Source organism: Polypterus senegalus, chromosome 5, assembly GCF_016835505.1.
Source record: "Polypterus senegalus isolate Bchr_013 chromosome 5, ASM1683550v1, whole genome shotgun sequence".
In the NCBI taxonomy this organism is placed as follows: Eukaryota; Metazoa; Chordata; class Cladistia; order Polypteriformes; family Polypteridae; genus Polypterus; species Polypterus senegalus.
Window position 1 is genome coordinate 89,142,460 of NC_053158.1, and position 72,089 is coordinate 89,214,548.

The window sequence follows — 72,089 nt, forward strand, 5'->3', positions numbered from 1 at the left end:
CTTTAGAATTACTGGAATATACACTTACTGTATATGCCAGGATATATTGGGTTTTTTGCATGTAAAAAGAATGCTGCAGCTTCTTCCACTGATGTGAATTACCTTCTCCACCAACCCTGTACCCTTGCCTTACATATTTTCAAACCTGGCTCATTATGAGAAGTTTTCCCTGAATCATAATGAATGATGGTTCAGTACAGATTGAAATACAGATCAATTTAATTAAGAAAGAACTTACCTGTACTTTGATTATGCAATGCTTTGCAAGTTACAAAGTCAGATTAATCATCTAGTCTTACTTACTTAGACTTAGTTCCTCCTACACTAGAAGGTGCATTGGGTGGCAAGCAATCACCATTGAGCTTGGTAAACAGCCTCAGTTTAATCTCATGCCAAGTTGACTGCAAGTGGCAGTTTGACAATATATTTCTTTATTTCTGACATGGTCATAGTATGAGATACAAAGGATCCATCAAAGGCACCATTGCTGCAACATGTTTAGACATTCTTTGATGACTACAGTTGCCTTCTATGTTTCACTGCCATAGACAGTGGTAGGAATTACAATTTAATTTAGAAGGCGTTTAGTTGCCAGGACAATGCTGCTGGATTTCTACATAGGCCCCAAGCGTCACATAAGAGCCATTTCCTTCCCAATCCAACATAGGGTGTCTTGGTGAGACCCATCATTTGTCACCACAATACTTCCGAGGTACGTGAAGTGGTGCACCTCCTCGAGGCACTGTTGAACAATGTAGAGAGGGGTTCCAATATCGGAATACCTTACATGTAGAATCTTGCTTTTCAACACACTGATTCGCAACCCAACTTTTGCCACATTATGCTCCAACATCACTGTGTTTCCACTGAGCGCTTCCTGAGCGGGTCCGAGCAAGGTAATATCAGGCCAATCTCGTCATTGTCAAAGCAGACCAGAGTCGCCACAAGCAAGACAGCATCAGACAGTGAAGTCCATGGCAAGGAGGAAGAGTAATGGCAATAATGCCTACCCAATCTGGAAGAAACTGAAGATACTCTAGATACCTTGGTTGGTGTGAGCACAGCAGCTTGACTGATGGTAGATATTTTAGAAGATGTCGACACATCTTTGAGGTATACTGTATGAACGTGCAATCTTCTATAGTATTCCTAGATGGATACTATTAAAAGCCTCAGTAAATGATGAAATTGATCAACAGTTTTTGCTGCAATACGATACTCTGTTTGATCATTTTCTGCAGAACAATAATCTGTTCCACACAGGATCGTCTACTGTGGAATCCTGCTTGATCTTCACGGAGCAGACCAAATCAGTGAATAGTTCAAGGCAGTTCCAGATCTCCAGCTGAAATTGGTGAGCAATGGATGTGTCCTTGAGCTTGATGATATTGAAAGGATGTGGGCATTGTTGGTTTTCAGGAAGCCACTTGAGTCAAAGATTACAGTTAGCAAGCTGCAGGTAGTCGAATCCAATATCAGTTATTCGTTATCTAGTATGACCAATAAAACTTTGGTTAAGGGGAGAATACATTTAATATAGTTTAACATGGCAGAAACTTCAGAAAATACCTACTTAATTGTATGAATATCATGATGGACAGAAGACATTGCAAAAAATGCTCCAGAAGCAAAGAAGTGCAGTGTGATGCAAATTGTGTAAGTTAACATGGCATTGTGAAGTATGCCATTAACTAATAGCAGGTAATGTTGGTTTTTGCAGACCTAAAACTCTCATAGAGGAAGCTGCCTGGAAATGCCTAGGGATCTGTCCTGTCTTTTAGTGGTCTTGGTACTGAAAGTGTAAAAGTCCAAAAGCATCCTTAAGGAATGGGCATGACATGAATGATCATACATTGTTGTTGAGAACATTCTAACATTTTATGTATTGAATCTAACCACAAACATTTGTATGTAATTCATCAGCACAACAAATTGATCATAACTGACAATTATTATAATGAGTGTTTCTATTTTACTGGTAGATACTCAATTACCAAACCTACTGCCTTTTTAATATGTCACTAGTGAAAATAGTACAGTATGAATTACAGTATTTTCAGAATAATGGAGAGGTGGTATACATTTAAATATTGGGGTGTACAATGGGCTGCATTTAATGTACATATGAATAGGTTAAAAATATGTTACTCTTATAGTTAGACAATATACTTACAAATATTGCAACAACATATATGGTATATGAAAAGTGATATGGGGCTGCTGGTCTAAAAGCCAGTGAAGTGAGCTCCTTCTTTTCAGAAAAAGCGTCTCACTATGATTAATCCTAAAATGCCTTGAAATATGTTTTTTCTAGTACAATAAACTACTATGAACTGTTTATTGTTAGTTTATAAATTAGTACTTTCTATAATTAATGATTTTAGCTTCACGTAACACTTTTATATACTGTGTTCTCTTACTATATAGTGTTTCCCTTTGCTTGTGATTGACAAATAACAGTAGTACTGAACAACATAATTTAAATGAATTCCTTTTAATTTCAATGGACAGGATAACTTTTAATGTTTGACTTTTTTGTAATTTACTTCTTCTTTGTCCTCTTCTTCTCTCTCCACTTCTATATGGGTCTGATGTGCCTGACCAACCTTCTCTATACAGTTTGGTCCGCACCTCCTTCCTAGTCAGACTCTTTTCCTTCAAATCTGCTTTTAATTTATCCATCCATCTTTATGTTGGCCTCCCCTCTATTTCAATCACATTTTTGCCCACATATTCATTATCTCACCTTACCACTTCAAACTATCTTCCTTTACTTTCTTAGATATTTGTCCTACATTTCTTGTACCTCTGATTGTTTCATTTCTTATTATGTCTTTCATTGTAACATTACACACTCATCTCAACTTTCTTATTTCTGCCATATGTAACTTCTTCTGCTGTAGTCACTTTCCTGCCCATGTCTCAGCTCCAAACATCATAGCTGGTTTTACCAGTGTCTTAAAAACCTTACCTTTAACCTTTGCCATAACGTTTCGATCACACAATACACCTGATACTTTTTTCCAGTTGTTCAAAACACACGCCACTTTGGGGGTTATCTCTACATCTAGTTCTCCACCTTGGGCTTTCACTAACCGTGGGTCTTTAAACGTAACCATTCTTTTCAAAAGCTATCACATCAGGATAAATTTTGATTCCTGAGCATAATTAAACCACCAATATTTTGCCTGTTTTCTTATTTAAGTTCAATCATTTATCTTCCAACTTCCTCTACAACTCCCTCCGTTCTGGTGCTACACAATACAATGTCATCAGCAAACAGCATCCACGAAGGGGATGGCTATTTTATCCCACAAGTCAACATATCCATAACCAGATGAAAGAGGCAAGGGCTTAAAGAAGATCATTGTATGCCTAAAACTGCCTTCCATTTATGTTAAGATATCATAACTTCATCTGTACCAGGAAATTTTATATTAGGAAATGAGATCATACATACAATATAACATTTAACTTTGTGCTTTGTTCTGTGATAACAAATGTTTAGACATGACTTTTAATGATTAAATATTTTGGGACCTTTGGATATTATTTATTGGCCAAGGGATATTGCTAGAATGTACCATTTAAAACTGCATCACTTGTTTCTTTGCCTGACAGAAAACCCTTTTCCAGACTTTCATTGTGTGTGACATCAACTTTATTCTTCTATGTTTTCTATAATCCTGAATATCTTTTGTAATGAACATATGAAATTATTTTAAACAATTGTGTTACTAAGAATGCAATATAAGGTCTGCAAAAAAAAGGTCCAAACCATTCTCTGGGGTTTTCTTTCCCTTCAAATGGGAGTTTGATAAATTTTTTAAGCCATGACAGCAATTTGTCCTAATCCTCTCTGATGGGATAAAAATAGGAACAATAAGTTCAGCTTTCTTAGCTTGCTATGTGGAATAACACACCAGTCAGACAGATCTAACTCTAAATAGAACAAACACTAGGTGGGGTGTGATGCCATTTAAGATCTTAAAGTTTTTATGTTTCAGTCTGGAAAAGCAGACAGAATTCATGGTGGGCCTCACTTAATGCCCAGTCCTATTTCATTTTGTTTGCTGACATCGTGAAAGGAGAGTGTCCTTGTAGCAGTTGTAAACACCCAGTAAAATAGCAAGATGGATTTAGAGCAAAAGTACACTCAAACACTAAGCTATAAATAATATTATCTTTTAACATGATGTTCTTAATGTTGATCAATGTTGTGCACCCAACTTTATTTTTATAGTACTTTTTTCACACTAGTTCCCTTGCATTTCTTCAGTTGTTTCACTTTCACATGCCTCTGCCGTTATTTCTCCGTTATATGGCTCTTTCCACAGTCAAATAGCATGGAAATTTCTTACTAGCCACCTTACATTTTCTTCTTTAAGTTTGCTACTCCTTGATCGGTAAATGGATTGAGTATAGTGTGTGCAAGCATTCCTCACTTTTATACTGCTTTGATAGCCATCTCAGCACCCAGTCCATTGTCCTAATTACCACCTTTCCCTAATTGTGAGCACACACAGACATACACGCAGATAGTTGTTTTATATACATTTTAAAAATAAGCACAAGGTGTAGCTTGTAGATTAAAACCAGAAATATAAGCCTATTGAATTACCAGTTATCTGGTGGGGCAGCTTGCTCACTAATCACCAAATGACCATACTAAACTACTTGTCTTCTCGTATTCTTGGCCTCACTCTTTCTGCCCATAACTTACGCTTCTCTTCTTTCCATCAGGTGAACATTCACCTTTTTCTCTCCTCAACTTTACTATAAGTTAGCCTCAGCTGGTGCTAAGAATAGCAATGGCTGTTGTGTTTTCAAATTTTGACTTATTAAATCATTGGATATGTCATGCTCTTGTCCCCACTTCACTTTTCCTAAACAGGTGCACTGAAAATGCCAAATTGATAAAACTCTGAACTTTTATTTAGAAACCGAGATGGCTGATTTTTACATTTTTTTTATTACACATACGACAGTTATTACTGACACTTGCAAATTACAATTGTTTACGTACATATACAGTAAAATATGTATGACTCCAATTTTTAAACAGCTTATATAAAAAAATATTAGTTTGTACTTGATTTGTTATTTTATGTGCCCAGAATACTGAATGTGCTGGTTTGCTTTTCAGTAGTAAATACTGAATTCTGTTATCACAAACAGCAGGAGGATTCTGGAAACTTTGTTTGAAATTGAAAATGTATGCTAACATCTTACTATGTCTCAACCAGGATTTGTTCCCTGGCTAATGATGATTTTTCTTTTTGTTCCTGTCATTTTTGAAATTCAATTATTTTTTGTATGTTTATCTAATTGTTGTCAATATTGCTTTAATTAAATATTATTTAGTAGTTATGGATTGTGTATTGATGCATGTGAGCTACTTTCCTTTTGTTTTGTGCATGGTACGCCCATGAGGCAGGTTCATCCTATTGTCAGTGCTGATTAATCGCCCTCTACCTTTATAGCTGTTCCAGTAGTGCGTCACTGAGAGATGTTGGAGTGTCAGTCTTAAGAGTATTGTTTTCTTTGGATTTTTTTTGTTTTTTACATTTTTTTCTTCTTTCCGAATTGTTTCTTGGGTTAACGATTTTTATTTCTTAGCATTGGGATTTTTTTTAGGTACACAAATTTTTCTTTTTTGGTTTTTCTTCCTTGTCCTTGACTTTAATTTTTCATTTATTTAATACATTATTTAATTTAAATAACATGTATTGTCCTTTAACCCAAAAGGTTTATGGTAATCCTTTCCTTCAAAGGACATTTTACGTATTCCTAGGCAGACAAGTGAACTACTGGTCAGCTTTTCATATATTTTTGATACTTTTTCACCATCTTGTGCCACTTTGCTAAAAACATATATTTTGAAAACACATACAAGCAAGAAGCTATTTGCCAAAAATGTATTCATTTTCACATGCACTCAAGCTGTTTATCTCTAGTATTAGCAATTTATCAGGGTTTCAGTAGTGATGCATTTTAAGGATGCTTTATATGGGTTGAGAGCATATATACACCATTTATGAAGCGCTAATGGTTATAGATCTACCGTTAAACCCTACTCTGTGGATACTTTCAGCCTCACAACACTCAGTTTTCAGATCAGGACTAGCATTCCATTTGCTCAAGGGGCACAAAACCTAGTGACCATGAATCTACAGTTACCTTTAAAGAGAGAGGTCTCAATGACAGCTCCATAGCTGCGTTCTGTTTCACTTCTTGATTTTTCTCCCTGGCATCATTTAATTTTCAAGTAAAGGTCAAATGCCCTTGCTGACATCTGAATCACCTGCTTCCCCACCATTCTGAATGAATTCCGCATGCCTCCACAAAGGCCACTTTAATCTGTGTTATTCTTGGCACCTGCCTTTAAAGGACAAACTTCATTCATATTTGGTGTAATGTCTCCTAGTGGCCGTTTGCTCATGCTCTGTTTTGCACTGGATCTTTCTTAATACCAATTTGGTGTTCTCTCTCTCTCTCCCTTTTTTTCTCCAAGAGGCCTCACTCCTGGTCTATACAATTCTAGTGGTTCCCTTGACAAGCTCTTGGCAGTTGAGCACAACCTATTTGTTAGGTTGCAATGCTTGACCAGTCTGGCTTTCTCACTTCTGTGTACAGATTGATCTGAATATGAAAATGGTGTCATCAGCAAAGCTGACAATTCTTTTTGAACTGATGTGTGAAATGTAATTGTTTATGTACAACAGATACAAAAATGCTGATAAAACTCAAATATTTGGATGCTACTACTTATTGTGAGAGGCTCAGAGATGGTGTCCTTGAGCTTTACCACCTGCTTCTTGTAATAATGGAAATGCAACAACCAAAAACAGAAGGACTCATTGACACCCATGACTATCAGAGTATCAAAAAGCTTGAGGGGCATAAAATTATACTTGTATTCAAAGAAGAGATTCCAGACCTACAACATATGTTAGATGATTTGTCCATTTATGTATTTGCCCTGTAGCCAGTCTGGTATAGTCCTGGTCAGACTAGATGCATTCTATGGCTTTGTCAAATGTGGGTGCAGAAAATGTTGGGATGACTCTATAAAAATCAGTTTATACCACTTCATTAAAAACATATCAGACTGAAAAAATCTCTTGCTGTTTTTCTATCTGGGAAATAAGGTATTCTTTCATATAATTTATGAAAAATTAGCATTTCTTTGCATAAGCCACTATTAATGCAAACATAAAATTCAACTGTTGTTTATTATATTTAAAATCACTTGCTAAATGCAATCAGTATATTACACTGCAGTCAATGAATAGAAACAATTGAATTTTAATTTTGAATGCTTTTATGCTCTACGAAAGCTAGCCAATTTTTACACAGCCTTTGGCAAATACCATTTAAAATTCTAATTAGTGCTGAGCTAGTGAACCTTGTTTCCATTCATCTTAAAAACACAATCACAAGAATTGTAATGCTTAAGTAACAGGATATTTTTCAAAAATATCACAGTTTTAAATTGTTAATACATGTAAAGAAAAACATTGTTTCATCTTTGTTATTCTTTTAAGCTGTTTTAGTTTACATGCACTATACTTCTATCCATTGCTCTTTCTGAGTGCAAATTTTTTTTTTTTTAAAAGAGGATAATAGTAGACGTGGCCTTCACATCTCCAAATATTCTTTCAAGTGAACCATGCTTGCATAAAGATTTAAAAAACGTACATGTGGGGATTGGAAACAGTCTTTTATCAGAAAGCATTCCTGCTATAAAACAATCCCCTCCCAATACATCCCAGCCACACTACAAAAATTAAAATAAGCAGCTATCTAACAAAATTATTACATGTAGATCAAACAGTTATCTGAAAATAAAGAGACTTGCCACTTTGGTAAACAAGCAGATTGTCTTTCAAGGATACATTTTGTCTATAAGCACAAATGCAATTAAATACGCATAGGAGCTGCACATCAAGGCAAGCAACCTGACTTAAGAATCACATTTTCTTCAACATGTGTGCAAAATCCATTACTCTTCTTCTAAGAGATAGGAATTGGTTTTCTGGGTATCAAGGGAAAGTGGTATAATCTCTGAACTGATTAAAATAACTTTATCATGTGTCACAGTTAACTCCACCTTCCTGAAGGACTGAGGTGGAAGCACTTGAAAATTGAAGGGTTAAGAGTGTTGGGACAGCAGATGCCTGCATGTATGGTCTTCGGTGTTTTTAGGAAGGGACCAACATTGTCTTCAGGTGGACATGCCCCAGGGGAACCAAAAAAACAGTAGATAACAACCTTTACCAATAGGTTTGTATCTATTGGATGGAACATCACTTCTGGTTATGTCAACCTGGACTGACGAGCAGGGTAGTTTGGTTCAGTTTTGGAGCTTGTAAAGGAAGGAATTAGACCAGCTTACATCATGTTTTACTGTAAACAAAGGAGACCCTACTCTGCTAACTAAGGACGGCCTAATCTTCTTGGAGACCTGCCAGATCTAATTTGTGGTGACGTATTAATCTTTAAAGTACTATTCCACCCAAAAATGGTCATTTTTTGCGTATGTTACATGCCCCCTAATGTTTGTAATGATGGACAAGGAAACTCTTAATCTCATGTTCTCATGAAGAACAGAGATCACAAAATTCTTAATACATACGAGTAATCCAAATGACAGGTATCCAGCTGCATGTTCAAAATGTCCTATCACATGCATTTTGTCTAAAATATTGTTAAATAATACTTCTAGAAAATGTGGTGGAGTACAAGAGAGAAGCAAGTTCAAATAGGATCAAGCTTTCAAAATAAAGACCCACTTATCCCATTGATTGTTGCTTACTAAACCGCAACTGTAGTGACCCAGGTTTTCCATCAGTGGCGCTTGTTGAAGCACTTTGGATATGCACATACTGTATATGAGGTGTTCTTTCCACCACTGTCAAGGATCACTTTTCTTTTAGTTTTAATCTCTAATTGTATGCCTCTCTTAGACCACACTAGAAATGTTGATATCACATATAGCAGCATGGTACCCAATGAATTAGCTGTTACTGGACAAGAATTCTGACTGTGGTTTATTTAACAATATTTTAGCCAAAATACATGTGGTTTGGATGCTGACAGCATACAGCTAAATACCCGATACTTGAATTATGCTACACAAGTAATATGAGATTTTTTTAATGGAAAGTTTGATATTGTTTGCTGTCATTGAAGCTGGGTCTCCATTAAAGCCTATTGTGTCACAAATTTTGTTACTTCTATTCTCTATGAAAACATGAGCTTAAAGGCTTTCCTTGGCCATCACTGACAGCAATGTGGAGTAAGTGCCAAATGAAAAAATATTATTTTTGAATTTAATATTCCTTTAACCTCCTTTGCGTTAACTCTGAGCGTGACTCAGAATTCTATGTTATTATGGTTAAGCTGAAGTCAAACTCAGGGTGATGTTTAATCATCCACTTTGCAGTATAAAGCCTGAATATAGTGGCGTACAAAAGTACTTAATCCCCCTGAAAGTCATCATAATTTTCTGCATACAAGATTTGTGCACATATTTATCCATTTATCCAATGTTTATGCAAACACTAACTTTTAAGTTTTTCTTCTTCAGTTAAATATCCACAAAAAATAGTTTATTTTGACTTTGGAAAATTATTCTTACAGCATAAGAGCTCACATTAAAAATACTGAAAGAATCAACATGCATAAAAATCTTTTGTCATGAAGAAAATTGTGATGATTTTCAAGGGGATTGAAAACATCTGTGCACCACTGCAACTCTTGGGACAGCATTCTGCTGCTATCTGGTGGATAAAATAATATGGTGCAAAAAGTAATGAATATTTCTAAGGTAACTCATAAATATTCACAAAATGGGAAGAACCATCAACGAAAACACAATGGCATGTAAATGAGAAGTTGTAAAGCCAGATTTAGAATAACCTAAAGCTGAATCGTTAATTGAGTCAAGTGATAGCAATGACAATGTGAATTGGTCTTTCAACATTGACATAGATAATGAAACTGATGCATACAGCATTGCAAGACTGAATTGCTGTGATATGCTTTGTGAATTTGGTTGTGTGAAGGTTGACCATGGTGCAAATAGGTTTGTGACAAAAAGACAAAAATGATTGCAATCAAGTAGACAAACAAGACGTTAGCCGCCTAAGCACAGTTCACAATGCAGCAACTGCCATTCGTGTCAGGGAAATGTGGAAGTCAGTAAGCCTTGCACTGTGCTAGCCTACAACAACACAAGGTGCACATCGATCATTTGGATAAGGCAGTATCATTCTATCCAATTAGTGTGCAAGCAACAGAAAAAATATTACAAGAAAAGTATGAAAAGAATAATGCTTTAACTGTCCTGATTTCAATGTTGGGCTGAGTCTTGGTGACTGTTTCAAAACACATCACACAAGGGACATACACATCACACAAAGGATGTATGCTAAATCTGCACCACTACAGAAGCAGACACTAGACATACATTTCATACCATAATTATGTTGGCATTTTGATACGTTTATGTTACATGTAACAACATTTATTCCTGTTGAAAACTCTGGTAACTGGAAAAAGTCTAAGACTGTGCTTTATTTATTTATTTATTGCTTTAAAAAAATAAAATCCCAATAACTAGAATAAAAAACTTGCTGAGGTCAGATGTGGTTCTGATGTGGTTCCTTCTGAAAATATGATTAACTTTTCTAGTAGTAATTAGTATTGCCACACATGCAGAGTACAGTGAAATTCTTACTTGTATGTCTAACCAACAAGCAACATGTTGCAACTCTTAGGCACCACTGAGTTTTAATATGATCTTCACCAGTCATTAGTATTTTATGCCATGCTAACACTATAATGTGTTTTTTTTGCATAATATACTTAAAATGAATGAAAAACACAGGACATAGATTTCTAATAGACTTTATTTTTCAGGAGACATAAAAGTGTCATGATGAAACAGATCCTGCCCCATTAGTGTTTTGTGTAGAGTAGGAAACTCTTGTTATGATACTGTTTCATTGCATGGGGATTTTAGCGTTTTTTTTAAATAGTTTTAGCACTTACCTTGCACATTAACAGGGCCAGGACATTTATGGCTTTGCACATTAGAATGCACATGCTGTCCCAATTGCAGAGTTGAAGCCCAATATTTGATGAGCTTCAGCTACGGTTGTGGACAGCCTTTAATATTGTGTATATAAAGAGTGAGGGGTAAGTGAAAGGACAGGAAATGAAAATAAAGGTAAAAAGACATGGACTGGAAACAGGATCAGCAGTAGATGGAAAATAGAGATAGATGTACAGAGAGAAAGAATGAGCCAAATGAGTCAAATCTCCTTAAGACTGGTGTGCCTTTCAAGAGAGTGGGGTCAAACATACTTCGATGCAACAGGGAAGAGGGGGAGACAGCTGTCTACTGTCTGGAGGTTGTGGAGAGAAACAGAAAGTCCAGGAGTTGCAGTTTGGTTGGCAAAGTCAAGTCTGCTGATGGAGAGCAGAGAAGACACGATGTTGTTAGATTGGAACTGAGAGCTCAAAAATCTGCAAGTAATACAATGTGAGGTTGGATTGAATGGAGCAAATATAGATTCACTGGCATGATCGTCTAGCAAGTGGCAATGGAGGCAACGGGACTCCGTTCATGGACTAATGAATGGCCTGGGCCCTTGCCTAGACGGAAGCCTCTTCCTTGGAATGACCAGGGGAACAAGTGTGGACAGAGCATTACCTCCCCTAGAACACTAGATGGCAGCCCCCCTGGGTGGCAGAGGTGCCTCAGAGTCCCTCAGCGCTTCATGGGAGAAGGAGTTGGATACAGCCCTGTTGGTTTCTGGGGGTGCTGCAGCTATTCCTGAGTTCATGTGGGCAGTTATTCCACCACACCCAGAAGTGCTGCTGGCAGTGGGTCAACAAGCACCTGAAGCACTTCCGGCTGCCTTATATAAGGGTCAGCAGACATTACTCGGTGAGCCAGAGTCGGGAGGAGAGAGATGAAGCTTGCTGAGGAGTGAAGGAGAATAAGAAAGAAAAAAAAAGGATTGAGAATTGACTATTGTGTGTTCTGCTTCAGACTGTGTTGTGCCTGAGGTTGTATGTATGCCTCCTGAGTCTATCTGTGTCAGGTTGTGTGGCTGCTACGCCCGTTAGAGTTGTCACACAAGGTGTGTTGCTTTGAAGATTGCTGCTCTGGGAAAAGGACTGTTTAGTAACTGTTTTTCTGATTGCTTTTAACTTCACTTTATTTATTGATTGATTTATTGCACTCCTGGTAATTAATTTATCATTTGCCTAATTTTACACATTAACGCTTGCCTTTAAAAATGAAATAATGAAACTTTTGGCAGCCTTAAATTCACCTGCTTCTCACTTGTCCTAGTTCATCCTCAGTTCCACACTATTAGATGTCCCTGTGGTATAGCGTGTCCGTGGCTCAGAAAAAAGGTGGCCATTTTAAATAAATAAATAATTGAATGCACACGCTGTGGGAGCTGGGACTTGGGAGCTGAAGTAATCAGGTCATACAAGAGGCTCACCGCAAAAGTCTGTGAAGGCAGCGGGATTCAGGAAGATGGGGAGCCCCATTGTGAGCACCATGGCCTTTGGGGACCCAAGTCCTGGGTCTGGAGTGGCCGCCAAGTTATAGTCATGCAGTAGCATTGACCCGGACCTGTAGGAGAACGGTAGGCGCCTGTCGTATAGATGTCTCCTTCGGGGTAGGATAAGACTCACGTTTTTAAAGAGTTTCCTGGCATGTTTTAACTTTGTTCTAACAGATTATTTATGGAACTGTTTGTTTTAATGGATTATTTATATTTTTAATGAAGATTTTTGAACACTACATTCTTGAACACTTTTTGGCTTTATTTGGCTTTAATAAAAGCACTAGATCACTTTTTTTTTTACCAGCCCCTTGCTTTTGAATGCAACAGAGAACATGGAGCCGACTCACACCGTCACAGTCGCAGCTAAAGTGGTACTCATGGCTGTGAGTGTTGGGCCAGTTTACAGTCTCCAATCTACTTTATCTGCATGTCTTCACAATATGGGAGTACCCAGGGAACACCTGTGCAGATATGGGAAATGCTGTACTCATCTAGTGTTTGGGTCTGAGCACCTGGAGCTTTAATGAAGTATCATTAGACACTGTGGTACTTTGCCACTCTATCTTAATTTTAATCAAATGATATCATTTAAGAAAAAAAATAATGCTGACACGCAAAAGCAGAAGCAGATTTTGTTTATAAAATATTTAACATGGACTTTGATGTTAAATGGATCTCTGTGGAAAGCGATGGAGTGGCTAGTTTTAGCTTATTAAAATATAGCAAGCAACAGATATTAAACCTTTCGGGGTATCAAAACTGGCTCTGGTTAGTGTTGTAATGAGCCAGCATGTCAAAATGATGAATTGCCTATAACTTAATGTTAGAAAACTACTGTGTCACATATGTGATTTTGATTTACCATCAAAATAATTTAGTACAAGTTGGATCCTCAGTCCTACTGGGATAGACTCAACTTTCCCACCAATCTGTGACAGGAAAGGCTTGCTTGAAAATCAATGGATAAATTAAATGGCTGAAAAAATGGGCTAAATGTTCTCTTCATGCACAAATGCAGGTGTAGAAACAGTACGACTATGTAGAAGAGAATCATTTTGACACTGTTTTTGTTTTTCTTGGCTTTAGTAGAAATATGTCATATGAGATCCCCATGGGTTATAGGCAGTCTATAGAGTTTAATTTCAGTGCAGTTACTCAACCTTTAGAATTGCTATGCAAGACGGAAAAATTATGAGGCTTACATTGATAATTTCTCATTTACAAAGTTTAATTTAAAAGCTTTTCTTGCAATTCAATTGCTTATACCCTTACACTTTCTAGACATACCAAATTCACCTTCATAGTAAAAGTTTGAAACATTTATAGAGGTTGTCAATTTAAGTCTTCCCCAAACTCAGAAGTAATACTGTCTGGTCAACTGAACCCATTTTGGAGTTTTAATTGGGCTTCAGATATTCAGAGTCTGTTTGTGCATCAGCTGAGGCAGAACCTTTTAATGAGGAAATTTTACAATTTTTAATGAGGTATGGAAAGTTATGTTCACTTTTTTCTTTACAAATCAACTGTAGAAAGGGTTCCACTGTAGTTTAAATGTTGGCTTTAGGAGTTTTGGTACTTTTGGACACTGGCTTTAAGAGTTATGAACGCAAAATTAGGGTATTCATTTATTTATTAAATTTTTCATTGGCTCATACAGGTGATTAGGTGGCCCAAGTATATCCCAACAGCATTAGGCGAACTTAAAGAGCAACCAATACATAGAATGCAAAGAATATTCAATTATACACCTACTCCTACCTGTCTCCAGAAAAGTTTTAGTTGCTAATCAGCCTGTCTTTAGGACAAACTCCATGCAATGACTGTGGAGTTAATTAAATAATGTGTACATAATTATATACGTTACTTTAACACTGGCAGTTTTCCTGTGTATGGCAAAAAATCCCCAGTTAATGCAGAAAAACAGACATCTATTAGTTTTAAATTCTTAAACCTTATGGTCCTGTAGCTTGAATATTTAGTTAAATAATAATAATAATAAAATGGAGTAAGCCTTCTTTTGAGTCTTTCTTTAAAAAGGATCAATTTCCAGTGTTTTGCTTTAGTTTATCAATACTCATGCTCCCAACAAAGTTTATTCACATTTGAAATACACATCTCTGAATCACTGAAGAGAATTCATTTCCTGATGCGCTTGTTAAGATTATACTCTCTTATTTAATGATACATAAAATGTTTTTTGCTAATTAAGCATTTGCTTGAGAATGAGCACACAGATGGAAATGACACTAAGGTACAGTAACTGCTCCACTTAAGCATTAACTCTCATTTACACCTGTGTCTTGTGTTTCTTAATTATCACTATCTAGATTCAATTAAGGAAGCAATCTCTTAAAAAAATTGTGAGATAAATAAGGGAAAAGAATAAAGAACATATACACCATCTTGTCCTACAGGCAATGGAAAAATTAGAAAAGCCCTTCTTATAAAACTAAATCCCATATTGCAGGGTAGCTCTGATTATAGAATGACAGCAGTGGAAGAGTGTAAACTAAACAAAGGAAATAGCCTTCATGAAATATTTTTGAAACAAACAGTTACAACCACAGGGGGGTCCGGGAGGCTCTGCTTTGAATAAATGTTGCAAAGTTGCCAAAACTGGTGTGACATCCATGCTTTTACAGATTTTCAGATACATCATATGGCTTATGGTATTATTTTAGTTGAGTGGTCAGCATCTTTTGAATATCAGCATATTCACAATCATTTATCTGGTTTGCTATTTGTGGCAGTGTAGATGGACATGGAGGAGTCAGGACAAGTAGAGGCTTTTCTGTTGAGACATTCAGCTGACAAAAGTCTGGTTTAGGATACATAACTTTTCATATGTTTCTCATTATGTGTGACAAGGGTTTCCAACCTGGAGTGCGAGACGTCATTTCAGGGAGTGTGACAAAGAGGAAGGCTGTATCGCATTTCACCAAAACTGAGTGAGGTGCGACGTCTGACTTTATCGTGGTGCCTTGCAGTGTGCTGTAATTAGTAGGTCATTTATTAGTTAGTGCTCTTGCTCAATAATATGAAAAGAATCAAGCATTGCGCACGCAATTGTCACCTGTGAATGACCCACAGAAATGCATGTTCTCTCTGGTTCCTTGCTGCGGGTGAAGCATTTTTAAAGTTAATTAACTTCTTTTAAGAAAGTTGAATTTGGACCTTGAAATGAGCCCTAGAGAAGGGTGAGGCCTAGTATTGACTTCTGTGCAAGCCAATATCGTGAAACTTCTCTGAATTTAAGGTTTGATTGACATTTTTGCCAGGGAGGGACATTACTTTTGTAGGGAGTATGAATATAAATCAAACACAGTAGGAACCACTGTTCTATCTCCAAGGAAATTTGTCACAATTTCAAAAACTGACTGCCAACTCATTCAAGATTAGTTAATGCCTTACACACAAAGCTGGCTACCAGGATTACAAACTGGATAAGATGTATTAAAAATGGATCGATGATTACTTCAATGGTTTCCTTTGTAGCAAAATATAAAAAATAGCGAATAAGGGAATGCAGACAGTAGAAATGCTGGTTACAAGGCTTATCGAGGGGAAGAGAGAAGAAGAGTCAGAAGATGAGAATGTATTTTAGAATGGAGAACGTTTGTTGGGAATCAAAGTTTAAAGTTAAAACATCTGCCCCCCTTGCCTGTCTGAGGAATCCACTTCTGCCTCTTCTTCTCTTTCTCTTCCCTTTTTTTACTGCTGAAGCGACACCAGTGCTCACAGCCACAGCGTCAGACATCGATACTCAATTATTAAATAACTTGCTAACCATTAAGCTTCCCGTCTTTCTTGGGCTTCATGGGAATTTCTGTTTTCCATTTCACACGTCACTGCAATTGTGATTATGCCAGGGTCTAGAAAACTGCCTCTTCTTCATTAGTCTGTCAACCCTATTGGGTAATGCTGCTGTCAATCATTTCTGCTGCCTCTTTTATTTACATACAGTCCCCTGTCAGCGCCAAGTTAACATAATAATAAATATCACTGCAGGTAGGGTTGACTGGTTGGAGAAGAGTGGCAGGAGTGATTTGTGATAGAAGAGTACCTGTAAGAGTGAAAGGGATGGATTATAAAATGGCAGGGAGACCTGTTATGTTATATGGCTTTCATACGGTGGTACTAACAAAAAGACAGAGCTGGAAGTGATGGAATTGAAGATGCTATGATTTTTGCACAGAGTAAAAAGGGTAAACAGGATTAGGAATATTTTAGAGGGACAACACAGGTAACAATAGTTTGATGATAAAGTGAGACAGGTTAGATTGAGATGGTTTGGGCATGTGCAGAGGAGAGATGAATGCTGGGTTTGGAACCGTCTGGTAAGAGGAAAAGAGGAAGGTCAAAGAGAAAGTTTATGGATGTTGTGAGGGAGGACACGAAGGCAATTGGTGTGGCAAGGATGGATTTAAATGGATGATCTGCTGTAGCGACCCCTAAATGGAAGCAGCCAAAAGAAGAAGAAATATCAAAAATATATGAAGAAATTGGCTATTTTTTCTTTTTTTCTATAACGTCACCAAATTTTAAGCAAATCTGTCAAGGCATTTTTGAGATTTTGGGGTATTTAGTTTTACTCATGTCAAGTGGGGGTTAGCCGTAAATATTGATATATTGAAAGGTCCTTTCTTAGTGGATACCCACTAACTTAGATGTACTGTTCTGCCTAATTTTATCTTTTTAACTAAATGGGAAATAGTGTTTTTGTTGATGAGTGAGTGAATGAATCAGTCAGCTTTACATATATATATATATAAAAGTTGGGACAGGGGCCATGTTTACCACTGTGTAGCCCAATCTTCATTTTACAACAATCCGTAAATGTTTGGGAACTAAGGAGACCAATTGCTGTACTTTTGGGAGAGGAATGTTGTCCTGTTCTTGTCTGATATAGGATTCTAGCTGCTAAACAGTCCTGGGTCTTCTTTGTCGCATTTTTCGTTGCATGATATGCCAAATATTTAAAACTGATGAAAGGTCTGCACTGCAGGCAGCCAAGTTCAACACCCGGACTCGTCTACTATGAAGTCATGCTGTTGTAATAGATGCAGAATACAGTTTAGCATTGTCTTGCTGAAATATGCAAAGCTTCCCCTGAAAAAGGCATCATCTGGATGGAAGCATATGTTACTCTAAAACCTGTATATACCTTTCAGAATTGATGGTGCCTTTCCAGATGTGCAAGCTGCCAATTCCTTAGGCACTGATGCACCCCCATACCATGAAAGATGCAGGCATTCACAGGTTGTGGCGTCTATGTTTTCCAAAAAGAATTTCAAATTTCAATTCATCTGATAACGGAACCGTTTTCCACTTTGCCTTAGTCCATTTTAAACGTGCTTTTGCCCAGAGATGATGGTGCCATTTCTGCATCATGTTCATATATGGTTTCTTCTTTGAATGACAGTGCACTGAATTTGTGGATGGCTCAGCAAACTGTGTTCACAGACAATGATTTCTGGAAGCGTACCTGAGCCGATGTAGTGATTTCCATGACAGAATCTGGACCTATTTTTATTAATGCTGTGCCGCCTCAGGGCCCTGAAGATCACAGACATCCAATACTGATTTTTGGCCTTGTCCCTTGCATACAGAGATTTCTCCAGGTTCTATGAATCTTTTGATGATATTATGTACTGCAGATGATAAGATTTTCAAAGTCTTTGCAATTTTATGTTGAGGAACATTATTATGAAATTGTTCCACAATTTGTAGATGCAATTTTTTGCGGAATGGTGAACCTCTGTCCATCTTTACTTCTGTGAGTTTTTGCCTCTCTAAGATGCTCTTTTTATATCCAATCATGTTACTTACCTGTTGCCAATTAACCAAATTAATTAACCAAATTAATTGCAAAATGTGGCCCCACAAGAAGAAATCGCACGGAGCAAGCATGAAGGCCACCTGACATCGCCATGCAGGGAGATCAGCTTCCCTGGAAAAATCACCCGCAAAACTTGCATGGAACTGTTGCTCCATCCTGTTGAAACCAGGTATCCACCACATCCATTTCTTCCAGCTGGGGCTGCAAAAAGTTCTCTAGCATTTCAAAGCATTGTTCTGAAGTGATGGTGACCATTGCTCCCCCCTCTTCAAAAAAGTAAGGGCTTACAATGCAAAATTCTGTAGCGGCGCACCAAACTGTAACAAACTCACTGGGCAGGGGTCTCTGATGAAGTTCACGAGGGTTGGTTTCAGCCCAATTGTGAAAGTTTTGCTTATTTCCACAACCATTCAAATGTGCCTCATCGCTGCACATGATTATGGCATCTTGATGAATGGTTTGCAGAATATATGCACAGAAATCTCTGCAGCTTTCCCAGTATCTTTCTCAGTGTGTTCCTGCACTACCATCACTTTGTATGGATGGAAATTAAGGTTCTCATGCAAAATCCTCCTCAAAGACATGTTGGAAATGCCTAAGGCAGAAGCATGTTTGCACGCTGAACGTCTAGGAGACTGCAAAATTTATGCCCTTACAGCGTGGATATTTTAAGACATTCATACAGTCTGGGGACAGCCTGGAGATTTTCTGTTCAATGTTGTACCCGTCTGTCTAAATTTAGTCACCCGCTGAAGAATTGTTTTAGGAGGAATGCTGAAGAGCATTCAGAAGGCATGTTGCATAGTGGTGGTGGATTTGTTATTTTTGAAGAATTTTTCGACAGCAAAAGCACAGTGAGCACCGGACCAAGGCATGTTGCGGATTGAAAACTACACATGTGTGCAGGTGTGCGCATATGTGTGTGTATATTTATGTATATAGTGATGGACAGCCAGAGCTCTTACCCAGTTGGGATGCCATTGTGATGGAAGGACCAGTTTAGAGGACTTGCACGGGGTATTATCTCTCCTGGAATGGCAGCGGGCAGCCCTCCTGGCATGCTACAGAACCAAGGACTTGGAGTTTGGAAGCTCAGCCATGTTGGAGTCCATGGTCACCACCAGCAAGCACATGTAGAAATGCTGAGCCTTTTATGGCAGGACACCCTCATACTCCTGGAAGTGCTGCAGGAATGAGATTATGAGACACATGGAGCACATCCAGGTGCCTTATAAAAGAAGCCGCCTCACTTCATTCAGGGAAGGGGGTTGGGCAAGAGTCAGGAGGTAGAGGATGAAGAGTGCCAGAGGAGAAGTGGAGGTGGAAGGACAGAGAAACAGGAAGAGAAAGAAGAAAAAGACAAAGTGCTGTGTGCTAAATTTGTTAATGGCGCTTTTCTACTTGGTGCTAAACTGGTGGGAAACGATTTGGGAAGCATTTCCAACTGATTAAAAGCCAGTGTGTTGCAGAGTCTTGTGCCTGGCCTCTGTTTGAGTTACCTGAAGTTTCACATCATTATGTTTTAATTTCATATTTTTACACTGCATAACGCATATTTCTATATATTATTTCCTATGGCATGTGCTTTATGTTTATACTACTCAGATTTCAATTTTATTAACTGTAATACTGTATCTTTATTAATAAATACTTTATGTATGTTTTTAGTTTTCCACCCTTTATTTATTTGTATAATCTGTTGCTCAGTGAACAAGTGCCCATCAGAATTCTAATATACTTGTTATAAATGCAAATTAAAAACTCAGTTAAGCCCATGAATATTGTTAAAAATAACAAAAAAGTTAGAAGCAAAATTTTAAAATGTGAAATAATTGTATGGCTTTAAAATGACAAGTTTGAAAAAATGTAACTCCTAAGAAAATGTTATGTGTTGGCTATGCTTGTCTTTATACCGTATATAGTCGACACACAATGCAGGAAGGGTGGCATAGTGACGCAGTGGTAGCACTGCTGCCTCGCAGTTAGGAGACCTAGGTTCGTGTCCCAGGTCCTCCCTGCGTGGAGTCTGCATGTTCTCTCTGTGTGGGTTTCCTCTTGGTGCTCCAGTTTCCTCCCACAATCCAAAGACATGCAGGTTAGGTGGATTGGCAATTCTAAATTGGTCTGTTCCTGCCCTGTGTTGCTGGGATTGGCTCCAGCAGACCCCTGAGACCCTGTATTCGGATTCAGCAGGTTAGAAAATGGATGGACAATGCAGGAAAAAATATTACTATCACTGTGTGCTTTTTGGATTGAATTCTGACATTTATTTCAAAATATTCACTTCACTTTAAAACTATTCATGTATGTATTTTGTCACTGGCTACACATTTTGGGCAGGCTTCTACATTGCATTTATGTCTGCTAAAATAGTCTGTGTCTACCCAGCTAAGATACATTAAGTCAGTCCAGAAGAGAGATGTTTGTATGTATTTATTACTACAAGCTTTAAAAACCTTATGAAAACCTACTTGTATCACTGAAATCTTGTTATCTGGGTTGAGTTTGTCTGGTTAAAGGAAAGACAGGTTAGAATATAGGTAAACAGATTAGAGTTGGCGTGAGAGTGTATAATTTTTGTGTTATTCTGGAAGTGGACTATGCAGTAAACATGTCTGAATGAGTGTGTTAGATTTTGAAACATTTAAGGTACATTATAAAAATAGAATAACACTACAGCACTACCGTAATAACAGATATAAATATTATCAGAATACTTACAATTGCATAACTTAACATGTAATTTAAATAATTTATTTTACTTTATCTGTGTGGCTGTAAAGTAACTTAAATAATGCCTATACAATAAGTTCAACCCAGTTTCTGTCTACTTATTAACTATCCAGCAGAAAGAAAACAAGCAAACTGTTTGCTTTCCTTTTTTGCAAATTTGTTCTTTTTATGCTCCCACAAAATACATCCACTTCTAGTTAAATAAACATAGCACATTTATTAATTAAAGAACTTGACAAAACACGAGCAATCTTGAAAAGGGCTCTCTAAAGGAAAGCCATTTATTACTGCAGGTATGTTAATTACTGCATAGTGTCATATTTGTGAAAGTGAGGCTGCAGAAGGTCATAAAATAAATAGCTCTGCTATGAATAATAATAAAAATCAGTACAATTTTCTACTTCACTTAACTTTTTCCGCAACTTACCTTAGCAGCATGACAACAAACATTGTGCTTCAGCTACGAAAGCAAATTGTTTAGTGATCCAGGAATAACAATTACTGTCAGCACATGGTACCAGTCTTGATAAAGATACATTGTTAATCTGTGAGTACATGAGTCCTTGGGTTATTGTTACTCTGCAGCAACACTCATAATTATTCATGTAATGTGTATATAATCTGGAACGGTAATTATAATATTTAAAAATGTTGTGTCTTTATATCAACACAGTACAAATGGCATGACCATTACAGCTCACATCATTTGTTCCACAAACCCCATTACACTGTAAGCCATTCTGTTGTGGAATGTATTGTGTGATGTATTAGACAAAACAGCAAATGTGTACTGTATATTGTTTTAAAATGTGTTTATTCAATTAAGCAGCCCAATAAGAAAAAATGTTTTAGTGTAGAATTTAATTTGTGGAACAGATGCCTTTATTCCTCATTACTTTTTGTCAAATCAAATAAGTTTTTTTTAAATAAAAAGATGACATTTGGTTTATTGCTTATTATTCAATATACGTAAAAATGTGAACATAAAATAAAAATAACAATTTAATTTACACATTTTATGTTTTTTTTTAATACTGAACAGTTATCTGTAGATGTTCTATGTTTATGAAAATTCTAAATATCTCCATTAATATATAAGATGTCATGCACATGTGCTTTGGAGACACTTAATGACTCTGGTGATTGTAGTTACCCACCAAACCAAGGGGTGGTGCTGTTTGCTAATGCCTTCTTTCTTCCTCCCTCTGCAGAACAGAAGATTGACCGCCGTTCCAGCTCCGATGTCACTTCTGTTGTCTGCCCTCCTGGACCCACCCCTTCCTGCCTGGAAACCATTTAAGCAGCAGTTTGGCCATCTTGAAATGGTTCCATTAGTGAGCCATGGTAAAGTGAGATCCATGGTTGATCGGCATCTTTTTAAAAAAATAATCACTGCATTCATGTCTTGGTAGGAGGGGTTGTAGTAGTGTGGTGAGAGCGGTTCCTGGGCGTGATGTGGCAGAGGACAGCCCTACACTAAGTGCACAGGTGTAGGATCACCTGTGAACCTAATTGGCACCGGGAGCAGTTAATAGACACAGCTGTACCACATCCCCATTTTAAAAGGGGAAGCGCAAATGCGAGGAGGAGAATCAGGAATCGGGAAGAATCAAGAAAAGACAGAGGTTAAGTGAAGAAAGAAAATGAGACGGCTTCAAGTGGAAGGAGCTCGTGTGAATCAAAAGAGAAGAGCAAGTTCGACGGAGAGAAGGCAGGCAGCTGGGAAGTTAGAGCCCCTTGTGTAGAGTGAGAGGCTGACACCCGGGGCTGAAGGAGTGTTCGCTTTGGCTGACCAACTTGTGGAGCCAAAGCAATGTCCATTAAAGGAGTGACTCGCCAAATAAGACAGTGGGGGTCGAGGAGGCTTGGGAGGAGAGCCCCAGTGTGAGCACCCTGGCTGTTGATCCACCGAGGGAGCCTTTCTGTTCCCATGGGACGGCAGGAAAGTGGACATGAGGGAAGGATAGCTGCATCTGCTGTTAGGGAGATTCCTCTGCTGCAAGGCCCATATGGAATAAGCAGAGGAGCTGCCAGTTAAAAGAGGAATGTACTGGGCTTTTTAAAATGACTGTTTTCTGTCAGTGCTTTTTTTAACCTTGTTTTAATGGATTAACTTATTTATTGGAATTATTTTAACCTCCAAGAAACGCTTTGTTTTATGGATTATATATTTATTAATGTATTGGAGCACTGCACTATTTATTTGTACACTGTTTTGATTTGTTTTTTAATAAAATCACTGAGCACTTTGCAATTCCACTTGCTTCAAGTGGTGTCCTCATTTGTACAGCTCATCCTGGTCATGAGGCTCCCAAATGATGAGGGAGCATGGAGCTGGACCAGCACCATCATAGAATCCCCATCTAAAAAGACCTCCCCGTATTTACTGCCTGTTTTCTTTGTTTTATTTATTTATTTATTTTTTATTGCTTAATAATTTTATTGTAATCATTCCATACAAATTGATACATTTTTACAAAAAATGGGATGGAGATTGAAAAACAAGTTGACCCCCACCCCTGAGAGAGAGAGCATGGCCAACGGGGTGAAACTTAGGGCTTGTAAACATACCTAAATTGATGAGTTTAATAGACCAATAGAGATGAATGGAGACGAAAAAGAAATCAGAAGATAATTGCTTTCTCTGTGCTTTAAGAGCTTATTCTAAAATGAATACATTCTGTACAGATCCTCTAACTGAATATTTGATTTTTTCCAATTTCAAATAGTATAAAACATTGGTTTCCCGCTGACTTAAAAGAGGAGAGTTAGGATTCTTCCAGTTTACTAAAATACTTCTGCGTGCCAGAAGTGTAGTGAATGCAATCACAGTTTGTTTGTCCTTCTCCACTTTAAACCCATCTGAAAGAACACCAAACACAGCTGTTAATGGGTTAGAAGGAATGTTGACACCAAGGCTTTCTGAAAGGCACTTAAAAATTTTGATCCAAAATGATGTTAATTTGGTGCAGGCCCAAAACATGTGACCCAGTGAAGAAAGAACTTGATTGCAGCGTTCGCAGGTTGGATCTTGCCCTGGAAACATTTTGGACAGTTTTAGGCGAGACAGATGTGCTCGATATATAATTTTGAGTTGAATAATTGTATGCTTTGCGTATATGGAGCTCGAGTGAAGTCTCTGCATTGCTACTTTCCAATCCTTTTCTGATATATTGATTAAGAGATCTTTTTCCCAGTGTCCTCTTGGATCTTTGAAAGGGAAGGACTGTAAAATAATTTTATATATTGCAGAGATGGTGTCTAAGTCCTTGAAATGGAGCAATATTATGTGTAGCTGTAACGTTAAATTTGGAGTGTAATTGTTCATAGGATGCAAAGATGTTGTCTATATAAAGATCTCTAAGCAATTTAATCCCAAATCTTTTCCAGATATTTAAAACTGCATATGTTTACGAGGGTTGAAAGAGGTGGTTCTCTTGCAGAGGTGCAACAGATAAAAGCTTCTCCATCTTAAAATGCTTTCTACATTGGTTCCATATGCTGAGTGAGTGAAGCACAATTGGGTTATTAGTATATTGCCAATAACTTGCATTTAGTGGGGCACAAAGCAGGGAATATAAAGAAGTACTGCATGATTTTACTTCTATTGCGGACCAGACCTGTGTATGTTCATCTATTTGTGTCCAGGCTTTTATAGCTTGTATGTTTGCTGCCCAGTAATAAAACTGAAAGTTGGGTAGAGACATGCCACCTTCTGCCTTAGGTCTTTGTGGGGTCGCTCTTTGGATAAGTGTATGTTTTGAGTTCCAAATAAATTAGGTTATTGTTGAATCTAATTGCTTAAAAAAATATTTATTGATGTATATTGGAATGTTTTGAAATAAAAAAGAAGCTTAGGAAGATATTCATCATAACAGTGTTAGTTCTTCCAGCTAGAGTGAGATGAAGAGTTGACCATCCATCCAAGTCTTGCTTAATTTTTTCCTTACAGCTGGCGAAATTGTGTTGATAAAGAGCTTTGTGTTTACTTGTGATGTTGACACCTAGGTACTGTATTTAAGCCGATCTGCAATGATAAAAGATACAGTGTCTAATCTAATATTATATGCTTGAGAATCACTGAAAAGAGTACACTTTTATTCAGATTAATTCCAAGACCAGAGATCTTTTGAAATTCTGCAAGTGCTGTTAAGACTGCAGGCACAGAATTTTGTGTGTCTGATATATACAGTACCATATCATCTGCATATAGAGAAATTTTCTGTTTCAGTCCTTCTCTGATAATCCTATTTATCTGATCAGCATTTTCCATTTCTTTTTGAGCCCCTTTCTTGCCGCCCATGTTTATATATGCTTGCATATATTGTAGTAGAACCCTCAGGTTGGATAAATCCAAAATATCTCAGGATAATAAGGAAATAATATAAAAAATAACACTGCTGCTAATGGAGCTCTACTCAGACGTCCATCTCACGCAACGGACAAGACCAACTCTTTGTTTTATTTGTCTCTAATTATACAGGGTCACTTTGAGCTGTCACAATCCTCTCACGTTTTTATGTCTCTGTTTACAAAGTATAACAATTTCATAGTTTTGACAACTTTAGAAGAATATCAGAATTTTTGGTAAATAGAAAAGGCACCATATTTGAGTAGCATAATTAAGTAGAACATTTGGTAAATTGTTGAAGCAAACTTTAAAGACTTAAACAAAAACATTTATTAATTCATTAGTGGTAAGGGAGACACAGCGGTCCATTGTACTGCTTTAAACACCACCTCCACTCCATATGTTTGTAGAAATTTTCACATTCTCTCCCTCTTTGTGTAACTTTTTCTCCAGGAATTATATTTCGTCTCTCACATCCCAAAGATGTGCAGATAGAGTTTATTCACAATTTTGATCTATACAGGGGTCCTACAATAGTGCTGATTATTTCAACATTCCTGGATTATGTAGATTTGAGAATATTATGTTAAATTAATTTTGTTTTTCTTTTGTTTTTTGTTTTTTTTTTTTTGACCTTCCAAAGATATGACTGTTTGGGTAATTTCTAATTCTGAACTGACCTGTGTGAGCATTAGTGTGGCTGTCTGTGCATGTGAATGAAATTTGTGCCCGATGTTGTTGCATTTAGCTATGGGACCCAAGACCGTGAACCGGATTAAACAAGTTTAAGAATTTTATCCTATGTACCTTACAGTTGCTGTCTGAGATTCTGTTTTGTAAAGAATAATGCACATATTTTTTAGGGACTTTCAGGGTTTTATGCACAAAACTGTTTCTAGTAAAACCTTTCTGACCAATGGCATGGCTGAAGCACATAGTACTAAAGAGTATGCTGATTCTTCCTGTATGTATTTGTCAGTATGTTTATACACTATTTATAGTTCATCGGAACTTTTCTCAACTATATTGTAAGACATGTTAGATAGATAAAACCTAGTTACATAGTAACAGTGTCCAATATTGGCACATAGTTGTACTGTATAATTAAATGGTATAGTGGGAAAGTGTAGTTACTTCATATGGTGAATTGAATTGATTGATTAAATGTTTCATATTCCCTTTATATAAAATTAGACACATCTTTCCCTCCAAAAAAAGTAAAACTTATATAACCTTTTGTGCTTATTGCAAAAATTATATTCCCTATGTTAAAACTTCAGAATATTAGAACAACAAGAACAGACTATTGAGCCTAACAAAGTCAGTCAGTCAGTCATTTTCTAACCCGCTTAGTCATAAACTTGGATGTGCAGAGTGTCTGAGCCTAGCAAAGGGTGCAGGGCAGGAACAAACCCAGAAAAGAGTGCCAATCCATCGCAAACACATACATCCCAACGACACACTAGGGTCAATTTAGCAACATCAATTCACCTAACCCACATGTCTTTGGACTGTGGGAGGAAAATGGAGCACCTACAGGAAACCCACGCAGACACTGGGAGGAAATGTAAACAACACATAAGGATAAGGGGGGTTGCATGTCTGCAAAACGAAAGCACCAACTCTGCATTTAAATTTTTTTTTCTGACGATTTCAATAGTTTCTAGGGGCCTGGGCTTTTTACAGCATGGGCTTACACCACTAGTTTTCAATAAGAATAAAACAAGTTACTGATTTTACTCTTGTTTCTGTTTGACTTTTTATAGGGAACTAGCAGAGGTACCAAATGCCTCCTGGGTTGGGATCGTCAACTTTTAAATGAAATATACCCTAGCACAGTGTTTCCCAACCTCGGTCCTGTGGCCCCCCTGTGGCTGCAGGTTTTTGTTCCAACCAGATTCCTAATCAGTGACAACACCTGATAGCACTGATCTCATTTAATTAGCTGGTATTATTTTTCTTTATTCTTCATTCAGAAAAGCACAGCAGCATGATTTTTACATTTATAAGACATTTAGAAATATTTCTGCTTTTGCTATACATTTAAATGCTTAACTCTCTTTTGTTGATTACATTATATTTTGCCCTTTCTCTGTGCAGTTTATTCCCTTCATTGTATCTTATTAATGACAATTAAAAATGAGCAGAGCAGACATGCTGGCAAACAACACTGAATAATCAAAGGCTGCTACTACTTTAGTGTCAGACCCACTAATTAGTAAATAATGGATTCATTAAACAATTAGAACACCTAGAAAAGTAGCTGTTAGCATATAACTGTTTGTATATGTGTATATACTGTGGTGGGTTGGAACCCTGCCCCGGATTGGTTCCTGCCTTTTGCCCTGTGTTGGCTGGGATTGGCTCCAGCAGACCCCCGTGACCCTGTGTTCGGATTCAGCGGGTTGGAAAATGGATGGATGGATATATGTGTGCATATATATATATATATATATATAGTGACACCCCGGCCGGAGGAGGACCGGATGAGGGTTTGTGCCTCCTCCAGACCGCGAGGGGGAATCCGTCCTGGTTATGTTGGGGGCCTCGGGTAAAGGGCTTGGAAGCCCAGCCCTGTAGGGACCCGTGGCCACCACCAGGCGGCATCCCGGTGCCTGTAGAAGTCTGGAGCCCAGCACTTCCGTCACACCACGAAGTGCTGGGGGGAAGAAGAAAGGGGACACCCGGAGGGCTTCCGGGTGCGCAGCCGGCATTTCCATCACACTGGGGCGTGTCTTCTGAGGAGTGCCGGGAAGCAGCTGGATCCCATCCGTGTTCCTATTTAAGGGGCCGCCTCCCGCCAGTCATTGGCGGAAGTTGGGTGGAAGAGAGACGGAGCTGGAGAGAGGACTGGAGGTGGCCAGGAGAGAGAGGCATTGAGACTGTGAGGCCTGGACATCGGGGGATCGGTGCTGGAGGCACTGGGGTTTGTGGTGCACATTATTTGTAAATAATATTTGTAAATAAACACTGTGTGGTGAACTTAAGATGTCCGTCTGCCTGTGTCTGGGTTCAAGTTCACAGTATATATATATATATATATATATATATATATATATATATATATATATATATATATATATATATATATATATATATATTACCAAACTTAGTTTTCTAATTTCTATATTGTTCCCAAAACAGAGAACTTGGGAAATAACACTTCACTTAATTAACCCAGGAGTCCAATTAAAAACAGAAGCTGGTTGGAACAAAAACCTGCAGCCACAGTGTGCCCCCAGGACCGAGGTTGGGAAACACTTACCTAGAGTCTTCCCAAATGAAGACAAATGAGGACTTTTTGCAAAATATGTCAGAGATAGGTTAAACGGTGCAGATTTGCATACCAAACACTGATATACACAAACACAAATTCGGCTTTATATATTAGAATATGTCCGCCATGATGTCACATGCACAAGAATGCATTCGTGTAGATGACATCAACCCCAGTGATAACAACAGAATTATTAAGAACAGTAATTGGTCCATACAAAATAAACAAAAACACATTTATTCAGCTAGTATGCCTGACACATTGCAATAAAAGCCACAACACTTAAGAAATGACCACTAGATGGATAACATGTTATACACATGTAAGTGACATTGTTAATTCAGACACTGCAATTTGTATTTTTATGAACAAAGCTGGCAAACAGTAAATATTCAGAGGTGTTTCAAGATTTCTAAATTGTAAGTTGTCTTTCTTATTTGTTAGATTCAGCAATGAAAGAAGACACGTTGAAAAGGAATGGGAAATAAAAAGAAAATGCATGACCATGATTGATTTTCATGACAATATTTTGGGAATTTGCAGGATCCATTTAAAAATAACATATTATTATTATTATTATTAATAATAATAATAATAATAATAATAATAATAATAATAATAATAATAATAATAATAATAATAATAAAGTTTATTATATTATGGGAGCAAATGTGTGTTTATGTTTATATGTTTTCTTTCAATTCAACAAAATAACCCTTTTCATATTGATAGAAAAAGCTTGTAGATTTTATAAGTAACCTGAAGGACCTGAAGATTAAAGAAATATTTAACACACAAGCCAGTTATTGCACCCAGTCATACAGCAGCCTCTCTCCTCTTTCCTATTCCACCTCTTTGATAATGCAGCATTGCATTATCTGTTTCTAGTTCTAATATTACCGCATTTCAAGTGAACAAATGATATTTAAGTAGCAACTGACAGAACTATCAAACTACAGAAGATTCAGTGATGTGCACAGTCATGAACAGACTTTCATGACAGCCTAGTGTCGTGCTTTGGAGAAATGTTCCATAATTCTTACATTTTTAATAAAGCACTTTCTGATATTTTTAGTTCTCTCATATTGTGAACTTTCCTTTCAACTGAAATGTAATTGGAAAGGCCTACACTATGAAAAAAACTTCTTAATACATTAACCAACAGCACAAAGCAAAACACAAGGTCATATTTTAAAAACAAATGAGACTTGAAAATCTAAATCTAAATTGTGTTACTTTTAGATATGATTAGACTATGTTCAAGAATTGTTTAATTTTTTTTAACTCTTATCATTATTTAATCCTTTGGCTCTAATATAAATCTCAGCTGGTGTCCCTTATATTTATCTAAATATTTATCAATATTACACGGAAGTTCAAAAATAACAGAGAACTTTACCAGACATATATACAGAAATATGGCAGGCACAGTCCCTAGCTTGATAAAAAATGTAGATAAAGATAAAATGGATAAACTCGTTAGGGCAGGATTTTGTCATTGTATCTTATGTGCCTGTCCAAGCAGAACATCTCTTAGTAGCCACAAAAATAACATGACACTGCTATAAAATCCAAAAGAAGGACAAAACAGTAGGTTCAAAGTACAATATTCAGTAGCATAAACATCTATTTTTGAACACTCTTAATCCAAATTAGGCTAATGGAAAGACACAGGATAATCTGGGTACACAAGGGGTCTGTTCCAGAAAGCACGATTAGATAATCCTGGATGTCAGAACCAAGAGTGACTTGTTTTAATGTGACTTCGCACCAGCACATTAGCCGGTTCCAGAACACAGGATTTCAATTGGCTCACACAGTCCTGAATACGCTGATCTGGATTAACATGCATTCATGACAATATGTACAAGATGTTATGAGCTAATCACTGAACAACCAATCAACCATAATAATAATAATAATAATAATAATAATAATAATAATAATAATAATAATACATTTTATTTATACCTGTATAGCGCCTTTCCCATGCTCAAGGAGCTTTACAGAGTTTAAGAAAGAACGGCAGGGGATACAGTATATAGCATTGTACTAAACCAGAAAAATAAATAAAGAAGAGTAAGAGAGTAAATTCAGAGAAAAAACTAACAGGCAACATAATTGATGGTCTAGAACACACACACAGGTTACATGAGCATCTTGACAGAGAGGTAAACTGAGAGAAGGGTAATAAAGTCAGGTAGAGCTAAAAGCCTTCCTGAACAGATGAGTTTTGAGTTGTTTTTTTAAAAAGAATTCATAAAGTCAGCTGATCTGATTAAGTTTGGTAGGTCATTCCAGAGTCTGGGCGCTATACAGCTGAAGGCCCTGTCACCCATGGAGTGTAGATTAGTGTGGGGCACAACAAGATTACCAGAATCAGAGGACCTTAGTGGGCGGACAAGCACATAGTGATGGAGAAGGTCACTGATGTAGTTTGGTACAAGGTCGTTTAAGGCTTTGTAGTTTATTAGCAGAATTTTATATTCGATTCTGTAAGACACGGGGAGCCACTGAAGGCGGAGCAGAATGGGTGTGATGTGCTCGCTACTGCTGGTTCGGGTAAGGACTTTTGCAGCCGAGTTTTGAATAAGCTGGAGCTGTGATATAAGATTAGAAGGGCACCTGCCAGTAAGGAATTACAATAATCGATGCGGGATGTGATAAAAGCATGAACAAGTTTCTCGTCATTAGAAAAGGAGAGGAAGGATCGAACACGGGATATGATACGGAAGTGAAAGTAAGAACGTTTCTTAATGTGATTTATGTGAGTGGAATAAGAAAGGGAGGAATCAAAAATGACACCAAGATTCTTTGCAGTGGAGGCAGGTCTGATGAGATCACCGCCAAGATGGACTGGGAAGGAGCTCATTTTATGATCATGTTGCACTTTAGTCCCAATTTGCAGGAATTCAGTTTTGTTGCAATTTAATATTAAAGAGTTCTGCTCCCTCCAGGTTTTAATTTCACTGAGGCAGGTTGTGAGCTGAGATATTTCTGATGAAGTTCCACTTTTAACATTGAAATAGAGTTGAGTATCATCTGCATAAAAATGATAACCCAGGCCAAAGCTTTGAATAATATGACCAAGGGGATGCATATAAATACAAAAGAGAAGAAGGTCGAGGACAGAGCCCTGAGGAACTCCTTCTATGACTGGCGCTGAGCTGGATCTGTTGATGCCAAGACTAACAAACTCTTGCCTATCAGTCAGATAGGAGTTGAACCACTGGAGGGCAGTGCCAGAGATACCATGGATTATAAGTCTGAAAAACAAAGGGTACATCCTTCATGCCAGCAGAGCAAGAGATACTGATTGTAGTGCATGAAGATCATTGACACATCTGACAAACGAGGAGTAATGCCATGAAAAAGGAAAGGGCGATGACTTAGGATAATGTTACTGAAAGAATAAATGCATAAAACAGTTAAATCAGTGAAATTCAAGTAAAATTTATGTGGTAAATTGTTACATTGGGCAAAATGTACCCAACAATATTACTTTACATGAAACATTATATGCCCTAAAGTAACCATTTTATTCTGTTGCTGCGATTTCAATATCATCAAAACCGTGTAAATAAGACACATGCCATTTAAGTTTTCGGCATAGAAAGAGTTGTTCTGATCGTTACTGCAAGAGATGCTGAACGTTATTGTGTCTGCACTGAACATTGTATTGTCCGGAAATTACGTGACAAAAGGAAGCAGACTTAATTACTGTTATGTACAAACCTACAACAGAAGTCTCACAGTGCCAACTCTTTGAATGGTAACTTACCCAGTTCAAACGTGAGACCCTGGAGATTTGGCTTTAACATTTGTACAGTAATTATGTGAGTGCCATCTTATATTTTTTAAAAATGGGTTAGAGGACACATTTATTTTTGTACTGAGTATTTTTTATTGTACATCTTTTGTAAAAGCTATGAGCCAAGTGAACTACAATACAATGCAGAAGTAACATTGTTGCCTATTCCATTACAGTACCCCAAATACAAACTGCATTAATAAGCATATTGGGTTTAAGTATCTGGTAAATACTAGAGTCTTCCGAATCATTTGTTTAAAAGGTGAAGGACTACATAGAAAGGATGAAGGTGGGCAGATTGTTCCACTAGCATGTCTAATAACAGTTATTGCTACTCATAATGCTGCATTTTTAAATTTAAAAATTTGATTGCCCTATTTGCGACCCTGTGGAATTTCTCTTCAATGTTGGTTATTTGTTTCTCTTTTGGAAAAACAACCTGTCTGTGTGTGTTTGTGAGCACATGCCACTTCAAAGTTAAGTGCAGATTTTGCGGTCTCTTTGCCATTAAGTCTTGCGACTCCAGTGTTGTGAAGAAAGCTGCCCTTTACCAAAAAAAGGTAGGAAATGTCCATGATCTGCATTGATGTCAGCTCAAAGCCACAATGTGTGACACAGAAATACCATGTTTTAGAGCGTTATTCTGATATATTAAAGCCTCAGATGTAAAACAGCAACGTTCATGCAGACTCTTCTCTGGGCACGCCAGAATATCTGATGAGGGTCTGTTTACTTTTAACTGGGCAGAATTTGGCAAAAGAGTTGTGTTTCTATGTTGGCTATTTGTTCAGGAAGGGTGTTTTATTTTCAACATTTCAGATTTTTTTCTGCTTCCTAAATAGCGAATGCGGCACGGTGGCGCAGTGGTAGCGCTGCTGCCTCGCAGTTAGGAGACCCGGGTTCACTTCCTGGGTCCTCCCTACGTGGAGTTTGCATGTTCTCCCTGTGTCTGCGTGGGTTTCCTCCCACGATCCAAAGACATGCAGGTTAGGTGGATTGGCGATTCTAAATTGGCCTTGGTGTGTGGGTGTGTTTGTGTGTGTCCTGCAGTGGGTTGGCACCCTGCCCAGGATTAGTTCCTGCCTTGTGTCCTGTGTTGGCTGGGATTGGCTCCAGCAGACCCCCGTGACCCTGTATTTGGATTCAGCGGGTTAGAAAATGGATGGATGGATAGATAAATAGCGAATCTGGGATCAATATTTCTGACAGGGTATTTAAAGACATTTATTGTATGATTGGATGCTATGCTCCTAAATTAATGTGACTGCAAAGCATTAATCCTTCATGTAAAACCTGCTCTTTTGCAGGTTAGTTTCAGAGCATTGGCTACTCTGGTAACTTAGCTGGATTCTGTTCCAGACAACAGGATTAGTTATCTGCATCTTTGGTTATAAATCTGTCGTAATCTGTTCCAGAAATGCAGGTTTAGCCTATTTCAGGTTTTCTGGAACAAAATTAGCCTGATTTTCATGAATCCCGATTTCACACTAATCCTACTTTCTGGAACAGACCCCAAACAAAATGTAGAAATCAACCCTGAACACAGAATTTTTAAGCAAAATTAGACAAAAGTGATAAATTCTTAATTCCTAACTTTGTAGATCTGGCAGCTTTCAAATGTTTTCAGAATATGTCATTATATAGAGACTCATTTGACAATAGAACTACACCCCAATAAACTCCAAAATCAAAGCCAACATGGATCCAGATGAACAAACAAAGATGACTCACTTGATAAGACAATATTTAAAAAGAGAAAGAGCTTTTAGTTATTGTGAGGCACATATATTAAGTCTATTGAAAATATTATATCGCCCATACTATGAGGAATGTTCAAAAGTTTTCCACACTTTTTTTAACTCAATTTATTAGGAACTAGCAAAATACCCGCGCTTCGCAACGGAGAAGTATTGTGTTAAAGAAGTAATGAAAAAGAAAAGGAAACATTTTGAAAATGACGTAACATGATTAGTGTTGCTGTCATATATATATATATATATAAATATATATATATACACACACACATATAAACATATATATATATACATATCTATACATATACACATATATACACACACACGCATATATACATATATATATCTACATATATACATATACATACACATACATACATACACACACATATATACACACAAATACATATATATATATACATACACACACATATGTAAACATATATACACTCACCTAAAGGATTATTAGGAACACCTGTTCAATTTCTCATTAATGCAATTATCTAATCAACCAATCACATGGCAGTTGCTTCAATGCATTTAGGGGTGTGGTCCTAGTCAAGACAATCTCCTGAACTCCAAACTGTATGTCAGAATGGGAAAGAAAGGTGATTTAAGCAATTTTGAGCGTGGCATGGTTGTTGGCGCCAGACGGGCCGGTCTGAGTATTTCACAATCTGATCAGTTACTGGGTTTTTCACGCACAACCATTTCTAGGGTTTACAAAGAATGGTGTGAAAAGGGAAAAACATCCAGTATGCGGCAGTCCTTATTTTGAATTATACAAATTCAAATATGAACATGGTGCATAACAAAACCTGAAAATATAAATAAAATTTGTTCTTTTCAGCAATAACAAATCAAATCATTCAGTTGTCTTTGCTCATATGTCATTTTATCAGAGCTGGATGCCTGGCATCTTTTTTTGGCAACAAGTTCGTTTATGTTTGGTGTGAGGTTCTGTGTTGTGGAGATTCTCAGGATGGACTGCAGGTGCTCATCTGTGAGGCGACTCCTGTGTGCTGTTTTGTTAGTCTTCATCACTGAGAAGAGCTTCTCACACAGATATGTGCTACCAAACATGCATAAGGTTTGAATGGAGTGAATAAACTGTGCGGGCCGTGCCTTCAGTGTGCCATTACACTGCAGCTCAATCACCTCCATCTGAATCTGCACAGGTGCAGTTTCCACATCGACGGCAAATGGGTTGAAACAACTCAAAATTCTTTTTTTGTTCTTCAAAGTCACCAAAGCGCCGTGCGAACTCAGTGCGCAGTGCGCTCAATTTATCAGCAAAGTGCGTATTTGGGAACACCGACTTGGTTCAACATTACTTGGCAACAGGGAAAGTGGGGCAAGTTGCACTGGTGCATTTGTGTCTCCCATAAAAGCAGCTTCACTTGAAATCACTTTGTGATTGTGCACAGGTAAAAACGTCTGCTGAAGTGTCAGATTCTTCTTTAACTCTTCTGCTTTCTGTATCTTCTGCATTGCATTCAGGTCTTTCAGGTTATCCTGATGTTTTGTCTCATAGTGCCGTCTTAGATTCAATTCTGTAATTACAGCCACATTAGCTCCACAAAGGAGACACACGGGTTTACCGGCAATGTCAGTAAACATATACTCAGCCTCCCATCGGTTTTTAAAGGCTCTATGTTCAGAATCACCTTTTCTCTTCGGCATCGTGTGGGCTAGCTTCGCAATAACTTGCAGCATCATAAGCTAGACTTGATTAACGCGGTAAGTGTTTGGCAAGGCTGCTGAAGCGCTGCATTATGGGATCTGTAGTTTATTGTGTTACCAGCGCTTCATCTCCTTGGGCCATTAATAACAATAATACAATATATAAAATGATTTCGCGGGCCGGATATAATTACACGCTGGGCTGGATGTGGCCCGCAGCCCTTGAGTTTGACACATATGGACTAAATAGAACTTGAAAAGATATATTTTTTTAAATGTGATCGCGCATTTCAGATCGAGTTGACGCGCACTACAGTACATCGTGCCCGCGTGCCGTTGTGGTTTTGCCTGCGTGCCTCAATAAGTTACCCTCCCCTCGCTCTTTTTTACTTTTTTACCATTCATCTAATGAATACACTGAGTATGGCTTTACCAAAGCAATCATTGATGGTGAATATCCATTATTCGAGTATGTAGATCGGGGTATATATGTACATATATATATATATACCCGCGTATTGCAGCGGAGAAGTAGTGTGTTAAAGAAGTTATGAAAAAGAAAAGGGAATATTTTAAAAATAACGTAACATGATTGTCAATATACAATAATTGTTTTGTGAGTGTTATTGAGTGTTGCTGTCATCAAGGATTTGATTATCATTATTTCTTTCAATCAAGTGCGTATGTGTAGGATGTGTTGTGTTCAAGTTACATTCCGTGTTTGTCAATCGTTGTAAAGATAACAAGTTTAATTCGATTCATTTCTTACTGCATCAATAAACAGCTCCTCTTCTTCTTTATCTGAGACCTGACACACTGCATGCACAGGTTTTTTTTTTACACTGTCTTCCTTTAGCCGGACATTGACTTTTTCCACCATGTGCTTTGTTTCCGCAGTAGCTGCACTTATGAATATGCTTGTATGTATCAGACGCTTCATATTTTTTTGCTGCCTTTTCAATTGTATAATTTGTTTTTTGTTCAGCGCGCTTTGGAACTGTTGCGTTTTGTCTGTGCACTGCGTCAGTTCACGTGAGCCGCTCAGTGTACATGCATCGAAGTTTCCCAGCTGTGCTGGTGCCATGTCGTGCGATGTCCACAGCTGTATTTAATGTTAGCTAAGTCCCAGCACTTAAAACTTTCTCTCGCAGTTTTGCTGAGTTTGTGTCAAACACCACCCTGACCATCTCATCTTCCTCTGCATAAGCACAGTCCTTCACCCGTGAATATTTAGCGGCAGTGTTTCTATTGGATTGCCGCTGACGGACGGCCTTATATGGGCAGGCGCTAAATTACAAACGCCAGCGGCAGCCTGTCTCTAACTTAATTTAAAGTTTAGGTTTACACCGTGCTTTGTTTCCGAAGTAGCAGCACTCATGAATATGGTTGTATATGTCACTCGCTCGCTTCTTATTGTTTCGCTGCCTTCTCAATTATATAATGCATGTTTTCTTCAGCGCTTTTTTGAGCTCTTCCTGGTTTTCTACGTACTGCGTGATTACGTGGGAGACGTGATGATGTCACACAAAACTCCGCCCCCCACGGCTTTCGAGCTCAACTCCATTATAGTAAATGGAGAAAAACTGCTTCCAGATATAACCATTATGTGTAGAATTTCGAAATGAAACCTCCCCAACATTTTTAAGGTAGCTGTAAGGAATGAACCTGCCACATTTCAGCCTTCCACCCACACGGGAAGTTGGAGAATTAGTGATGAGTCAGTGAGTGAGTGAGTGAGTGAGTGAGTGAGTGAGTGAGTGAGGGCTTTGACTTTTATTAGTATAGATTTCAAAAACAAATGACATCACTTTTCTACAAAGTCACCTTTGTTTGCGATGCAATTTTCCCAGCGTTGTACCAACTTTTTAATGCCCAATTACTACTTCTACCTTCACCGTTTCCAACGAAAATATAAAAATTCTGAAAGTTTTTGAACGTCCCTTATACTTTTTAAAAATTATGGGTATTATTAAAATATTGCTGTGTCTTTCCCATTCTTTCTTTTCGTTTTGTTTTTTGGGTCCTGTTCGGATATATAATCCGACCTGTCTTTGCCATGACCCTCACATAAATTGATAAACATAATGTAAGGTAACATAACATAATATTGTTATACAATTGATTAATAAATTTTAGGGTGATGGGAGGAGCCAAAGCCTATTAAGGCATCATCGGAAACAAGGCAGGAAGTAATCCTATTCCCTGGAATTTCCCACATTTCTCTGGTTTTAGAAACCAGTGCAAAGGTGTCTAAAAGCATGTTATTTGTTGAATGCCATCCATTGGGTTTCAGTTAAACCAACCATATCTCTCTGAGGAGGTAACTGCACCACTGCCAATAGTCAATTTAAGTTACAGCTGCCTGTCTAGTCTTTAAACATTTGTCAGTAGCTAAATATTTTCTGCTCCTCTACAGAGGTAACTATTGTCACTTAAAATGTGGTAGCTTTTTGTTTGTTTTATCTGCAAAGCCAGTAATTTCTTTGATGCATATGCTCTGCTTATTAATGTTTAATGCTTGCATGCTAACTTTTGCAGGCAGCAGTGCTTTGTCTTCAGAGCTTATAGCCCAATTCATAATTCTGGTCTCTCCCCTAGTTTAAGACAATTTGCCATATTGCATAGCTAAATAGCCTTTTGGACCCTGTTGTCTCTGAATTTGTTAATGATTTAATATTTATGAAAGACTTGCTTATTCAGACCCCTGCTTTGTTTCTGACCATGGTGTTACCAATTACCCAGGGATTTAGCCTATGAACCCACAATTAACAGGCATACACAAATATTTTATTCTTCCAGCTGGATCATGAGAGCAGCAGTTCCTTAGCAGGTGCCAAGCAGCCAGAGACATTATCATCAGTGGAAAACAGCATGGCCTAAAAAAGAGCATACATCACAGGTGGTAGACAGCACCAACAGCACACATAATATTTATGCCTTACTCTTGTGAAATGAATGTTTTATGAGCCCATACCCAGCTTCTTTAGGGTATGCAGACCAAATTCTACTCTAAAACATAGATGAATGACTAGGTTACATTGAATGGATCAGTTGTATATATCCTTAAACATATTCAGTAAGGGAGAAAGAACACTTTTGTATACGTTTCTGCAGTTTGGAAAATTATCACTAAACTTTTCATGGATAAAATATGTAAATTTGAAATGTTTGGATGTCAAATTACCAAGTGCAGTTTGTTATTTTTCAACACACCTGTCAAATCATTAGGGAATTAATTTTGCACTTCGTAAAACTAACTCCAAAAAAAATCATACAACTGTAGTATTATTAATTTGAAAGTCAACATCTTCAGTTTGGCTTTTATAATGGAATTACTTTTAATCTTTTAAAATGAAATCTGAAATATTATTAAAATATTACAGACAAATGAAAGCACACTTTATTAAATACTAAAAATGACGAGCTAAATTATAATGATAAAACAAATCAAGTATTCTCATAAAATGTAGAGAACAAACAGGCTGCCATAGTCATATTCAACAGGAAGTAGTATTTTGAAAATGATTTGGACTCCCATTAAAAATTGCTGCTTCCAAAATGAATAATAGGAGTTTAGATATTATTTACTAATTAAGATGTGCCACATTTGCCAAAACTCTTTAAAATATTTTTTTATTATTTTTATAAGTGATAAACAATTACATTTGAAATTAATTAATTTACCTTTTCCTAGATATATAATACCTAGATATTTAATTGAGCTAGCCAGTAGAATGTGGGGTGGACAATACACTGATCCAATAAAAGATTTAAAGGAAGCATTTCAGATTTGTACTGGTTAATGTATTAAGATAGCTTCTCATACTGACTGAATAAATCATAGAATACGGTATTATGTTTCTGAGCATAAGCAGAATTACTTTTTATTGCAGAGTCCTGGATTGATAAGCCAGGATGCGTGAGTGATGCCTTATTTGGGATATCAATGTAGGCATTTTCAATACAGAGCAAAATATCATCTGTGTAAAGAGACATTTTATGATGAGTACCAAAAGCAGTGCCAGGAGAAATCAATCCTAGGGAATGAAAGGTAATATCAAGAGCCTCAAGGATGAGGTTAAAAAGTAGGGAATCATTGTGTCTGGTTTCTTTCAAGATCTGAAAGGGTACTAAAATATTCACAGTTGTAAGTGTTACAACTATTGAGGAAGAGGAAAATATCTTAACATAAAGTCTTAATGTAATGTTTGCTAGTTTTTATGTATTTTTTGCAGCAAATATACTATGTTTGCCAGTAACCTTGTTTATTGAATATTTTCCTTGAAATTCACTATGCAGCTAGCTTAACCAAACCCTTTATTGAAGCATCCCATGATGCTTTGCAAGGCCAGAGTAACATCACGGACCTGTAGTAACCATGTTCAGAAGTTTCCTGTGTGCTTACCATAAGATGGTTGCTGATGTGGCCATCACTGGCTGGCAAGCACATGAGAAAAAAAAGCTGTATTGCTCTTGACAGTGCTGTGCAATATTTTCCCTGTCCCTAATGTCACTCATTTCACCTAGAGAAAGCCCTGCTATTCCAATTGTGATTGCTTGAACCCCAAATTTTCCATTCTCCATGCATTTATAAAATAAATCTAAAAAACATGCAGTATTTTAAATTTGAGGGGTACATTAGCTGACAGTAATAAGACTATAATGAATACTGCCACTGGTTATACTATAACACTATACTATAACATTAACCCCTTCTAGCAGCGCAACACCACATGGCTAATTATGCATTAAACTAAAACAAAAGATTTATTACTATTTACAAGGCATTTATTTATTCTTAATGAAAGCATCTGCACAGATAAATTGTAAACAAAACATACATTCTAGCTTTGCCTAAAGCCACGACAAACAATGGGAAGAGCGACTGCCAATAAGCTTCTTTGTAATACATCCATTGGAACTCTTTGAATGCATTTTTTACTTATTGCTAGTTTGTGGCCGTTTGTTGTATTTTGTTTGATAGATAGATAGATAGATAGATAGATAGATAGATAGATAGATAGATAGATAGATAGATAGATAGATAGATAGATAGATAGATAGATAGATAGATAGATAGATAGATAGATAGATAGATAGATAGATACTTTATTAATCCCAAAGGGAAATTCACATACTCCAGCAGCAGTTATACTGATACAAAAAACAATATTAAATTAAATAGTAACAGACAATGCCTCCTAAAATCCACCACCAGCTCCTTGGTCTTGCTGGTGTTAAGGTGTAAGTGGTTTGAGTCACACCATTTAACAAAGTCTTTGATTAGCTTCCTGTACTCCTCCTCCTGCCCACTCTTGATGCAGCCCAAAAGAACAGTGTCATCAGTGAACTTTTGCACGTGGCAGGACTCCGAGTCGTATTGGAAGTCTGATGTATATATTGAACAGGACAGGAGAAAGTACAGTCCCCTGCGGCGCTCCTGTTTTGCTGACCACAATGTCAGACCTGGAGTTCCCAAGACGCACATATTGAGGTCTGTCTGTAAGATAGTCCACGATCCATGCTCCCAGGTGTGAGTCTACTCCCATCTCAGTCAGCTTGTCTCTAAGGAGCAGAGGTTGGATGGTGCTGAAGGCGCTAAAGAAGTCCAAAAACATAATTCTTACAGCACCACTGCCTTTGTCCAAGTGGGAGAGGGATCGGTGTAGCATATAGATCATGGCATCCTCCGCTACAACCTTCTCCTGGTATGAGAACTGCAGAAGGTCGAGGGCGTGGCAGACCTGTGGCCTCAGGTAGTGAAGCAGCAGCCGCTCCATGGTCTTCATCAGATGTGACGTCAGAGCAACAGGCTGGAAGTCATTCAGCTCACTAGGACGTGATACCTTTGGGACTGGGGTGATACAAGATGTTTTCCAAAGCCTTGGGACTCCCCTGCTCCAGGCTCAGGTTGAAGATCCGCTTTAGAGGACTCCCCAGTTCCAATGCACAGGCCTTCAGCAGTCATGGTGATACTCCATCTGGACCCGCTGCTTTGCTGGCACGAAGTCTTCTCAGCTCTCTGCTCACATGGGCTGCTGTAATTGTGGGTGGGGATGTCTCACCTATGCTGGTATCAACAGAAGGATGGTTGCAGGATGCAGTACTCTGAGGTGTGATATTCCTCCTGTCTGTGTATTTTGTTGTTTAAAGCACAGTGGTGCAGTGGTTAGCAATGTTGCCTCACTTGTTCAAATCACATATTTGGCCACCATAATCAGTGCGCCATAGTTGGCAGACTTTTGGCTAGCCCTCATTAACACTTAAAATACCATTACATCATTATAACTCACTGAAAACTAGCTCAGTTCCTCCTTCCCTATTGACTTCAATCTGTTTAACAGAGTTAGACAAAGTTCGCAAACATTTCCATGATTTCACTGAACTCATGGTGAAGCAAACTCTGCAAGGTTCATTAATTCCTAATCTCCATCAAGCTCATAACCTGCCAGAGAATGTTCCCGGTCATGTAGTTGCATGATGTTTTGTGAAAATGATGGATAAATTAAAATATAACATTAACATAAATGTATTTGCTAACAGTTGTGCCAATTTTGTATCTGAATTTGATGATATGATATGATAATGTCTGTCCCTTTCCATATTTTAAGGAAAGAGTAATCATTGCTGAATTGATGGAAAGATTACATTTGGACAAAGATACAACAGAATACATAATTTGAAAATATGAAGGAGACAGCTGTTTTAAGAAAGCAAAAACCAGTTGCAGAGAAAATCTTGCAGAGAAAATCTATCAGGTCCTGGACTTTTGTTGGGGTTCATTGAGTCTAAGGTCTCCTTAAGTTCTGAAATCAAGTATATGTGCATTTTCACTGTTAGCTTAGAGAGGAAAACCTTTTCTAGAAATAAATTAATTTCAACGGGGAATGTAGTAGAGTTTTCAGAAAAAGAAATTTAGAGATGAAACTCAGAATGCGGTTATTACATCAGTAAAGGAGAATTGCCTAGGTCTCCTAATTTATTTTTAATGGATGAAATAGACACAAATGCCTCATATCTCTACAGCTTTAATGCCAGCAATCTACTGGGTTTAGAAGTAGACACATAACATCATGTGTAAAGAATTTGATATTTAACCTTTTGTATTTCACATTCAAGTCTTTAGTAAGAATTTAATTCAGACCTTGTACTGGTATTCTTTGATTCATACTCCAATATTTAAGGATGGACATCTTCCAAAGGTGAGATTCTATTTCTTGTACTATTTCCATGCACCTGTGAGCTACACCAGTTCTTTATCCAATTGTACTCATGTATGGAAATCTTTATACCCAATCATATACAGTATATGCATGTTCAATAACAGATTTAGAGATAATACCTGTAAACTTGTTTAATATTAAATGCAGCTTCTAATATAAATTTAAGGGAGATACTGCACAATCAATATCAGACAGAGAAACTTACTCCAAACTTCCATTAGAAAGAAAAGAAACCAGAGATCAGTAAATCAAAATATGATCAATTTTTGACTGAGAACAATGATGAAGGGGAAAAGAGTGTAAAATCCTTAGCTGGGGGATTAAACAATACACTAAACTTAAATTGGAGGCAAAAATATGAAGAGTTTGAGTTATACAAAGGATGCAACATCTGAGTGCGGCTGGGAACTCATCCATTCATCCATACTCTCAGTGATTTTTTAATCTTTCAATTGTAGCAGTGCTTTGGTTACAAAAAGGAGCAAAGTCAACTGAAAGGAAATGGGGCAGTAAAGAGCACAGAGTGCTAAGTTTATTCCACCCACCGCAGAAAACACATAATAGAACCTACCCAAAGCTCATCCAAACAAGCACCTACTATCTTAGCTCATAGGTTATGGTGCAAAGGAATAACCTCTTCTCTTTTCTCAGAATTGGCACATGTTGAGTCTGTAATAAAATAGTGCTTACTGGCAAGTCTGACAATGACTCTGTTTTATAGTTTGGATTCTTCATAAAAACCAATACCCACTTTTTTTGTGAAATGAATTACACATGTGTTTCTGAAATGTAATCCAAAGCTATGTGCATTCAATTTAGCCATTGAGGTAGAGAAAGAGAGAGATCTGAAGTAACAAAATGAAAGGAAACCAAGAAATGAACAGAACAAAGGCCACTGCCATGTCACTGCATCACCTTCCCACTGCAAGACCAGACAATCACAGAAGTTACAGGGGGACTGTTGTAGGGAAGCCATTGGTCAAAAAGCAGTGCACTGCCTGAGCAGGAGCTCTAGGCAGCTATCACAGACTAGATTTCATGCAACTTCTCCCTCTGTTTTTAACTACTTCAATTTTATTAAGTAAAGTAGATGCAGAAGATCAACCAACAGAACAATGAATAAATGAAAATTCAATTCCAAAATCCCTATTGAATACGTATAGTTCAAATATATTTGTTATTGTTTACAATTCAAACTGCAGGGCAATGTTACTGAAGTAATCATTCAGTATACTACTCTCTTGTAATTATTTTGAGGTCTTTCTATCTGTGCATGGGTTTTATTGATAAATTATTCAGTATGGATACAGAACAGGGATGAAACAACAGGTTAATTCTTAATCTTGAAATGCAGAGTCCTACTATTTTGATAAGACCATACTAACAAATTCTCTTATGTGAAGTACATTATCTTCTAATTCTAATTAAAGTATGGCTGAAATATTAATTATGTGTAAGCATGATGTGATACATTAAAACCTTTCACAAAAATAATAGCAGTTTTACAAGTGAACAGATCATTTGTTCTTAAAAAAAAAACAATTAAAGAGCTTCCACAGGAGCAGAGAAACTGACTGAGCATCGCAGGTAAATAGCTGGTAAGTGACATCTTAATGGACCACTTAAGTCACACTACTCAGTGATGAAGTGGCTAAATGATAATTGAGCAACATATGTCTTAAATAAATATTTACCAAAATTTCAACAGGTATAGTAACACATTTTTAAAAGCCACAAACAAGCTGGCTAAAATTAACTTTTATTATGCAAAGTAGCACAGAGGCTATCATTATTTTTTCATGGAGAATTTATGGAAACATTTTATTGCCTGGATAGCATAACACGGGGAATAGAAAGCGCTTTAAAAACCAGAAAAAATTAAGATCCAGTGCATTAGTCGCATTAGACCTGAATCATCTAAGTGCCAACTTAAGACAAGTCTACAAAGTTCAGGCCTAGCAAGAAATCATTTTCATAGGTTCACAGGTTCAGTATTGTCACATGTACAGAGTACGATGAAACTTTTATTTGCGTGTGCCAATCAACATGCAACACATTTCCACTCTCCAGTACCACCAGTGACTATTACTAACTTTCTGTCTTCCTTACCATGAAACTTCTGTCTTCTTTATCTGAAATGATATGATATAAACAACAGCATTTATTTCTGTAGCACATTTTCATAAACAGGATGAAGTTCAAAATGCTTTACAAGATGTCAATGAAATAGATGCAAGAAAAGAAAAATAAATTAAATTAGGTAACAAAAATAAATCATTACTAGACTTATATAAAATGTATATATAAATAGGAAAAAGTAGAGTCCTTATATATAGTATTGTTTTTTAAATCTATAACGATGTGTCCAATTATAAGGTCAGACGGCTTGAGAGGACAAAATAAAAAAAACCCTCCAGTTAAGATAAAAATCTGCAGGGGTTTCAAGGCCAAAAGACCACCCAGCCCCCATTGGGCATTCTACCTAACATAAATGTTCTTAAGTCATTCGTTATTGTTTTTTGGGCTTCATCGTAATGAATTCGCTGAACTAAAAATGAATTCCACACTGCAATTTTCCAACTGTATTCTGCTATAAATGCAAATGCTGAATTTGTGTTTTCATTTGTTGAGCACTGGCCACTAAATCTTGTTCAAAAATTGTTTTGAGTCTTTTAGTTGTCATGTTTTTTCACCCTCTCCCTGTATACGAGTCATATATATTAATGACAAAAAGAAATTTAACATTTACTGGAATGAGAAAACTTTAGTAAAAACATGGGTACTTTAAGATAAAATTGTCAATTTGTTTTAATCCTCTGACCATCAATCCAACTTATGCTTTGAACCATTAGAACTTGTTAAACATACAAAAGCTTGTTAGGTGTACTTTTTGAGGTAAAGATAGAAGAATTCCTTTTTAGGTATGGCCTTAATTTAAAGGTTAGGCCAAAGCAAGATAAAGGCCAGAATAATGTAGTTTCTGTGGATTCTGTAATGCTTCAAATGTTACCAGAAGCAAGAAAGAGGGCCACAGGCATGCTGTAGGCTGGTATATCATAATTTAAAGCTGCAGCCAAAAAGAGTGGAAAGTAGCACAGTAATTTCCTAAACCAGATCAGCATTCTGTTGGTCTGGAAGCCAAAATAGGCCTCACCACAGATATTTATAAATAAATAATTCATTCAGCAATAATTATAAATGAAAGAAAGATACAAAAATGCAGAAAATAAGCAAAACGTCAAGGTAAGAAAGTCCAAATCCAAAATCATGAGCAAAATCCAAGAACAAGACAAGACATTAAAAATAGAAATCCAGAATTTACAGTTATACAAGCAAAGCAGCATAGGATTTCAGAGACAACCAGGAGATAATAGCATTAAGTAAATATAAGAAATAAGTGGCAAAACTGGGAGATAAAACCCCATAAGCATCAAAGCCAAACAAGAGACAAAAATCAAGCTTCAAAATTCAACAGCAAAAAAAAAGAAAGAAAAGAAAAAGAAAGACATTCAAAATAGATTTAGCAAAGGATCATTCAGCACAGATGAGGAAGTGCTTTCTTTAATGATTTTTTGAACCCACTGTATCATAGTCCAGCAGTTACAACCTCTGAGAGCATACCTGTGACAATGTGGGATGCTGTCCTAACAAAAGGAGCCCAAAGTTGGACTGATCATGAGATAACAAAATGGTGGTAAAAGTGGGCCAAAATATTTCACATTTAAAGTACATGAACAATTCAAAGACAAATAAACTGCTCAAAAAAATTAAAGGAACACTTTGAAAACACATCAGATCTCAATGGGAAAAAAATTCTGCTGGATATCTATACTGATATGGACTGGGTAATGTACTAGGAATGAAAGGATGCCACATCATTTGATGGAAATGAAAATTATCAACCTACAGAGGGCTGAATTCAAAGACACCTTGAAAATCAAACTGAAAAAATGATGCAGCAGGCTAGTCCATTTTGCCAAAATTTCATTGCAGCAACTACAAATCGCATTCAGTAGTTTGTATGGCTCCCACGTGCTTGTATGCATGCCTGATGACGTCGGAGCATGCTCCTAATGAGACTACGGATGGTGTCCTGGGGGATCTCCTCCCAGATCTGGTCCAGGGCATCACTGAGCTCCTGGACAGTCTGATAGACAACCTGGTGGCGTTGAATGGATCAAAACATAATGTCCCAGAGGTGTTCTATTAGATTTAGGTCAGGTGAGTGTGGGGGCCAGTCAATGGTATTAATTCCTTCATCCTCCAGGGTCTGCCTGCATACTCATGAGGCCAGGCATTGTCTTGCACCAGGAGGAACCCAGGACCCATTGCAGCAGCATAACGATGGGTCCAAGGATTTCATCTCGATACCTAATGGCAGTCAAGGTGCCATTGTCTAGCCTGTAGAGGTCTGTGCGTCCCTCCATGAATATGTCTCTCCAGACCATCACTGACCCACCATCAAACCAGTCATGCTGAACGATGTTACAGGCAACATAACATTCTCCACAGCTTCTCCAGAGCCTTTCACATCTGCAACATGTGCTCAGTGTGAACCTGCTCTCATCAGTGAAAACACAGGGTGCCAGTGATGAACCTGCCAATTCTGGTATTCTATGGCAAATGCTAATTGAAGTCCATGGTGCTGAGCAGTGCGCACAGGGCCCACTAGAGGATGTTGGGCAGTCAGGCCACCCATATGAAGTCTGTTTCTGATTGTTTGGTCAGAGACATTCACACCAGTGGCCTGCTGGAGGTCATTTTGTAGGGCTCTGGCAGTGCTCATCCTGTTCCTCCTTGCCCAAAGGACCAGATACCAGTCCTGTTAACGGGTGAAGGGCATTCTACGGCTCTGTCCAGAACTTCTAGACTAACTGGCTGTCTACTGGAATCTCCTCCATGCCCTTGAGACTGTGCTGGGAGACACATCAAACCTTCTGGCAATGGCGTGTATTGATGTGCCATCCTGGAGGAAGTCGGACTACCTGTGCAACCTCTGTAGGGTCCAGGTATCGCCTCATGCTACCAGTAGTGACACTGTAGCCAAATACAAAACTAGTGAAAAAACAGTCAGAAAAGATGAGAAGGGAAAAATGTCAGTGGCCTCCACCTGTTAAACCATTCCTGTTTTAGGGGTTGTCTCATTGTTGCCCGTCTAGTGCACTTCTTGTTAATTTCATTAACACCAAAGCAGCTAAAATTGATTAACAACTCCTTTTGCTACTTAACTGACCAGATCAATATCCTATAAGCTTCATTGAGTTATACACTGATTAAAAAGTGTTCCTTTAATTTTTTTCAACAATATATAAGAATCATAATCTGTGACTGAAAAAAATGAGTGCCAGATCTCAGAAAATGCTAACATAATCCATCCAACCGGCTATATCCTAACAAACGGCCACGGGGGTCTGCTGGAGCCAGTCCCAGTCAACACAGGGCGCAAGGCAGGAACAAATCCAGGGCAGGGTGCCAGCCCACCGCAGGGCACACACACACAGGACAATTTCAGATCACCTAACCTGCATGTCTTTGGACTGTGGGAGAAAACTCACGCAGATATGGATAGAACATGCAAACTCCATGCACGGAGGACCTGGGAAGTGAACCCAAGTCTCCTAACTGCGAGGCAGCAGCACTACCCACTGCGCCACCATGCCACCATGCCGCCCTGCTAACATAATCCAAATCATAAAACTTATTTAAAGTTCTCAACACTCAATAATTCACTGGATGACTTATTTTCTTCACCTGAATATAAAGAGATTGAAGTTGGTCACAATACTAAATATATTAAAATCAAAAAAATAAAATATTTATTTTTAACACATAATAGCAAAACTATGAATAATAACATCCATCCATTATCCAACCCGCTATATCCTAACTACAGGGTCAAGGGGGTCTGCTGGAGCCAGTCCCAGCCAACACAGGGCGCAAGTCAGGAAACAAACCCCGGGCAGGGCACCAGCCCACCACAGGACACCCACACACCCCAAGCACAAACTAGGGACAATTTAGAATCACCAATGTGCCTAATCTTCATGTCTTTGGACTGTGGAAGGAAACCGGAGTACCCGGAGGAGAACATGCAAACTCCATGCAGGGAGGACCTGGGAAACAAACCTGGGTCCCCTAACTGCAAGGCAGCAGCTCTACACACTGCGCCACCGTGCCGCACAAACAATAACATAGTATGCAAAATAATATCTAACAAAAAGTAAACATAACTTCTTCTTTTTCCTTCAGCTGCTCCCATTAGGGGTTGTCACAGCAGATTATTTTCTTCCATATCGTCCTTTCTTTTGCATCTTGTTTTGTTACACCCACCACCTGCATGTCCTCTCTCAGCACATCTATAAACCTCTTCATAGAATAAAAATGCACTTGAGATAAGGATAAATTCCTGACTACACCATAATATGTAATATGTCAGTGTTCAGGCAAGGTTTCAGCAGACCAGCAGGAGAGATTACCATCCAAGATCTGGTTGTCTTTGAGAGCAGAACCAACACATCAGACTAGTTCATGTCATCTGAAAGATTTCAGACCTACCACCCATTCCGTTGATATCACATCAGTGCAGTTTTGAGTAAAGTGCCCTCTCAAAGTCCTTCTGCTCAAATCTCCTATACTACCGGATTTATCAGCAAGACAATGCCAGGCCACCCACACAGCTGTGGTGGGTATAATTGTTCAGAAGAAGTGTGTAGGTGCTGCCGTGACCTGCTTTCTCACTTATTTTTAAACTTATTGAGACCTTTGGGATGCCATGGATCACAACCAGAGTGACCCTGTCCATGCTCAAGGCCAGCAACTTTTGTCATCTGACAAATCTGACAATTGCAGATTCAAAGGCTCTTTGGCTCTTTGCACCAGTGGGGTAAAGCATTGGTGGCTTCAAGAGGCTATCATACAAGATGCCAAAGGAGTGCAAGTGACTTATTTATTTTCACAGTGGCTATTGTTTTCCTACAGCTTTTGCTGCATTACTTTATGGTTTCCTATTATTCTAATTCATCAAATATTTCAGCAAGCAGTGTTAAAATTTTATCGGTAAGTTGGAGTGAAGATTAGGATGGAAATCACAGACCCACTGTCTCCCCTCCCTCTGCATTCACTTATAATTAGACCTCTGGTGCAGGTAAAACATTTATATGCATAATAATGCAATAATATGTTATTTTAATTTCATTCACTGATGCTTCTGTTATGCTTTAAAAAAGAATTCCATTAAAAAGCATGTGTAATTATTGGATTTATTGAATATTTTCTAACATTTGACAGTGTGTGATTTGCATTTTCAAAGCAAAATATGTGGTAGCTATGATGATATTTCTGATGAATGTAGACATAGGCTCTTCAAAACATGCTGGAGTAATCAACATGCCCTGAGTTGGTCTGTATTTTTCGTCAAAGACTTTGTGATTTAAACACTTGAATAAAGATACAAGTGAGTACATGCTAATTCAAAATCACACACACATTTGTTGTGTGTTTGTGATTTTGAATTAGCATGTAAATCTCCACACTTAAATCTTTACTCAATTGATGTGTGAAATGTATTTTTTAACTATTTTCAAATGGGAATGGCAAATTTATGGAAATGTGCCCCAGATAAGAAAAATCTCAGCACAAACGTATCAGGATAAACACAAGATGGATAAATTAAAATGGAAAGGCAGCCTTGTTGTATCCACTTTCATTAGCACCATTATCTCAGAAGAGTTTTGGCAAGAATACTCTTGAGCGCTTCATAAAGCATATATAAAGAGTACTTGTTAGTTGAATTCAGCAGGAACGCTAATGCTGAAGTGCCTTTGCTGCTCTTAGTCATGCTGAACCGGAGTCATTAGTGCATAGGCTGTTTGCTTTCAAAGGTTCAAAGTATACCATTGATTTCATAATCAGAAATGTATGTGGACAAAGCTTCAGCTGTTCAGAGAAAACAGTTGTGGAATTGAAGAGGAAGGACATGATTAGAGTCTAGTTTCATCCTAAATGAGACTAACTTGTTATCTAATTTTATCCAAGCGCACAAATCCACTTGCTTTCTTTGTAATTAGGACTTCTGCACAATGGCATTTTTATAAAAAACACCACTCATAGTAATTAGCTGATACCTTTAATCACTTAATGGCTTGCAGTTGTATATTATTTTAAAAAATCTTAAACTTTATTTAGGAATTAAGTTACCAAGCACAAAGATAGAACAAACTGATGCTAGGCCAGTAATTAACATAACAACTCAAGGAAATATACATCCAAAGAATACAATTTAGACTGTCAGACTTATTTTATGAATTAGGAAATCTGTCTTAAAATCCAATTCCAATTTTTTTTATTTGTTAAACCAGGGGTGTCCAACTCCAGTCCTGGCTGCAGGTTTTCATTCTAACTCTTTTCCTAATCAGCAAGCAGTTTTCACTGCTAATTAACTTCTTTTCCCTTCATTATAATAGCCCTGATTTTAAGGATTCAGTCCTCTGAATTGATTTGTTTCTTCATTAAATGGGAGCCAAACAGAAATGAGATGTGAAATGAGCCAATAGGCAATAAATAGGAAAGTCAAACTCCAGCCAGTTTCACTCCAACCAATTTCTTAATGAGAAGCCAATTCTTGCTGTTAATTAAAGCCTTTATTGCATATCATGACTTGTTGCTGCTCTCATTCTGCCACAGCAGACTGCTGATTTTCTGTTTTTTTCTAAGACCACCATCAAGATGTTTTGGTGACCTGAGCAGACCAACATGACCGAGACCTTCATCTTTCTTTATTTTCAGGTTAGCTGGTCATGTGGCGGCTTGTTTTGTGTCTCATTACTGTTTGGCTGCTCATTAAGGAAAAAGAAGCAACTAAGGGGTCTGAGTCATGTCAATTAAAACGAAGGCAAAACAAGTTAATCAGCAGAAAAAAACAGCTCACTAATTAAGAAGACGGTTAAAATGAAAACCTGCAGCCACTGCGGCCCACCAGGACCGGAGTTGGACACCCTTGTGCTAGACTAAAACGTTTCAGTTCCACTGCATTGTCAGAGCTAGGGGTGCGGTTCACTGTAGCATGAATTTGATTCTTCTTCCTCTCACATTTACTATTACTGCAGTTTTTCACCTGCAAAGTTACTCAAAATGCATCCCCATTAGCACATTACAGATAATGTACCTTGATTTGAATTCAAATATTTTTACAATTTACAGTAGTCTATTTTATTAGACATTTTTAACTGGATCTGTCTTTCTTTGGATTTTTTTAGAAGAGCCATCTCTTCAACCTTTTTCAAACACATCACTCACAAAAGTCCTCTGCTTGCCCAATCCATTTATATCAGTGGTGGTAGTGACCTCACAAGCAACAAATGAGTCAACAACGAGTCAGGTTTGTCTGGGACCTTTTTATTTTTACTTTTTATTTAATGCTATTTTTTTTTCCTGAATAAGTGAGAATTTGTGGTGTTGCAGGTTAAAGAATCTGAAAGAGGGTCCATTGGAAACAACCAAGCGTAGGAAGGGGTACAGCTCACTATCTTATAAAATGAAGAACAATGCAACAAATGAAGAGAGCTGCAATTTAAAAGAGAGGGAGAACATGAGATTTAGCCTTGATGACCACCAAATTATTCAGGACAATCTTCTATCCCTGGTAGAAGCATATAGTACTTGGTTTGGGCTTGGATGGTTTCTGAAGACACCTACTGATAGGCTATTCAAGTGATGTCCATTTTGAAGGCACTTCAGGCTTTCCATTTGACAATTTATCATTCACAAAATAGTTCATGTTTCTGCTGTGACATCTATACGGACTAAAGCCATTTAAACAGTTTGTTGTTGTCAGGCATTCCATTGTTTATTAATGATATTTTTTGATTGTTTGTATTATTCACCAGGGTTGATAGATAGATAGATAGATAGATAGATAGATAGATAGATAGATAGATAGATAGATAGATAGATAGATAATCTTTATTTGTCTCCTTATAGTATTTCCATTTATGCATCTTGAGTTTGTTTGTAAATAATTATTTCGCCTTGTATCATTTTTCTGTCCTTTAATACATATTCATATTTGTGTTTTTTTCTCTGTATTCTTGTGAGGGACCAGTAGGGAAGTAATATTGGTCACTCCTTTCTCCATTTATTATTGCTGCTACAGTGGGAGTAGTACCATATCATCGTTGCGCCCCTGTTTAGTCATTCAAATGGTGCATTACAAAGCAAAAAACACAAAAAATTGCACAAACCAGGACCCAAAACTCCAAATGGCAATGGCACAAATCTCTGAGGGACACCACTGGTGAGCTTAACTCATGTCAAAAAATTCTGTTTTCTTCATTTCCTGCCTACTGATTAGCGTGCAATTTAATTTTCTTATAACTTCAGGATTCATCATAACTTACCAAGGCTGTAAAATAAATTTTAAGTTGCTTTTCAACTTGCAGACCCATTGAAACATTTAACAAGCTGATACTGTTTTATATATAAATATTGAGCATATAATATAGTTCTTTTCAGAAACACTCCTTGAAAAATAAAATGTTTCAAAGTTTCACGTCCTTTCAGGTTTTAGTAGTAAAGACTTAGTGACATTTTGCCTATTGGCAGTTTAGCTCCAATTACCATTAGTAGCAAAAGAACAATTAGCCCTTTTTACAAAATTTGGAAAGTGTGTATTGATAGTGACACACGCATGAGTAGGGGGCAGCCAAAGGACCCGACGTGTCACATGAAACCGCAAGACAGGGGAGAAAGCCAGTGCACTAATCCATCTCCCTGTTCTCTCACAGGAAGGACGATCCACAAAAGAGCCTGGGGCCATAAGTTTACTCCTCATTCTACAACCAGGCGATCGGGCTCCTTCCGCATCGCATAAGTCACGTGTCGTCCCTCCCCGATGACATCACCTTGCTCCCAGGATTCCCCGGTTGTTCCCGGCATCCCTTTCACCATCCCCACTTCAACAAATATGTAGTATTGCCACCAGAATGCCATCTGTGCTGATGTATACAGCTAGGCTGTTTGTACTGACCCAAAATGAGATACTATACGGGGACGGTTTCCCCACCACTTAATCTTGTCTCAGTGTGCTTACTTGTACAGTGGATAAATCTACTTCCTGTTAGTTAGGTAGGAATGGATTATGTTTATTTCACTTCTGTCCTTTCACTTCCAATAATTCATTTTTGCAATGAAAAAATTATTGTTGAAAAGCACCACACAACAAAACATTTTTGTGGAGAAATTAATTACAAGGTATGTTTATTAACTTTATTAAGCCAGCATGCTAACCATTTGTGCTAACACTTTTTTTAGGATTTAATGTTAACAGTTAACACCCATCCATTCATCCATTATCCAACCCGCTATATCCTAACTACAGGGGCCCGGGTTCTGCTGGAGCCAATCCCAACTAACATAGGGTGCAAGGCAGGAAACAAACCCCAGGCGGGGCGCCAGCCCACAGCAGTAACAGTTAACAGTATATTGCAATATGGAATAAAGGAGTTAAATCTATAATCTTATAAAAGAACCATATTTGATATTTATCAAGTGACTATCTGTCTCCACATTGTTTTCAAACCTTTTTTTCATGTTGTTGTACGTGAGTTATTCAGTTCCTTATATGAAACATGTGGACAATGAGCATTTAAATTTATGCTTCACATTGTTAGTAACAAAAAATGAATGTAATCACATTTTAGTAACATTATGTGTTATATACTGAACAGGTGAAGATGCTGTTGCATAATTGTGTTCCATTAAGTAGGAATTCGCTGTGCTCTTTTCCATCACCGCAGACTCTCCCACATTAACTCTGAGATGAGAATTTGGCCTTTCAAAAGCTGATTCCCATGTTATTACCCCAACGCTGTCCCAGCTAAAAAGGCATAGCAACACACTTAAGTATGCACATGAAGTTTATGCACTCATCAGATTTAAAGTGCTGGCTACAAATATAAGAGCTGCCTTGGCATATACTGTAAAAAAAGTCTTTTATCTTTTTTGATTGCTTTGATCTATTTTCTTTTCTTGTTTTCATCAGTTGGAAAGCCATTAAAACTCAGGCCATGATAGGTTTTTTAGAATTGAACACAGAGGAACACTACAGGAGCTTTTCTTTTGTGATTCTGCTATTTTTTAGGATAACCAGAAGAGATTGTACCCATCCACGAAACATCCCTTAAGAAAAAACTACAATACTTGTGAAAAGGGAGTCTTGCAGCTCCTGAGGATGATGTCAGTGCTGAGTCAGCAGAAATGGGACCTGTCATTCCACCATCCAATTGAGCAGCTTCAGTACAAGCTGCTGTGGAGCCTATAAAAAGGGCAAGCCTATGACAGTCACAGAATCTCTATTTTAATGTGGCTAACAAAACCAGCTTTCTAAGTATAGCAACCATTGAGATCTATTACAGTTGTGGAATAATAACTCAAAAAGTAAAAGAAACTCCACAAAATAAAGTTTTGGGGACCGTCTCCGTATATTGTCCTGTGGACAAATGAAAGCAAACAATGTAAATTCGATCTAAAGTACTTGTATTGAGTAAAAGTTGACAAAATGGTTGTGACAAAATGATGTTTATATAGGAAATGAATTATGGGAACAGGAACTGGTTGGCAGGAAATGACGGTGAAATCAGGAACCGGAAACGGCGTCATTGTGGAGGAACCGGAAGTGGTGTCCATGGTGATAACCAGAAGTGATGCCAGACGGAGTCGCCGGAAGTGAAGTTATGGTGGATATTTTGAAACCCAGAAATAGCAGTGATTATCTTTCTTCTGTTTTCCTGTTGGGAAAAGAAGTTCAGGTAAGTAACACATGATAATCCTTCATCTTGTGATGTTTCACTCACCTTTGGGCTTTTTGACTGCCTCCCAATCACATGTGTGACACTGTGCTTAATCAATTTAAAATTGAGCACACAATCAAGAGTTTAGTTACAGTCTACAGTTTTCCAATGTTTTCAATTCCACAGTGTTGGCAGGGTTACCATGGGTGTTTGTAAAAGTATGCCTTACACAGATTTTTAAATAAGTATGTAAAAAAATTGTGGGTGTCCCATGGGAGTGGAATAAAGAGTTATCCTACATATGAGAAATTAACAAACTACCATAGTAGTAGACTACCACTATAGTTGTAGAAAGTGTAATCCTTTAAAAGAAAATGTGCTACTCAGTAACTTAGTGATCTGTTTAAATACATACAGTAGTATCAAATTCTAACATGGCTATGACAGATGAACTTTTTGGGTTGGTAAGTCTGCCCCTCATCAATGCTTTACACTGAAACAGAGAAAATGCAAGAGTCCAGGGCCTGGTAGAAAGTAAAACATCTGGCTGTCATTTGAAAGAAACCAGGACAAAACAACTAGTAAAGTGTATAACTACTTTATTCATGTTACACTGGACAATATTTAAATGACTTGAAGTGTACACAGTGTGCCATTGTTTTATACTAGAAATCAAAAAATAGTAGGCATAATTTAAGAAAACAACATGACAGTTGTATAGCATAATGTGCAAAAGCATTAGTCAGCATGACTTTCTTTGTCTGACACCTATATCTACAAAAAATAAGTTACCAACCTTTATCATAAAGAGTTGCACATACTTTCAAAAATTTTTCACTTGGCTGATAGACCAGCTAAGGTAGCTACAGTCTTAATTTTCCAAAAGCAATGCTGGATAAGGAAACACATATTGATAAAATAAATGACAATGTTCAAAGCTTTGCATTCATAAATTGCAAATTTAAGTTCTTTATAAGTTAGTTGAAAAATGTACTTTACCTACAAAGTTTTTTAATTTTGTAGAAATGAAGATGAATAAATATTTATTTGATGACTGAGCTGACATATGGGACTTGAATGAATGCAAATGATGTCAAGGGAGAGCATACTGTGCAGTTTATTAAGACATACATCTCTATTCGGAAGACTATTATTGTGATGTTGTGTTTAATGGCAAAACTACAAATGATTTACAGGTTATTACAAAAAAATGCAGTTTTTTGAAGATCATTAAACATTTTTATTTTTTTTGTTTCATTTTGTGATCCTTCAAAAGCTAAAGCAAGCTATACTCTTGTTTGGATACTTTATGTTGGTGCGACATATTTTAGTTTGGGTTGCAAAATAACATTTCTTAAAGTGCCATTTCTAAACATATCATCAATTTGTATTATATGGCATGAAAGAGTGTCTAGCTGACAAGAGCATCAAGAGGATGATACTGTCCAGCAAAAAATTTCCAGGGATAAGACAGACCAGTGCTGGTAGGAAAAAGGGGTCCTGAAAATGCTAGTGTGTAAACATATTGGTCAAAGGAGGAAGTACTCTGATACTTCAGAAATATTATAACATATTAATGACACCTCATTTTTTTGTTTCTCTTTTTGGTATCCTGCTGTGGCATTTAGTGCCAATGCTATATTGCCAAATTGTAACTGCCTCTCAAGAGTAGTGACTCAGAGGTATTAGGAGTCTAGGAATCCAAGAATGAAAGAATATTACACTAACTTCATAAAACTGCTGAATGACCAGGAATAGGGGGGTGGCCAATGTCACTAAATTACTCTGTTATAATTTGCAATTTGCATTACAGCTGGGAATGACTGTGAGAGCTCTGAGTTCATAATTGGTGAACAGCGTTATACAAAAGTTAACTGAATTGAAATTAATGTTTGCATATTCTAGAGCACCCTTCTATTATGCTGGGTGTGGACAACTATCTCAAGGGATCTATTCAATCAGAAGGGTCATATACCAAATTTAACAATGCCCACGTAAATTCAATTGTGTTTTATCACTTTTATTTTTTGCTTTGCGTCCTCCCCTACCATAACCTATCGTCTATGGGTAGCAAAAGCTTTAGATTCGTCAACAATTTCGATCCCTGGCTGGTTTTTGATGAATCTCAGCATTTTAGAATCCCCTAATACCGAAAACATTGATATCTCGATGATAGGTGTGTGTCTGTTTGCCTGTCTTGTGTCACAGTTTCTTGAGAATGGTTAGAGCTAAAGTGGTTGGACAGAAAAACACCAAACTCAAAACTTAAGCCTGCTATGAGATGACAATGTGCCGATTAGTTTTTGAGCCAAAGCGTGCAAGAGAAAGAGGCACTCTAGAGGAACCCTCAAATACCGTAATTCTGCAATTAATTATTAATTACTTTTGTCAATCGCTGTTGTAATGACCTATTGTATGATCAGAAAGATCAGCATCAGAGCGGTAAAGAATTACTGATGTTATAAAATAGTTTGGGTAACTTGGTTATTTTACTTTTCTGTACTTAAACTTTTTTTTTTATATTGCAAATATACTTTGGTCAAAGTCAAATGACATGGTGAAATAAACATTTCATCCCACATGTACAGAAGTGTTTATCATTTCTTTTAACAGGAAACACTAATGGGCCCCTTTCCAGAGACCGGTTACACCTTTTACTGCAAACACAAATTATTCACACTAACGGTAAGGAATCAAATACAAAACAGTAAAATCAGATTGCAGAGATCTCAATGTGAGAACAACAGATAGAAATTTAAGAGGTGTCAAAAGTCTTAATTTCCTTAAGCTTCTCACTTTTAAATACAGAACTTACATGCCTTTGTTAACTTCGACTTTCTCCCCATCAAAATAAAAATCCAACACAATATAGCAAAAACAAACCTTTACTCCAACATAAACAACTAAAAAAAATCCCATAAAAATTAACAAATTGCTTCCTCTGGGTACATAAAAATGATAAAATAAAAGTAAAATCTAAAGGGAAAACAAGGAATGATATTGGTACAATCTAGCATGATTGTGGCTGATGTAATGCTCTCCTCAAAAAAGATTTATGATTTAATGTACTTATGTACTTGTATCTTCTTGTCTCTTTTTTTAATGAGACCAAAAATTGCCGTTTATGAAACAATGGTATATGTTAATTTCTTGTGGGTTGGTATGTCCTAACTAACAAAATACCGGCTAGAAGAAGAACAACATTGAAAAAAAAACATATACAGTATAAACATAATTATGGCCAAACACATTTACATTGTAAAGCCCAACACAGACAGACACAGAGGCACGTTTTTCCATACTACACCCGGTTTATTTACAAACCCAACAGTCCAACACACATTGCACAAATCACCAATAGCGCAATACACTGTCCCTTCTTTGCCGCCAGTCTATCCTCCTTAACTACTGCTTAGGTTTTGTCCTCTTCCTCCCAGCTCTGGTCCTTGTTGGTGGTGACTGGAAGGACTCCAAGTACCCAACAAGCTTTTTCCTGGCCACACTTCCAGGTGTGGCAGAAGTGTGGCCAAATAAGGCCCTGAAAATGTCCATGTGGCCCCAACAGGGTTGAGCTCCCATGCTCATGACCCGTGGCCACGCTGGAAACCAAGGGGGCTGCCCTCTGTCAGCTGCAGAGAAACTCTCCTGAAAATACTCTCTCCTCTGCTCCTTCCACACTCAGGGTGTCCCGGCCGGGTAAGGGTTCCGGCCACCCGCCATAATATACTGTATAATGCAAAATAAAGTTCAGGCACGTTAAAATACACTTTTCAGATATCAAATTCTAGATACCTCAAAATATGTTACTTTTGGGTTGTGCCATGAATATTGTGGTCACTGACTATCTAGCCGCTAGAAAGGTAGAAAAATTAAAAAGGATTCTAAGTAAGGCAGATAGAAAGTGGTAGGGAGTCCCACAGTGTTTTCGCAGAGTAGCAGTATATGGAAAGGGAATTCTGGAGATGTCCATAATGAGTTTAGTAGAAGAATACAAGTGTGCTAAAGTCAGATTACAAACCGGTAGGCTATAAGGAAGGAAGTTCACAAGAAGCTATTCAACGTGCTGAAAGTTAATTAGAGCAATCGTATATTATAGGACAGATACTAATAGGAAGGGGGAATTTGGTGTAGGAAATACACCAAGCTTGTGGAGCAATGCTAGTGTGTTAGAAAGGAAGTTAATAGGTGGGTGAAATCAATTTCTCAGGTGAAGTAAGGCCAATGGATGACCTGCCAATATTTTGAGAAGTGGCATCTAACTTGGAGGGGTGTATTGACTATAGAGAGTAGCCTTCTAAAATTAATCTTGGGAGCTACTTATGCCATTCTTCCAACTCAAAATCTCAGGAAGTGGGTAGCTAAAGATGAGTGTTGTAAGTTGTGCAATCGCATAGGTACAATTAAACACAGTTTGGTAGGATGTAAAGTAAGTCTGACTCAAGAACGCTACAACTGGAGTCATAATCAAGTTCTTAGGTGCATTGCTCAGGTGTTGGAAGGTAAATGCATTGAGGTTAACACCAGTGCCAATGAGTGTGCATTTATGGTGCAAGTGGGGTCGGAGACAGTTTTGGTTACAGAAGAAGATGGTTGAGTGTTACAGGGATTCTTTTCTTTTTTTGTTAATATTGCAAGTATGGATAGCTATAACTCTAGTTATTGCAAATATTTGGTATAATGTAAAGGGTGTCAACCTTGGGAATGCAGGGGAGTGGGTTTGGTACAGAAGAGTACACTGTTGAGGATAACAAAGATGTTGTGAGCCTAACACAATGTAATATAGAGGAAGAAATGTGACTTGGTAACCCCTGAGAAATATTCTCAGTGGCATTCTGAATTACTGGAAGAAAGGTAATAATTCACATTGTACTGTGTTTAGGGAGACCTATAATAGCAATGCCTAATATGCCCCCCTTTGGGCAAGCGTAGAACTGAGTTTTCTGTGTATCCACTGACTGTATGAATAAAGCAATTTACATCATGATATGTGTAATACAAAATGCTTTACATTTTGAAGAATCTCAAATACATTTCAAGACATCTCAAATTCTTTTTCAGATATCTCAAAAATATGTCACATGCGTTTTCAATATATCCCAAATTAATTTTGAGATATCATGAAATCACTTCCTGTAAAATTTCTTGCTCTTTCCATATATATCTTGAAATGCATTTCAAATATTTCAGCTTGGACAGAGTGCTATTTTGACAGTATCTGGAAATGTATTTGAGATATCTTGTATTGCATTGCAAAAATCTGAAATTGATATTCAGATATACTGAAATAAGTTTACGCCTTTTAAATGTGTCTTAAAATGTATTTGAGATATCATGAAATAGTTCAAGATGTCTTATTAAGATATTTAAAATGGAACAGAGACACATTCTAAGGTATCACAAAAAGATTTTGATATATCTTAAAATGCATCAATGTGAAATACTTTTTAAGGTATGTTGATAACATTTACTGGTCTCTTAAAATGACATCCAGACCTTGTTGAGATATCTGAAATGCATTTTGGGATATTGTAAATACATTTTCAGATATAATAAAATAAAGTAGCTTCCTGTCCATCTTCAGATATCTATAATGCATTTCAAGATACCTCAAAACAACTTCCTGCTGATATCAAATTCAAAGTAATTTTCAGATATGATAAAATAGACTGGAAGCATAATTAAAAAACATTTTTGTCATTTTGAAATATCTTGAATTGCAATTTAGATATCTCAAAATGAGCAATATATAATTTAAAGATATCTCAAAATCAGAAATGTCGTAAAATGTATTTAAGAAATCTTGAAATAGATATATGTTGAGTTATTTGTAATTCATTTAAAGACATTTTAAAAACATTTACAGATATCTTAAATGCATTTTGATATTTTTTTTTACCTTAGAGAGTTCATATATGCAAATGAAATGAAAGCATACCAATAACACTTGTAATACTTATATACTCAGCAAAAAAAGAAACATCCTCTGACTTTCAACTGTTTTTACTTTCAGTAAACTTAATGTGTAAATATTTGTATGAACACTAAAAGAGTCAACACCATAAGACATAAACTAAAAATGTTTCACAATGTGTCCCGGAATGAAGGGAGGCTCAAAATCAAAAGTACCAGTCAGTATCTGGTGTGGCCACCAGCTGCTTGAAGTACTGCAGTGCATCTCCTCCTCATGGACTGGACCAGATTTGTCAGTTCTTGCTGTGAGATGTTACCCCACTCTTCTACCAAGGCACCTGCAAGTTTCTGGACATTTCTAGGGGGAATGGCCCTAGCCATCGATCCAAATCGATCCCGCTCCAGGGTACAGGCCTCGGTGTAACGCTCATTCCTTCGACGATAAACACGAATCCGTCCATCACCCCTGGTGAGACAAAACCGTGACTCATCAGTGAAGAGCACTTTTTGCCACTCCTGTCTAGTCCAGCGAAGGTGGGTTTGTGCCCATAGGCGGCGTTGTTGCTGGTGAAGTCTGGTAAGGACCTGCCTTACAACAGGCCTACAAGCCCTCAGTCCAGCCTCTCTCTGCCTATTGCGGACAGTCTGAGCACTGATGGAGGGATTGTGTGTTCCTGGTGTGACTCGGGCAGTTGTTGTGGCCATCCTGTACCTGTAACGCAGGTGTGATATTCGGATGTACCGATCCTGTGCAGGTGTTGTTACACGTGGTCTTCCACTGCGAGGATGATCAGCTGTCCTTCCTGTCTCCCTGTAGCGCTGTCTTAGGCGTCTCACAGTGCGGACATGGCATTTTATTGCCCTAGCCACATCAGCAGTCCTCATGCCTCCCTGCAGCATGCCTAATGCACGTTCACGCAGATGAGCAGGGACCCTAGGCATCTTTCTTTGGGTGTTTTTCACAGTCGGTAGACAAGTCTGTTTAGTGTCCTGCGTTTTTAGAACTGTGACCTTAAATGCCTACTTTCTGTAAGCTGTTAAGGTCTTAACGACCATTCCACAGGTGCATGTTAATTAATTGATTATGGTTAATTGAACATGCATGGAAAACATTGTTTAAACCCTTTACAATGAAGATCTGTAAAGTTATTTGGATTTTTAAAACATTATTGTTGAAATACACAGTCCTGAAAAAGGGACGTTTCTTTTTTTGCTGAGTTTACATTTTTGGTGTTATTTGGAATTAAAAACTCATGTCCCCAAATGTCTGACACTACTTATCCTCTGTTGCTATCAAAGTTCTCTTTGAACTTTCTAGTTCTTACAGAAAATATGAGGAACATTCAAAAATATATAAAACATCTGGAGGAACATGCATATTGATTTAATCAATTTTAATACTTATAAAAATACAGTCTCCAAGGTAGCTAAACAATAAAAATAAAGTACATTCTAGTTTTTGTAATAATGAGACCAGTATGATGGGACTCAATTGCACTGTCATTCAAAAACCTGTGCCAGCTTCCAATTGCAGCATTCTCTCTTTCTCTCCCCCTGTCTCTCTCATTTTCTGCATAGATACTTAAGTCAAATTATTATCTTTTACGAGTACAATATAAGACCTAACACAATGCAAGGAAATAAGCAGTTAAAATTACAAGGCTATTGGCAATTTGAATAACATCATGCTAAACAAAACAAGTACACATACCACACAACTGGTTAAGAATATAATTAATTTAATTTATATATTTAACATGATTTATAACCAGAAAGACAGAGATACTTCACATTTTGCAATGCATTTCTCTCTCTCATGTGTGTCAGCCAAACAATTTGGTTTTTTTTTTTTTTTGTTTTATATTCAGTCCCCTGGTCTGTTTTGTGGAACAGTGTACCAAGCAGTGCCCTGCAACATTGGTAATAAAGATAATGTCCTCATGGTCACATTCTTATCAAGGTGATGGTATACGAATATTGTACTCTCAAGTCAGGAAAGATTCATGCATACACATCCTCATCAAGCTAGACTCCCTGGCAGGCTTAATTCTCAGATATCATGCACAATGTTGTTTCAATTCTCACATGATAAACTGACATAGCAGGAACAACAGCACAAGCATATGACTGGAGAGGACTGCATACATAACTTATATTTAAAGAAATGTAGAAAATCGGTAGGCAGACAATAACATTTGAAAAGAAAAGCTTACAGTTAGATCTTGTTACAGACAGAGTAGGTTATCTATGCTCCTATTAAGTATCTTTGTAAGAGGCAGGAAGTCATTTGGATGGAAAATGTTGATATTAATTAGACTGAGTGGAGCTTGTTCACAAATCCTTGTGAACTTAGTTATGGATTTAATCTTCAAGCAAAAAAAAAAAAAGATTACGAATAAAAGATATCATTGTATGCTTGCATCTGATGCCCATAATATTCTTTTAAAAATAAAGTTCATCTAAAAGAAATATATAAGCATATGTTGTTCTCTTCCATTCAAAATGTAATCAACAGTAATAAAATACCAGTTATAGTAGATATTACAGTAGGTATTATATAATTTTAAATATTTCCTATTGGTATCATCAGCAGCATCTTGCTCAGCATCATGGTACACACTTCAGGCAATATGTAATTTAAAAAGATAGCCTTAAAGGCAGCTACAAAAACATTCTTCTGGCAAGGCAACGAGGGGAAGAAACCTCAATACATAAAGGATCATAATGCTTGGAGGAACAACCAGTGACAGAAAGTCTTATAGAATAAGGAGTCCAAATTACATTTTTCTGGTTCACAAAGATGCCAGAATGACTGAAGAAGAATTGGAAAGAAGAACACCTTGTCTGAAGCCAACTGTAGAGAGCTATCACAGCACAGACATGGCCTCTGGTGCATCTTAGCCAGCAGTGCAGCGAATCCAATGGAAATCTGAGCAGATGTAAAAAGAGTACTGCTCGAGGTAGACTGCATATAATGTAGAAGCTACACAAGTAAAAGTAAAAAGCAGGCTCTGAAAACATTAAATAAAAGTGCAATTCAATTATTTTGAAAAAGGTATACATCTATATATACTATGCGAATATACTGTATTTGTTTTTTGTGAAAAAAACTCAAAGAACAAATATAAAGATTTGAGGAGTCAACCCCATACAGTATACTGTGGAAATAGCAAAATAAAGTTATCATTGAAGATTGAGTCACAACAAGACTAAACAAGAGGATTAGTGTTTCTGGTTATATAGAAAGTAGACAGGAAGGGGTGGGGTCACGTCAGGAACTGAGGTTTCATAGGAGTGTATGCTGAAGAACTGGAAGAAGGTGGAGTCTTAGGCAGGCTTTCCTTCTGCTGGTCTGTGAAAGAGGGAGAAAAGGTATTAGCACAACCCCAATCTTTGTGTCTCCTTCCCAGTTAAGTCCTTAGACTGGCTCCCAAGCAGACCTGTGTGACATTGTATACATTATAAAGGACCAGATGAATGTAAAAAAGGGTTGGGTTTGCTGCCAGGGATCATTTTTCCCCCAGCATGTGGAGTAGCAGCATTTTTTTCCTATTTGGACATCTGCAGGGTTGCATTGAAATTGCAGCTTCAACAGGTAGCACTTTTGGAGTCCTGGAGTGCCAGTAGAGGGAACTGCAGGGTGGCTACTCCCCTCTGTCGCATGGAGGTCCTGCCTGACCTAGAATGTTTGCAGAATGCAAGTCTTATTACTATTATATAAATCATTGAATAGTTTGTATTCTTGGAGGAATTTGCATGAGCCATACTATGTTTGTAATTATTATATAATACATTGAGCCCTTGAATAGACAGTTGCTTCTTAAGAATAAATTGAAATAGAGAATAAGCTCAGTGATTTTTCCATTCTGTTATATTCTCATTAATTTCTGCATCTTTATAGAGTTAGTTTTAACTTAAATCTCCACAGGTTTTTGAGTCCTCAAAATAAAATAATCAAAATTCAATGCAGATTCAAAAGGGAAATAACTAAATTTGAAATATTACATTTTTCAGAATGTTTCTAAAGTCAAGTCTGCAGTGGGATGGCGCCCTGCCCGAGGTTTGTTTCCTGCCTTGTGCCCTATGTTGGCTAGGATTGGCTCCAGCAGATCCCCGTGACCCTGTAGTTAGGATATAGCGGGTTGGATAATGGATGGATGGAAATATAGTTAAATGCAAATAAGGACAACATTTTCTAAGCAAACATTATAAAATACAGATCTGGCCACTATAGTATGCTGACATGCCATAATAATAATAACTGTTCCAAATTGGTCCTGTGTTGTTGTGAGTGAACCCTGCAATTGATTTGCATGCAGTCCAGAACTAGTTTCTTTTCTGTGTCTACTGCTTCTAGCAAGATAGGACCCTCTGATTCAAAATTAGATTATGTAGCTTGTGGGAAGGAATGTTATGTGTTTTATAATTATCTAGAGAAAAGTGAAATTGTGATCGTGGAGCCTAACTACTTTCATTTCCATGGTAAATGTACTGCTTCATTAAGTGTTGGTCACACATAAATGTGCTCTATGTAAGAAAGGTCAGAGCAGACTATACTTTCTGAGAAGGTTGGCATCCTTCAACATCTGCAGTAAGATGCTGCAGATGTTCTACCAGACGGTTGTGGCGAGTGCCCTCTTCTACGCGGTGGTGTGCTGGGGTGGCAGCATAAAGATTAAAGACGCCTCACACCTGGACAAACTTGTTAAGAAGGCAGGCTCTATTGTAGGAGTAAAGTTGGACAGTTTAACATCTGTGGCAGAGCGACGGGCATTAAGCAAACTCCTGTCAATCATGAATAATCCACTGCATCCACTGAACAGTGTCATCTCCAGGCAGAAGAGTAGCTTCAGTGACAGACTAAAGAGATCGTTCCACCCCCACACTATGTGACTCTTCAATTCCACCCGGGGGAGTAAATGCTAACATTCATTTTATTTTTTTCATTTTTATTACTATTTAATTTAATATTGTTTCTTTGTATCAGTATACTGCTGCTGGATTATGTGAATTTCCCCTTGGGATTAATAAAGTATCTATCTATCTATCTATCTATCTATCTATCTATCTATCTATCTATCTATCTATCTATCTATCTATCTATCTATCTATCTATCTATCTATCTATCTATCTATCTAAATTTCCCTTACAGCCCTTCTGACCCTGAAATGGATTAGATATGTCTGAGAATGTGTTATATAGGTATCTAGAGTTAAAGATCAACAATACAGTACATTTGTCTAAGTAAGATGTTTTTCCAGGTAGCAACACAACCATATTTTGAAATGACATCCTTATTTCCTATGCAAAACATCTAGTGATGGTGCATTCCATGTATAGCACTGTACAATATATAGACTGATTCAGTGCATAAAATATTTGTTTTCCAAAATGAGCCTTTTACAAATGTAAACCTTTGATTTTTCTGATGCTGCCATTTCTACATACAGGCAAATGGAAATTTATATTTTAATGAAACTCAGGCAAATGAGTCCTGAAAAATATATATTTTTTTATTTTTGTTGTTTTTTTTTAAACCAATAAACATGCTTAATGTTTATTACACTTTCAGAATTCTCCTTATGTGCTTTAGACAATTTAATTTTGCGGTATTAAGTGCTTGTCAGTATAAGCTATCATACAGGTATACCAAGAAGTCCCTTTGCCACAATCAGAAAAAAAAACTATATTGCAGGTAGCAACAGGGGGTAAATATAATTTGATTCCCAACACACAACTCTTTCAGAAAGACACTGCAAACCAATTATGCAGGATTAACTTGTGGAGCACATTAATTACCCTGTAATAATCTGCAACTGCTTATACTGCTGTTTGTGAATCCCTATGGATGACATACCAAATAAACAGGCAAATGCAATGAAATGTCATTTACGGAAGATGAAAACATCCATAAGAAAATAATGAATAATTATTTTTAAAATGTAATAAACCGTGCCTAGAAAAATTTAACAGAATGAACAGAAATTCTTTAATAGATCATTGTGTGCATTTCAAAATTAGGCAAATAACAATGAAAAATGCAAAATCAATAAGGAAGTAAAATACTGGGTAAATTAACAAATGCAATGCTTGCAAACTAGGAGGACTATATACAAATACAGATGTTCAATGAGATGGCTCCCAGCATCAAGTTTTTTAATTTACCAAAAAGCCAAGGACAGTTCTGTATTTTTTTCATTAATTGTCTACAGGGCATGTAAATGTAATATTTATTTAGTTGTATGTTATTGTTTTTTTGCTCGGCATTACAGAAAATGGTAGGGCATAACACTTCTGCAAAGAAATCATGAGGCCTTCACTAGCAAAACCATACAAGTCTAATGCAATGTATTGCCACACGCTGCTTCAATAACATTTTTCTTATGGCAAAAGTAAGTATGTGTGATGAACCTTTCCAAACCTTATTTTTTTTTAAATATTATTTTCCTTTTCTACTAGTATTTAAGTATTAAAACAAAAAACATTTTAAATTTTAGGTTGTTGTTTGTACAATTCAATGGAAATCACACTAAAATATTTATAAAATGTAATATTTATTAATTGTGTGGCTTTCCTCAAATAACATACCAGCTTATATATATATATATATATTTGACAGGTAGGGGGCACTATTGTCCCCTTAAACCCGCAGACCACACGTCAGACACCAGCCAAAAGTTCCAATAATGACTTTTTTATTATAATAATGTGTACAAAGCACCTCCATCTCCACTATACACAATACACAATCAATACAATAATCAATAAACACAATTCTCCACTCCCAGACGCTTCGTCACCCTTCCTCCCAACTCAGCTCAGTTCGCTGGGGTTTCCCACAGTCCTTTTATATCTCTTGACCCGGAAGTGCTTCTGTTGCTCAGTCCATGTGATTTCCCAGAACTCCATCTTTTCTTCAGCCCGGAAGTACATCATTTCATCTGTCCCCGTGACTGGGAAGTACTTCTGGGCTATACAGAAAATACAAGTCTCTGGGCCTCCCTGCAGTGTCCTCAGGCGGCCCCCATTGTATCCAGCAGGGCTCTGAAGCCAAACTCCATTGTCCATGATGCCCTGCTGGAATTTGGGGCACCTCCATGTTGCAGGGAAGGCTCCATCTGGCGGCTTGACAACCCCCAAAAAGGGAATGGTTTTAAAGGTGGTGGCCAGAGACAATTACTCTCTCCTTATCCTTCCTAACTGATTCTTCTCTAATTTTGTATTCTACTAGTGTACTTGTCACAACTGGTAGCATGAAGAGTTTCCTGCAGCTGATTCAGGTTCCACAGGTAGTCCAACTCCTCCAGGACGGCACATCTGTACATATTGTCACAAAAACGTTTTCTGTGTCTCCTAGCACAGTCTCAACAGCATGGAGGAGATAGATGCCAAGAGACAGGCTGCTACATGAGGAGAGCTGGACACAGTCATAGAAGGCCATCAGCCCAGCAGCAGGACCAGTATCTGCTCCTTTGTGCAAGGAGAAACAGGAGAATAACTACCAGAGCCCTATAAAAATGACCTCCAGCTGTCTATTGGTGTGCATGTTTCTAACGAAACTGTCAGAAATAGAATCCATGAAGGTGGCATGAGGATCCCAATGCCCTCAACTAGGACCTGTGCTCACAGCCCAAAACCTTGCCACTCAATTGGCATTCACCAGAGAATACCACATTTGCCAGATCTGCTATTGATGCACTGTTCTCTTCACAGATGACAGTATATGTGATAGACGTGAAAGAATCTAGAAAAGCTGTAATGAACGTTATGTAGTCTGCAACATCATCCAGCATGACTGATTTGGCTGTGGGTCAATGATAGCCTTGGGAGGGTTGCAGAGACCTCCAGGTGCTAGGCAATGGTATACTGACTACTGCTAGGTACCGGGATAAAATCCTCACAGCCGTTTTCAGACCTTGCACTGGTAAAGTGGGCTCTGGGTTCCTCCTGGTACAGGAAAATGCCAAGCCTCGTGTGGCGAGCGTGTGTAGGCAGTTCATGGATGACGAAGGCATTCATGCCATTGACTGGCCTGCATGTTCCCCAGACCTGAATCCAACTGTGAAGCTCTGGGATGTTATGTATCAGTGCATTCAATGCCGCCAAGTGGAGCCACAGATGGGCCAAGAGCTCATCGATGCCCTGATCGAGGCCTGAAAGAAGATCCCACAGAACACCATTAGCTGTCATATCAGGAGCATGGCCAGATGCTGTCGGGAGTACATGCAGGCATGTGGGCGCTAATGAGTCACATTATGAGTTGCGGTGATGAAATTCACACAATTTGGATCAGACTGTGATTTCAGTTTTTGACTTTGATTTTAGTATGATGTTGAATCCTGCCCTCAATAGGTTGGTGAGTTTTGGTTTCCATTGAGTGTTGTTACATCATTTTGTTCCCAATGAATTACACATTGAGTAATTACTTGAATTTTTATCTTCTGTATCTTCAAGTAAAGATTTTCCACTTGAATATTTTGTTTATATACATGTGTTGTAAAGAAAAGATAAACAACATCAAAGAATTGGGGCATCACCCTGGTGACCCCATATAACTGTAAAGATTGTAAGCAGAAAAATACACACAACAAGTTGTAGATGCATCTTTTCAGATGAGCGCTTAAAATAGAACTGATTAAAAATGGCAGGATTTCCAGCCATATCGGTTCCAGATAGGATGGGGTGGGTCCAGGAGGGCAGACAATGGAAGTGACATCAGTAATGGAACAGCCTTAATCTTTGATTTTGCAGAGCAAGAAAGAGATAAGGCATTAGAACAAAGCACCACCTCCTAATTTGGCAGTTTATTACCATCACCAGAGCCTTTAAGCTGCCTCCCATTAGCACACACATGACAATATATATATATATATATATATTTTGGTCCTGGAATCACTTTCCTGGCTGTGCTGAGGAAGGTGATTTCACTCTGGAATGAAAGAGGGCAATGCCACTAACTATATCCTTTCTTTCACCCATAGTTCTGAGAAGATGTCAAAGGAGTATGTTTAACCCCGCCCAGAACACCCAGAGCAGGCTCTGCCCTTTCCACTCAGACTCCAGTACTAGGGTGTTGTACCGTGTTAGCCATTATGAATGTAGAGAAGAGCCAAGCAAAATGACACCTTTATTGGCTAACTAAAAAGATTACAATATGCAAGCTTTCGACGCAACTCAGGCCCCTTCTTCAGGAAAGCTTGCATATTGTAATCTTTTTAGTTAGCCAATAAAGGTGTCATTTTGCTTGGCTCTTCTCTACACTCAAACCCCATAAAAATAGGAGGTCCCCTGGAAGTTGGACTCTCATTTTGGACCTTAGCCTCAATGAGGACTGAGCTCCAAGTGACATAAACTCGTTATAGCAAACACCTTAGTGGGCTGATTAAAGTTACGCATTTATTATCTGCCTGTGGCCATAACTTTTTCTTGTTTGTTTTTCAGCCAATTAAATGGGGTTGCCTGGTTGGTGCCACAATTCCTACTCCTGGTTTGCCACAGTCTGTCCACCTAGTCACAATATACAGTATAGTGCCTTAAGCTAAAATGATTTAAATTCATTATTTCCTCATCAAGCAACACTTAATACTTGAGAATGAAAAGCAAAAACCTGGAGTTTAGGAATTTTGTGCAAATTTATTAAAAATAAAACATTTAAATATCACATTGACATAGAACTCTGCTGAGACTTGACGCAAGTATGCAGATAAAGGCTGCTCAGAACACTGTAGAGTGACAGGCACAGAAGAAATGAATCTGTCTGCTTTTCGATATGCAAAGGGAAAGTCTCAAATCATGGGAGTGGAGACTGGAGAAGCAAAAGGTGTGCCAAATTGTTTACTGGCACATTCCAGCTTTTGGATGTAACAGTGCAACTAGCTCTCTTAATCAGTTTACAACACAGCTGCCCTCATCCTTTACTACAACTAGAGACATCTTAAATGGGGGATTGGGGGAACAGAGGAAGCCCCTGCTCTGGGGTCTGTATTTTGGTGAAACCTCATCTGCTGCTCTTGGGTCCCAATCCAGGTGGTTTGTTGTGTGACTGACGTGACAGCACACTGTCAGCACATGCTCTCAACATCCTCCTCCTCCAGACAGGCTAAATACCCCCAACCCAGCACTCCTC